This window comes from Pleurodeles waltl, chromosome 4_2, assembly GCF_031143425.1.
Source record: "Pleurodeles waltl isolate 20211129_DDA chromosome 4_2, aPleWal1.hap1.20221129, whole genome shotgun sequence".
NCBI classification, from domain to species: Eukaryota; Metazoa; Chordata; class Amphibia; order Caudata; family Salamandridae; genus Pleurodeles; species Pleurodeles waltl.
Genome location: NC_090443.1, coordinates 24456867 through 24528955, shown reverse-complemented (window position 1 = coordinate 24528955; position 72089 = coordinate 24456867). Strand labels below are relative to the sequence as shown.

The following is a 72089-nucleotide window of genomic DNA, read 5'->3' as shown; positions in this document are numbered from 1 at the left end:
AGTTCAGACACCCCCGGTCCCTGCTTTGGCGTGAAATCACAAAGGAAAGGGGAGTGACCATTCTCCTGTCTATCACCACTCCAGGGGTGGTGCCCAGAGCTTCTCCTGGTGGCCACTTGATTTTGCCATCTTGAATCCAAGATGTGCAAAGGCCCCTGGCAACATCTGACTGGCCAAGTCAGGCAGGTGATGTCATAGCCCCCTTCTGATAGGTAGTCACCTTACTAGGTGAATAATCCCCCTTCCAGGGCTATTTAGAGTCTCCCTCTTGGATGGGTTCTCAGAGTTGACATGCATGGTTCCACCAGGACTCCTCTGCATTTTTTGCTTCTGGCCACTGGAACTGCAACTGGACTCATAAGGAACCAACAATCTGCAACTCCGCTTTGCAACATTATTTCTACGGCTACTTCCAGCAACTGCAACATTTCCCCAGCTGTGCATCCTCCGAGGTAGGCGAGACATCAGCCTGCACCAAGACGTGAGAAGGAATCTCCATTGAAGTGAAGGAGTTACTCCCCTGCATCTGCATGCCCCAGCTGCAACGATGACTGGCTGCATGGATCTATTCTCCTCTGGAACTGTGTGGATCCTGCATCACATGTGGTGGTCTGGAGTAGTCCCCTTGGTCCTCTTTGCCAGCTATCCAACTTGGGAGATGGTAAGCCCTTGCCTCTCCTTGCATGACAGTTATCCTGTGCACCGCGACTCTTGCAGCTACCAAGGCTTGTTTGCTCCTGCTCCAAGGGATCTTCAAGCTCTGTGTAGCCCCGGCTCCCAGTACTTTTTCCTGCCAAGCAAGTCTTCTCTCTGCTGCTCCAGCGACGTGGGACTCCTCTTCAGGTGTGCTGACTGGGCCCCAGTGCAACTTACTGGGCCTGATGCTTGTGGGTTGCCTGTACGGGCGGGGGGTGCGACTGCTTCTGGTGACTCTTCAAACTGCTGAGGGTCACCTCGGACTCCCCTCCAAGGGTAGTCTTTATCTTCTGTCCTGAACAGTTGGCTTTCTTCTTCCCCCATTGACCTGGTCCTGAATCCACACAAGGGTGGGTAGTGGCTCCTGCCATGACCAGACGCTCACCATGAACTGGACTTGGTCCCCTTCCTTTGCAGGTCCTCTTCTGCCAGAATACACTGTTGTATTCTTCCAGTCTGGTCTGGGTCTTGCACAATTCTTTTCCTAAGTCCTCCTGTTAGTTTTGGGGAAAACCAGGTACTTACCTCTGCTCTCCTGGTCACTGGGGGGCCACTCTGGTACTCATCTCTTGAGGTTCCTAGTTCCTCCAGCTCCCCTCTAAAATTCCACATCCTTGGGTGGAGGACTGTTTCTCGCATTACACTTTCTTAGTATATGGTTTGGCCCTCCCCTGGGGCCCTCACTATTTTCTTATACTTTTGCCAATGCTTGTTGTTCTTATACTCCTTACTGATTGCGATTGTGTATGTAATGAGTGTGCACTACCTCAGTTGGGGAAACGGCCTGTAAGTATTCTAGTGCTGTGTTGCTATAATAAAGTACCTTTAGTTTTGTAACACTGTGGTTCTTTCATGTGTGATAGTGCTGTGTGACTATAGAAGTATTGCATAAGCTTTGCATGTCTCCTAGATAAGTCTTGGATGCTCATCCATAGCTACCCCTAGGGATCCCTGGCTTCCTAGACACTGCCTACACTTTACTAATAGGGGATACCTGGTATAAAGTGATAACACCATAGGTGTCCACCACACACCAGGCCAACTTCCTACATTCAGCACCTATACATTGGGAGCAAAGTTCCATAAAAAATGTCCAAACATACAAAGAAGGGGAGGGTATCTTTAGACCTACCACCATAATAACAGACTAAAGACCATAAGATACATAGAACTAATACCTCTTGTACACCTGAAGATGTTCAGGACTCAGACAATGCTATCTGGGACCACATGGAAACTGACTCACCACATAAGGAGATGGTGACCTACCCATCCAGACTGTCTCCTCAGACAGTCTCTCCATATACAAAGTCATAGTCATAGTCAAAAGACCTGCAGAAACATATGGAATGCAGCTGAAGGTAGAGTGATCATGATTCCTGCTAGAAACTCTCCTTCCATTACAATGGGAAACTCATTTTCTAAAATGACTGCCCACTGTCTTGCATCAGAAAAAAATAATAGTAAAATTACCCAGCCTCTTGCAATCAGTAATTCCAAGGGCAGAAAAAAAAACTTCCTTGTCCCCAGATACTTCCTACGTTAAGGGAAATACAGAAGCACTCACTAAGAGTGGCTAGTAACAGATAGGCTGAAATACAGGTGAAAGGCAGCATGCCCCAAGATCTACCTCTATTTTCCAAGCTGTTTAACATCTGTAAGCCCTTGTATTCCATTATCTTGGATAGAAGGCTTCAGGTCCGCTCTTAAACTTTAAAATCACGAAGATCTTGGTAGGCATTAGGAAGCTCAAAAGCATAGACAACCTTCATCTAGAAATCTTTTTCTGAACCTCGCGCATGTCCTACATCAGACATTCCCAGGAACTGCCTCTTCTGGAACTCACTGTTTTTGGCACTCAGAACCACTCTCACTCTTCAATCCTTCCATCGCCTAGCAAAAACACACCTATTTAAACAATACGTGACCCACTAATCCTTGGTGAAACCTAGGGCTTGGCATTATTCCATCCGATTTTACTCAAATTGTACTGCTACATGTTTTAATTCACCCCTCTATCTCCATTCTTCCACTCTCCCTCCCATATCACTCTCGAACCACCTCCCACTCTACCCTGCAAACCCCTGTCTACATTTTCCCTCTTCTCTGTTGCTCCTCATGCATCCTCTCGATCTCCCACTGCCATCTCCTGCCCCCATACTCCTGCACACCCTTGCCACATCTCATCTATATACCTATTCCTCTTCTGCACCCCACCTGTTCATCCCTTGTGCTGTCTCCACCCCTACACTCTACTTAGATCTATTCACACCTCCTCCATGCCTTCAGCCTATGTTCTAGTTTGCTTTTATTAATTTTGTGTAAGAGCTTGCATAACAGTTTATGCTCCTATGCAAAGTGTGTCTGTACTATTGGTGATAATGTGCTATATAAATCTGTCAAATAAATGAACTGACATGCATATCTAGGTGAGTGTTGATGTCCCTGATGAGGATCCCTGAACTAGAGTGGGCTTGTTGACAACGTCCAGTGGAAAAATTTCAACAGGCTTAAAAATAAACTGTGAAAAAACAGAGCCCCTCTTGAAGGGCTTGACACAAACTTTGAGTTTTAGATATGATCCTCACTTCACTGACATGCCACCTATGCTAACAAGTCTAGAACCTTGAGTAGTTTGGAATTAAAATATCTTATTCAAATTACACATGGGGGTCAGTAGTCTGATCAAATTTGTTTGTATCCAACATTTGAAATAAACTTTGTCTTTCATAGAATAAACCCATCTTAAACTAGTATATACCATTAACGCCAAACTGGACTTTGTCAGAGGGGTTTACAAGGGTTACCTATGGACCAGATGAGAAGGCTCCAATTAGTCCAATGAGAACCAGCCTAGTTGCGGAGTGATGGACTCATGCTTCACAGCATGAAAACAAGTCTAAGTAGCCATATATACGGGTTGAACGTAGCCAAATGCCATCACTTTTAAATGGGCTTATTTGGTTTTTAGACGCCTGATGGGCACCACTTCCTCATATCTGATGTATAAGATCTCTCCCTATCGCCCAACATGGTCTTTGAGGTTTTGGAAAGGGAATATAAGGTTGTCAGTCCTGGTACCAACAATATGGAAGTACCTACCAGGAGTAATTAAACTTAAACTCACTTCATAAGAACTCAGAAAAGTGTTTAAATATTGCTGCTTGATTATACAATCTATAACAATGGTATTAGTCAATTAGGTCCACAACGTGGGGCACCCTGAGTACCCGAAAACAACTGATCTTGAGGTGTTAGTAGTTTATTTAAGTATTTTTTAAAATTATGTTGTTTCCCCAGCTGACAAGAACAGCTAAACACATTAGGAAAGAAAATTGAGGGTGCAGCTGCAACTCTGTGGATAAGTACAAATTCAGCTATCCTGTCTAGATCGACCAGAAGCACTGGGATGGAATGGAGTACTTTATCTAGCACCTCCAAGACGACGATGACAAGCCAAATAACATATTGCTCTAAAAGAGAGGAAGGGGTGATATATAGCACATATGTGCCTTAAAGTCTCATTATACTCTGCAGATACAGCCAGCAGGAGATTGTGCACACAAATGGTACTGCAAATACACAAAACGGTTATGTCATGCATGAACACGCACCTGTTATTATTGTCCTGGCTCATTTTCTATTTGTGCTCCAGTTGTCTGCAGTGGTTTTTCATTAGTCCGAGTTCTCCTAAGTACCAAATGGCCTGGGCTCAAGCTCTTGTAGTACTGCTGTGTTTGAGGGGTGCGGAGAGCCTGTGCAGGTGATAAATTGCAGAAATTCTTAATGGCTTTGGGGAGGCTGTTGCCATGTTCGGATCAGTGGATGTTGAGAGTGGTGGTCCAGTCTTTGTCAATGAACTGTACCTGTGTCAGCAGACTGGTTTGGTGGTGGTGCATGTGTGCTGGACCGGGACGGGGATTCAGAACTTGACAAGAGGGTGGGCTGCCCAGGAGATTGGTGTGGCCTTGCCAACTGTGATGTTGACAAAGGTATTGAAATAGGGTCCAGGTGTCCTGCAATGTTCCTATGCCCCTTTACTTATTGGGTGAGGCCGGCATCTTAAGATTTAAACCAAAAGTCCAATCCATCATAATTGATACTTCCTTTAAAGGACGTAAACTGTTTAGGAGTAGTGTTGATAGCTCCCTAGACAAAAGAAAAAAAGCCACAAAAACAACTCTGGCGATGGCAGCATTACAAAAATGCAGGGTCTTGGAGGTACACACAGCCCTGGAAGGGGAAATGCAAGCACTTTCTTTCTACAAGCTCAGACAGCCAAGGTTAAAGAGCATCTCACATAAGGACACGATGGGAACTCAGCCCCTCATTGTTTCAGCCCTCTCAGGTAGACCGAAGGAAAGGGCCCAAACCTTCAGAAGATGTGCATCATCAACCAAACGACTATAATCCTGCCCCCAATCCACACAACAGTAGTCGGAACAGGATTCAATATTTCCTCTCCCAAAAAGGCAAGAAATCAAACTCGAGTATTAAATATCAACAACCCTAGTTACTGCATAGAACGGGAAGGCACAACAAAATGTAAAAAGCTACAAAAGGCTTGGAGGCTTGTGTACAATCAATCTGAAAAACTGGCCCACAAAAATGAATTAATTTAATTTTTTTTTAAAAGGGATGGTACTTTCCTCCCGCACTAACCATTATCAGGACAGCATTCTTTGAGGCCAAAATCCCACTAAGGAACTATTTGCGGTCTACAATTTCTTAGCACATGGGATACCTTTAACTAAATGTCCAGCATACTCAACAATTCTACACAGAACTGGCAGACTTCTTTCAAAATAAGGTCTCTGTGTTGTGAACCCTAGTAGTAGAGGGCTTATGGATTATCACTGGAGGTGGTGGTAGATTGTCGGTGATTTACATGGATGTGACCAGCAATTTCATTTTTGAGGAATTAGGTTTAAAATATATATTTAGATCAACCAGCATGTGCTACACAGGCTTTCTGCCAGAATGTAAATTGATGAATTTGGATTGCGTGACAATCCCAAAATAAGTTGGGGGTCGTTTACAAGATTTTGTTCAGATTCAGTGGACTCGCTGGGTTCACGGGCACATTTATTTGTTAACAAACAGAGGTGAAAATGACTGACCCCTGGGGAACACCAGTCTTTTCTGTGAAGAAAAAGGAGGGCAAGTCCCTTGTTTAACCAGATGGTCAGAGCTGTTCCCCATATACCAATCTCAGGGATTGTAATCATTGGCACTGAAGACTGCCGAGAGGTCTGTCGCCTTAATTAGTCTATATGTGCACTGCTTAACTCTGTTAACATGAAATTCCACAATAGTGATGTTGTTTGCAACTGCTTACTCACAAATCTATTGTGCCATCTTTGAGGGGTAAGGTGGTGCCACCCTTATCTCAGCCCCTCCCCCCAACGTGTTTAGATAAAACCGTGCAGTAGTGGTGTCAGCGATGTGTACACTTATAGAAAACATGTCAATGCCAGAACGAAAGCCTCAAGCTGAAGGTAATTTTCAGTGCCTTTTCAGAATGTTTATGTCCCATTATCTTGTTCAGTTCTTTCAAGAATCCATCCAAAGTGATGCATCGGTTATGATGGCTTGGTGAGCCAATGTAGTTGAAAAATTCTTCATATTGCTATATTATTTTTGTACTATCAATTCATCCCCATGCCAACTTTGCACGTTACATCTTTTTAGATCATCCCATTCCTAATGCATCTGAGATCACTGACTGTTGAACAATTTCTAAACTGTCTCATATGTAGTCTTGCATTTGGAACCAGATTAATACACGTTTTATTGCTTAGCTGTATCTTTTGCATTTTTGATTTCTCTCCAACACTGGTCAACTTCCAGGCCAAATAAACAACTATGTTAAATTGCACTTCAGGTTTGAAACCAGAGGTGGATAACCACTGAGAAAACACAATTGTGTATTCCTGTTGCCTTAACTATTAAAGCATTCCTGCTCAGCAGAACATGTACTAACACATTAAATAACTGAATTTGAATATTGCTTTTCTATCAACCTGAGGTGTTCGTCATCATTAACGAGCATGCCAAATTTAATGATTCCCATAAGCATAGAAGCCATTTTATTTGGGGTAGAACATCTGCACATACCCTTGCAACTCACAGTTCAGTAGCCTCACTTGTAATATTGACAAACAAAAATGTGACTTTAGGAACATAATGAATTAAGCTCTTTGATTATGTATATATTAAAGGTCTTCTTGCATTCTACCCAGTGGGAAGATCGTGCCTCCTGCTCCACAGCTTTGTTGAATTAACAGTGTTCGGTCATGTTTATGCTGCATAGATTTGTAATAAGAGGAAAATGTATAGGAACTGTTCGAAATTTTATACATTTTAGCAATACATGCTCCAACTGGCTTTTTGAGCGAGAGCTCTGGTGTGATTGAAATGACAATTGTCACCTTATTACACGCGGTGCCTTTTGTTATTTTTGCAAAACACACATTTTAGACTTTTAGGTCTCCCAACGTGTTGTAATTTATTTTAACACCATGCATGCCTGCACAAAACAACCCCCGACTAATACTGGTCTGCAGATTCCAGTGCGGACTTTAAACAAGAGATGGAGCTAATTATTCCCTCTTCTACTACAGATTTTGCCGGAGCAAGTGCTCCAGGTTTTTCCATGGTTGGTGTGCTTATCTATAATGTAAAGCGTTGGAGTTGGCTGTGTGCCTCTTTCCGTTTTCCTACCTACACGCAGGAATTGAGGTTGTGCCTTTTTTCTTGCTGTGATCACTAAGTGTCAGGCTCCTCATACGCTTTTATGTGCTGTGGGTCCTTTGGGAAAAACATTGTATTGTTTCTTTCCAAGCAAAGAAACTAGCACTGAGGAAGCTGGTTTTGACAGAGGAACAAAAAAATCTACTCAGCTGCGGAATGCTTGGTCTCACCGCGGTCTTCTCTCGTGAACATGCTCTGGGTCATCTATCTTTTTTGCTTCACAAGCTCCACCTCCCCTTTTAGTCGCTTTATTCCCAATGTGGTTGATATTTTATGTGCAGCAATAGCCTCCTCAAAGTTTGTTTTTTTAAATGAGGTTAACGATCTCTGCTTGACAGCTCTCTGTCTTCTTAGGTTCAGCAGTGTAAGTAGGGAATATGTTACTTACCCTTTGTATGTCATTTAGTGCTGTAAATCCACATGCTCTGCATACTCCTGCTATTTAATGTTGGGTCTGGATGTGCGCAAGTTGTTTTTCTCAGAAGTAGAAGACTCAAGTCAACAGGCAAAGTGACTCCTCCTCTTGGTGATAGTGGGCATGGGCATCAACTCCATTGTTAAGATTGTTTTCCTGCATTAAGGAGAGACTCGAGTGGAAGTATAAGCAAATAGATGTCGATATAGTACATTAACGCTCTGTACATCTAGTGTATGAAATCACGTTGCGGAAAGAAAACAGGTAATTCACTAACTGATTGAGGTGGAAAGTAGAAACCACCTTTGGAAGTAATTCTAGGTTAGTACGAAGGACTATACTGTCTTTGTAAGTTGAAGAAGGGTTCTTCCAAGGTTAATGCCTGGAGTTCACTGACACATAGTGAAGTGATGGACACCAAAAAAAAAAAAAGAGACCTTCCAAGACAGAAATTGGAGGGGGCAGTTATGCAACAGTTCGAATGGAGGACCCACAAACGGAAGACGAGGGAGAGGTGGAAAAACACAGGCAAATATTCCTGACGAATTCTTCCATAGAGCATTGCCCTTGGATAGTGCGTGTGGGAGCATGGAGGCGAATTCTGGTTATTTTGTGTTGTCTGCAGCTGTGAAAAGATCCATCTGAGGAAACCCCCACCTGTGGAAGTATGGGAAGAGGACTCAGTGGAGTTCCCACTAGTCAACCTGTTGCTGCATCCTGCTGAAGACGTTGGCGACATTGTTGACCATCCCTGGGAGGTGTTCCGCTAGCAGGTGGGATGTTGTGATGTATTGCCCATGCCAAATCTTCAGAGATAGGCATGAAGAGTGTGCCACCCCCCCTCCTCTGTTTTATAAATAAAACATAGCTGTCATGTTGTTCACCCGGAGCAGGATAACCTTGCCTAGGTGACTTATAAAGGCTTTCAAATCAAGGTGAACAGCTTGAAGCTCAAGATGTGGAGAATCCTAGTGATTGATGTTCCAAAGGCCTTGAATTGTGAGATCCTGAAGGGAGCACCCCGTACCCTTAGGGACATGTCTGCTGTGATAATGACCTGGGGGTTGTCTATATCATAATTGTCCCATGGAGCAGTGGGCTGTTGATCTGCATCATTTTCCTCTCCCTGAGTCCCAGTGTAGGACTGCGGGAAACCTATGGTATGATGTCATATATGTATCACTATGTGAGTGATGTGGAGAAGAGGGTGGCAGCAAAAGGAGAGGCGGTGGTTTAAGTGGAAGAGGAGGCTGTAGAGGGATTGTTGCAATGTCATTTTTTTCCTCTTAGGAGGCAGGTATGGTTTCGGTGCCACAGTAGTCAGACCCAAAGCGGTCGAGGCCATGATGCTCAGAGCCAATGAGGCAGATGGCCAGCTCAGTGCCAAGGCTGGTCAGCTCTTTGCGCAGCAGGAGATTTCGGATTCACTTTCGGAGCCAAGGGCTGGGCATCCTTAGTGAATGTTTGGTGCCTACCATGGCCTGTTGGCAGTGGTGGCCAATGAGCTGTGGTTTCGGTCAGAACCGTGTGTCTCTTGGTGGGTTGGGCATGGGTACTCACAGTTCGTTGTCCCAAAGGAAGGTCCTGCATCTGTAGGCCAACCTCTATATCGGAGCTACCAAGGCCTTGTGCTATTCTTCCTCTGCCTGTTCGACAATGTGTTGGCCAAGGATGTCTGGTGTCACTTCAAGATCTTTACACTGAACTTCTTTCCAATGCACCGGACGGTCCTGCAACGTTTTCTTCAATCGAAAAGATAGACAAGCCTCACAATCATCTTTCTGGTCGGGAGACAGACACAGGTTACAAACCTGATGGTGGTCGGTGTGCAGGTATTTTGTGTGGCACCTGGGACAGAATCAAGTTGAGTCCATTCCATTAGTGCATTCTTTAGTCGAATCCAATGAGATGAGAAAGGACCCGAAAGGTAGAGGCCTGAAGGTCACGACTGGTAAAAGTCGAATCAACAGGTGAAGGTTTTCTTCTGTTTTCAAAAGATGACTGTGGGATGTGAACAAAAACCATACCGTGGGTATAGAGGTCAACAACAGACCGAAGGGAGCCTGAAAATTGCCTTGAACCGGAGTACAGAAAAACACATCCAACCCTGATGGCGGAAGGAAAAAATAATTATATACCAGTAGACATCTGTTCGTGGCATTTAGTGCTGTAGATTCACATGCTGTGCATTATCCTGCCATCTAGTGTTGGGCTCGGTGTAGGAAGTTGGCTCTGTATGCACTATTTCAAAGTAAGGAATAGTATGCACAGAGTCCAAGGGGTCCCCTTAGAGGTAAGATAGTGGCAAAAAGAGATAATACTAATGCTCTATTTTGTGGTAGTGTGGTCGAGCAGTAGGCTTATCAAAGGAGTAGTGTTAAGCATTTGTTGTACATACACACAGGCAATAAATGAGGAACACACACTCAGAGACAAATCCAGCCAATAGGTTTTGTTATAGAAAAATATCTTTTCTTAGTTTATTTTAAGAACCACAGGTTCAAATTCTACATGTAATATCTCATTTGAAAGGTATTGCAGGTAAGTACTTTAGGAACTTTGAATCATTTCATTAGCATGTATACTTGTTACATAAAACACAATAAGCTGTTTTAAAAGTGGACACACTGCAATTTTCACAGTTCCTGGGGGAGGTAAAGTAATGTTAGTTTTAACAGGTAAGTAAGTCACTTACAGGTTTCAGTTTTGGGTCCAAGGTAGCCCACCGTTGGGAGTTCAGAGCAACCCCAAAGTTATCACACCAGCAGCTCAGGGCCGGTCAAGTGCAAAGGTCAAAGAGGTGCCCAAAACACATAGGCTTCAATGGAGAGAAGGGGGTGCCCCGGTTCCAGTCTGCCAGCAGGTAAGTACACGCATCTTCGGAGGGCAGACCAGGGGGGTTTTGTAGGGCACCAGGGGGGGACACAAGTCAGCACAGAAAGTACACCCTCAGCAGCGCGGGGGCGGCCGGGTGCAGTGTGCAAACACGTGTTGGGTTTTCAATGAGAGATCAAGGGATCTCTTCAGCGTTGCAGGCAGGCAAGGGGGGGGCGCCTCGGGGTAGCCACCACCTGGGCAAGGGAGAGGGCCTCCTGGGGGTCACTCCTGCACAGGAGTTCCGTTCCTTTAGGTGCTGGGGACTGCGGGTGCAGGGTCTTTTCCAGCCGTCGGGAAATGGAGTTCAGGCAGTCGCGGTCAGGGGGAGCCTTGGGATTCCCTCTGCAGGCGTCGCTGTGGGGGAAAGGGGGGACAACTTTGGTTACTCACAGTCTTGGAGTCGCCGGAGGGTCCTCCCTGAGGTGTTGGTTCTCCACCAGTCGAGTCGGGGTCGCCGGGTGCAGTGTTGCAAGTCTCACGCTTCTTGCGGGGAGTTGCAGGGGTCTTTAAATCTGCTACTTGAAACAAAGTTGCAGTTCTTTTGGAGCAGGGCCGCTGTCCTCGGGAGTTTCTTGTCTTTCTCGAAGCAGGGCAGTCCTCAGAGGATTCAGAGGTCGCTGGTCCCTTGGAAAGCGTCGCTGGAGCAGGTTTCTTTGGAAGGCAGGAGACAGGCCGGTGAGTCTGGGTCCAAAGCAGTTGGTGTCTTCTGTTCTTCCTCTGCAGGGGTTTTTCAGCTCAGCAGTCCTCTTCTTCTTGTAGTTTCAGGAATCTAAATTCTTAGGTTCAGGGGAGCCCTTAAATACTAAATTTAAGGGCGTGTTTAGGTCTGGGGGGTTAGTAGCCAATGGCTACTAGCCCTGAGGGTGGGTACACCCTCTTTGTGCCTCCTCCCAAGGGGAGGGGGGCACATTCCTATCCCTATTGGGGGAATCCTCCTTCTACAAGATGGAGGATTTCTAAAAGTCAGAGTCACCTCCGCTCAGGACACCTTAGGGGCTGTCCTGACTGGCCAGTGACTCCTCCTTGTTATTCTCATTATTTCTCCTGGACTTGCCGCCAAAAGTGGGGGCTGTGTCCAGGGGGCGGGCATCTCCACTAGCTGGAGTGCCCTGGGGCATTGTAACACGAAGCTTGAGCCTTTGAAGCTCACTGCTAGGTGTTACAGTTCCTGCAGGGGGGAGGTGTGAAGCACCTCCACCCAGAGCAGGCTTTGTTTCTGTCCTCAGAGAGCACAAAGGCTCTCACCGCATGAGGTCAGACACTCGTCTCTCAGCAGCAGGCTGGCACAGACCAGTCAGTCCTGCACTGAACAATTGGGTAAAATACAGGGGGTATCTCTAAGATGCCCTCTGTGTGTATTTTTTAATAAATCCAACACTGGCATCAGTGTGGGTTTATTATTCTGAGAAGTTTGATACTAAACTTCCCAGTATTCAGTGTAGCCATTATGGAGCTGTGGAGTTCGTTTTTGACAGACTCCCAGCCCATATACTCTTATGGCTACCCTGCACTTACAATGTCTAAGGTTTTGCTTAGACACTGTAGGGGCATAGTGCTCATGCACATATGCCCTCACCTGTGGTATAGTGCACCCTGCCTTAGGGCTGTAAGGCCTACTAGAGGGGTGACTTACCTATGCCACAGGCAGTGGGAGGTTGGCAAGGCACCCTGAGGGGAGTGCCATGTCGACTTAGTCATTTTCTCCCCATCAGCACACACAAGCTGGCAAGCAGTGTGTCTGTGCTGAGTGAGGGGTCCCTAGGGTGGCATAAGACATGCTGCAGCCCTTAGAGACCTTCCCTGGCATCAGGGCCCTTGTTACCAGGGGTACCAGTTACAAGGGACTTACCTAGGTGCCAGGGTTGTGCCAATTGTGGAAACAATGGTACATTTTAGGTGAAAGAACACTGGTGCTGGGGCCTGGTTAGCAGGGTCCCAGCACACTGCTCAGTCAAGTCAGCATCAGTATCAGGCAAAAAGTGGGGGGTAACTGCAACAGGGAGCCATTTCTTTACACTCGGAGTGTTGCAATTTATTTTTTTTTTTTTACCCCAAGAAGTATTTTCAAGTCATAGGATAGACTGGCTCCTCCTTCTCGGTGATAGTGTGCATGAGCATTGAGTTCTTTGTTAGATTGTTTTCCGCAGACAGGCGAGAGATAGAGTATAGAGGAGCATAGAAAAGAGTATGTCCATGTGAATATAATTAACTATATACAAATACAAAGTAAATGTAACGGTCACAGGGGTCTGGGGAGGAGGGAGGATGCACGTGAATCTACAGCACTACATGCCACAAACAGAGAACTACAGGTAAGTAACCTTTTCTGTTTGATGGCATGTGTGGCTGTAGCTACATATGCTGTGCATAGACTGGAAAGCAGTCCCTCCCAAAAAATGCAGTGGCTAGCCTGTGGGACTTGCAGTTGTTTAAAAAAGTGTTCTTAGGACAGCTTGCCCTAAAATGGCTTACTGACGAGCCTCCACATCTATGCAGTAATGTTTTGTAAATGTGTGTGGCGTAGACTAGGTAGCTGCTTTGCAAATGTCAGCTAAGGGAATATTTCCTAAAATTGTAATAGTGGTGCAAATTTTTCCTTGTGAATGTGCTTTAGGAGTAAGTGTTAATTGTCTTTTTGCTTTAGCATAACATTTGTATACATTTTACAATCCATCTAGCTATGCTATTTTTTTTTTGTAATAGAATTTTCCTTATGTGGTACTGAAAACACTGCAAAAAGCTGCTTTGTTTTCCTGAACTCGTGTCCTGTAATGTAGAGCCTTTTTAACATCTAATGTGCGGAGTGTTCTTTTTACCACAGTCTGGTTGTGCAAAGAAAACCAGCAATTCAATTGTTTGATTAATGTGGTAGTTTGAGACAACTTTTGGTAGAAATTTAGGCCCATATTTATCCTTTTTAGCGCTGCATTTGTGTCAATTTTTACACGAAAGCGGCACAAACTTACAAAATACAATTGTATTTTGTAAGTTTGTGCCGCTTTCGCATCAAAAAGCGGCACAACTGCAGCGCTCAAAAAGTATAAATATGGGCCTTAGGGTTTGTACGAAGAACTAGTTTTTCCTTATGTATCAGAAAGAAAGGCTCTTCTTATTTTAAGGCCTCTAGCTGACTAACACGTCTTAGTGATGTAATAGCAACTAAGAAAGCTTCTTAGTAAGAAAGGAATTAAAAGCACGAGTGAAGAGGCTCAAATTAAGGGCCCATGAGCCTAGTGAGTACAATATTAAGATTCCAGGTAGGCACTGGGGATAGCCTGGGTGGGATTACTCTTTAAAGGCCTTCCATGCAAGCATTAATGACTGGTATTTTGAATATTGAAGTATGTTGTCTGTTTTGTAAACAGGCTGCAATTGCAGCTAGCTGTAACCAAATCGATGTGTAAGCCAGGATTGGTTTTAGCATATGAAGCAAATAAAAAATATCTTGCACTTTAGAGGATCAGTGTGTTTAGATTGAGTGTAACAGACAAAATGTTTCCATTTTGCTGCATGAGAGGCTCCAGTTGACGGTCTACATGCCTGTTTTGGAATGTCCATACACACTGCAGGTAACTGATGGTAACCGAATTCTACGACTTCATGAGCAATTTCTCAAGGGGATCCGGACGGCTTATCTGTTGGAAATTTTGTGTGAGAAGATCCGGTCTGTTGGGGAGTCTCTCGTGAGGTACAAGGGAGAGATCCAGTAGAGCTGTGAACCAAGGCTGACAAGCTCATGTGGATGCTACCAAGATTATTTTAAGAGAAGTGTCAGTTTGCGCACCAGGAATGGAATGAGTGGAAGAGGTGAAAAAGTGTAAGCAAATATCCCTGTCTAGTTGATCCATAGGGCATTGCGTTTGGACTGAGGGTGTGGGTATCTGGATGCGAAGTTTTGGCACTTTGTGTTTCCTGCTGTGGTGAATAGGTCTATGTGAGGTGTTCCCCACTTTTGAAGAACTACTACATGGACTTGTTGATACGTCCTGCTTGGCAGGTCTGCAAAGTCGTTGTCTGCCCCTAGGAGATATTCTGCAAAAAGATGGATGTGGTAATGAGGAGCCCAATTCCAGATTATTTGTGCTAGCTGTGACAACCAGAGAGAACGTGCTCCCCCGCCCGTTTTTGTAGATAATACATTGCAGTCATATAGTCTGTGCAAATCAAAACACATTTGTGCATTAATTGAGGCAGAAAAGCTTTCAGGGCTAGAAAGACTGCCTGAAGTTCCAAATGATTGGTGTGTATGGTCTGGTGGATGCAGTCCCATGATCCCTGCACTGTGAGGCTGTTGCGATGAGCCCCTCATCCTGTAAGGGAGGTATCCAAGGTCAGAACTATTTGGGAAATGCGGTCTTGTTGTAGGGGATGAATATGAAGTCTGGCATGAGGGACAATGGCAAATCAGAATGCCATTGTGACTAGGAATCGCATCAATGTTTTGACTGTGTACATTTGATTGACTTATTCGAGAAATTGTTTCCTAAAAATTGTGAACTCGTGTTGGATTGGGGTAAGCAAGCCCCAATTGTATGGAGAATAGCCCCCAGATAAGGCTGAATCTTGAGAGGCTGTAGGAGTAATTTTAGGATGTTTATTGTAAACCTTAAACTGTGATGGTTTACTGTTATTGGAGTATGAGACTAACATTGGCTTAAAGTGGTGCTTTGATCAGCCAATCATCCAAGTAAAGAAATAAGTGTATCTGTTGCCTTCTCAGATGTGCTGCAACTACTGCAAGACACTTGGTGAATACCCTGGGAGCGGTTGAGAAAGGAAGCACCTTGAAGTCATAATGTTGTCCTGCCCCTACAAACCTTCGAGATTTGCGGTGTGCAGGATGAATATGAATGTGATGGTCTGTGTCCTTCAGATCTAGAGTGGTCATGAAGGCGATTTTTTTGTAGTAATGGAATTACATCTTGAAGAGTGACCATGTGAAAATGCTCTGAGAGAATATATTGATTTAGCGATCGAGTGCTGTCCTTATTGGGAATGAGAAAGTAGAGAATGTACACTCCCATTCCTTGATATTGTATGGGAACAGTTTCTATTGCTTCTTTTAACAGGAGAGATTGAACCTCCTCTTTTAAAAAAGCGAGATGTTCCGTTGACATTTTGAGTCTGCGAGGTGGAATGTTTGTTGGGGGTGTTATGTATGTTCTACACAATAACCATGTTGAATAATGGATAGGACCCACCCATCCAACGTTGTCTCTGTCCACTGTTGTTGGTAAAATTGAAGAAGCCCCTCCTACTGGAGTGGAATGAGGAGGGGGAATGTGGAGGTAGTCAATGTTCGGTTGAGGAGGGTGAACCACGTGTGTTGGTGGTTTTTCCTCCACCCATAGTGCTATTTCCTCTATATGTCCCTCTGGAAGAAAAAAAAAAAAACTCTAGAGGAAGAGGCTTGACACTGCTGTGAGTTGGAATGATCAGAGGATGCGATCCGTTTGTAGCCATCCCGGTACATTGGGTGGCAAGAAAATCCTGTTTAGTTGATTTTATAAAGCACTCACAGCTTAAGCCGTGTTTGTGTCTTTTTTGTTTTTCAGGAGTGGAGTCAACCTGGGACCCCAAATAGGTTCCCCCCCCCCACCCCCAATCAAAGGGATTACTAACGACAGCGTGTTGGACTTCTGGTCTGAAACCAAAACGCCTTAACCAGGCATGTCTAAGAAGGATACTAGTATTGAACCCTCACACGACTGTCTCTGCTGCATCTAGTGCACATCTAAATGAACTGTTCAAAATTGTCTGAACTGCAGAGATTTGCTGTGCACATTTACGGTGTTCTTCTAGGAGGTGTTGAAGAAGGTCTTCCATTTCGTCCTAGTGTGCCCTATCATATCTTGCAAGCACTGCCTGGGAATTAGCAATAAGCCAATGACTCGCCACATGCACAGCAACCCTTTTGCCCACTGCATCAATGTTTTTTTCTTACTTTCTTCCTCTCGATGAGAAGAATCTCCAGTAGCCTGGTTATTTACTTTATTCCTGGCTGTTGTAGTGACAATGGAATATGGAGGGATTTGTGACCAGATGTAGATGTAGTCAGATTGAGCTGCCTTATATATATATTTTTTTTTTTTTATCTACCCATGGTGTAATTATACAAGAGCGCAAGAGGCTCTTTGAAAATGTATTGGACATGTTGAAGCATCCCTGGTAACATAGGGCGGAATTGTATATCCCTGTGTGTTGTGGTGAGGGTATCAAATAGAAAGTCTCTCTCTATGGATCCTTCTGTAATTGCACATTGTGATAGATAGCACCCCTAGCTATTAATTGCCGATACCCAGTGGTGTCCTCTGATGGGGGAAGGATAGATGTCTGGATCTGTATCATAAGTATACCAGGGGTCATGGTCTTGTGGAACATTCCTTAGATCTTCCCTACCATATATAGGTGAACCCTGTGGTGTGTAGTATCCACCAACTTGAGGGTTAGGTGAGTGAGGCGGAAGAGAAAAAGGAGGTGGAGTCTAAGGAGGTGACAGCAGAGCTGGTAGAGGTGCCGCAGAAGTAGTAGCCTCTTTCTCAGGAGGCTTTTTAGGAAGAGGTGAGGTGTCAAGATCCTCCTCAAACGAAAGCTTCTTTACAGGAATGGTGGGAGAAACCACAATTCTGCCCGTGTCTTTATCCATCTGAATTTTGCACTGCTTAGCGTCCATAGTTTCTAAAATTGGTTCAACTGAAGACAGTGAATGGTCGGAGCCATCTATTTTCAGCACCAAAATTGTGTCCCCTTGTAAACATTTTAATCCTGAAGGGATAGATGCTGTATTCCTGCTTGATGCTGAAGTCTTCGGTACTTAAGTAGTCGGTTCCGAAGTTTTCAGTTCCGAAGCCTTGGATGTTTCCAGTCTGACCAAAGGAATAGAGGTTGATTGCCAAGACCCAGCAACAGTCATTCCGGATTTAGGAGCCGAGGGCGGGACAAACAAATCAAGCTTCCGTGACAGACCATGGCCCGAGGGCAGTGGTAGTCAAGTGACCTCTTTTTTGGGCTTTTTCTTACTGTCTTTATGGGAGAAAGTCCTGCATTTTTACTCATGACTTGCGCCTATCTGATGTCCTGGTTCTCAATGTCATATTATAGGTCTGAGTCTTCGATCGAGAATGCCCCTTCTTGCTCAAGCTCCTCCTGTGTGTGTTCATCCACGAACATACCTGGAGTGTTGTCTTGCATAGTGTGTGACATTTCCAGCCCGCGAGCTCTTCGGTCCCGAAGTGTTTCCTTGGAACGAAACAAATCGGCACGCCTGCAGGTGGCCTCCTTGTGACCTGGGAAAAGGCAGAGGTTATACACTTGATGGTGATCCGTGTGTGGAAATTTGGTGTGGCACCGAGGACGGAATCTAAAAGGAGTCTGTTCCATCAGGGTCTCCTATTCTTTTGTGTCACAAGGAGATAGGTCTGGGGCAAGACGAGGCGGGCCCCAAAGAGTACACAGTCAAGATTTGACTCAACCGAGAGTATGATAAAGAAACCCAATTGACTTAAAATACAATCAATGGAAAGTAAAGACAGAAAGAGTCTCCAACCGGTTCGAGTGAATACAGAGCGAGCTGAAACACGTCCGAACCATATAGCGGAGAAAAATACAATCTAACAAAGAACTTAGCGGCCATGCTCAGTATCACCTAAGAGCAGCCACTCAATCCCTTGACTCAAAAACACTTCTCTAAGAAAAACAAGGGGCAGCACTCAGAGCCAAACACTAGATGGCAGGATAATGCACAGCATGTGTAGTAGCTACAGCCACACATGCCATTAAACACAATCTAACAAATGAGTTGATGCCCATGTGCATTATCACCAAGAGGTCACTTTTCTTGTGACGCAAAAGACTTATTCAAGGAAAAAACAACATGCAAAAATCTGGATGCAACACTAGATAGCAGGAGTATGCAGTGCATGTGCATCTACAGCCACATATGCCACTGAACACTTTTCCTTACTGCCCCTTTTCTTTTGAGTTCTAATCATGTTCTCCAATTCTGCCTCACCACTTCAAGCTTGATCATCCTCCAAAGTGAAACTGATGTCTTCAGACAATCATTCCTAGGTAGCCTGGTCTTTAGACTTGACACAATGGGATTCAACAACCTCTTTGACTAATTCTTTCAGCGTGGAATATCGTTTCTTGAACAATCTTCAAATTCACTCAAAGAGCTCAACTTTGGGTTTCAATTACAGACTAATATCTATCTTCTCTTGATTGTTCCAAAGGCCTTTTGCTGAGGGCACACTTTGGACCAGACCTCTTTTTGTAAGGTAGATCAGTGTGCCTCAACCCTGCAGGAAAAAAAACCTCTTAAAGGTTCAAAATCAGAATGGTATTTCCTTAAGCCTCCTCAGAGGCTGCTATTTTTGAAACCCCATTTCCTCTAAATGGAGCATTTTTTTCTGCCTTTCAAGCTCGGTCTTCCGTTACAGATCCACATTGGCCAATGTGCCAAAGGGATTTTAGCTCAATGAATTAAGTTTTTGGTTTGAAAAATGAACAAGCATACGGAGCATGCACCTTTGAAAGCAACTTTTCATATGCAGTTTTGGTGACAGCAACATATTTACCTATTACTTTTGATATGAGGTGACTCGCCTCCTATAAATAAGCTTTTGTGGCTCTCTTAATTGGATGACAGTTGTTGTTCATTTAATTACATACATAGTAGGTAACTTACATCCTTACCCATTTTGTTTGAATCCAAATTAAGCAACATTAGCATACATTGTTATATGTACTAGTATTTAGTCTATTTTCAGGGCCACAGTAGTCCCACAGCTCGCATTTTCCTAAGAAGTCCTTCCCCCTAATATAGGAGGGTAAGAAATCCTGTTTTATTATCTTGAGTGACTTGTGGTGATTCACGTATCGAGTTGGTGGGTCCATGCCAAGTCAGGACACATTTTGTTCTGACCCTCAGCATGTGGGCATGTAACCACCAGTGTCTGTGCATTATTTATATGTTGAAGCATTAACATTAATAATTATGGATCTCTCTCTTTCTCCCTTTGCCTCCACAGGTCATAAACTGTTGTGTTTTCCTATGTAGTTCTTTATACATGTTATATTCTTTTCACATAACTCTTACTTAATTTGAGTTCTTTAGTGAAGCTTAAGAGTTCTTTTTTGTTTTTGATCCTGAAGAAATGCCAATTGATCCGTTGTGGACAACACAGGTGTGAAACATGTCGATCATCATTTAGGGATGTAGGATTTCCCTTTTCCCTGTTTTTTTCCCTGGTAGAGTGCAGGATCATCATCCCCCAGACTACTCCCTGTGTTTTTAACCTCGACCCTCTCTGAGGAATTAATAAAGTAATGTTAGGGTTTAGAGACAATTTTCATCCTGTCTCCAGCTTTTCACTTCTCCTTGTAGGTCTGAATCTACCCCTGCAATCAAAAATGGCCCATTTTCACAAAAGATCTCTGGCAAAGAGCCCCCTTGAGGGGCCAGTCGGACACTGTAGAGCCAGCCCGACGAGGAGCAGGCCCTATGATGAAGCATGACACCCACTGGGTGCGAGAGGGCCCTGTCTTCTACTTTTAATAGTGCCCTTTTGACCTGCAGTTTCCCCAGTGGAACAGTGCACCTTACTTATTTACACGGGACAGGTGACTGACATCAGTGACCCCATCCGATAGGTGGTTTCCCAGCAGAGTGACCAAGCACCCTCTTAGGGCTATTAAGGGACTCCTTTGCGGGTGGGTCCCCAGATTCGGCATGCAAGACTCCACCAGGACTCCTCTGAATCGACCTCTTCTGCTCCTGGCCACCAGAACCGCTGCAGGACTTGACAAGAACCAAACAAACCTGCAACTCCTGAGACAATCTCGCCTTGCAACATTGTTACTTTGGCTCATTCCAGTAATTGTAACATTTCCACAGCTGTGCACCAACTTAGGCGACAGTGAGCCTTTGCTTATCATTGCAGGACAGTACCCCTGTGCACCGCGACTCTTGCAGCAACTAAGACTTATTGACTCCTGCTCCAAGGGATCTTCAGGCTCCAAGTAGCCCCAGCCTCCAGCACTTCATCCTTGCAAGGACAGTCTCTCCTCTCCTGCTCCAGTGACGTGAGACTCCAGGTGTGGTAACTGGGCCTCACTGCCACTTACTGTGCCTGCTGCCAGTGGGTTGCCTGGAAGAGGGGGGGGGGGGGGGGGGGGGGGGGGGGGGGGAGGAGGAAGAATGTTACGACTGCTTCTGCTGGCTCTTCCAAAAGCTGAGGGTGAGCCGGGACTCCCCTCCAAAAGCAGAGTCCCCCTGGAACTTGCTGATCCTCTTCAAATCCTCTTCTGACCGGAATTGCATTTGCCAAGGCTTGTTGGTGTGTTCACCACAGCTACCACTAGAGAACCATGGCTTCCTAGACACTGTCTCACTAACTAATAGGGATTGCCTAGACCTGGTATAAGGTGCAAACACCATAGTCATTCACCACACACCAGGCAGGCTTCCTACAGTAGGTGCATACTTAGCTCTACTAGTAACGAGCCTCTCACAACCACAAAGAGGCCACAAGGAATAGACACATGGAAGAATGGTAAACAGACCTTGAGTTAAGGAAATATGTATGTAAAACAAGTTGAGGATAGAGGAAAAGAAGGCATGCAAGAAGAGAAAGGGAAACCGAAGTACAAGGAATGACAAATACAAAATTAGCAGTGGGGGTGGGTTGAAGGGAATGGTGGAACAGGAGAGAAACAAAAACGAACTGAGAACAAGGAACGACAGACAAACATGGGCATACAAAGAGGCTAAAGAAAGGCGCAAATACAAAGTATAGGATACACAAGTGAGCCCCATCTTCGATGGGTTTGGTAAACTGTTTTCCCTATCTGATAAAAATAACTTAATGCAAGTCAGTGCTCTCGACTGCAAAATAATGGTTGTTACTCATGTCTTATTGCTTAGATAGCTTTAATATCCTTATTTTTGTCTTGTTCGGTTAATGCCTTCTCTGATGACAGACCAAAGATCGGGATCAACAATGAGATAAAAAATAAAAATATATATATAATAATAATAATAACATAAAAATCACTGACCAGGGAGATCAGAGAAGATCAACGAGAGGATTAAGAATAGACATCAAAAGTGAGTCAAAAATGAATAGCATTTTCGTACAGAAAAAAAAGAGACCACAAGGATTTTTCTCCCAAGTTATATTTTTTTACAAAAACACAAGAACAATTCAATAAATAGAAAACAAAATTACAAAAATTAACAAACTTTATAGTAAAGTAAGGAGTGGGGGTGCCACCCAGGTTAGTGTGGACAAGCAGGCCCCCCTTCTCTTTCAACATCATATTGCAAAGTAAAGGGTTAATCTTTCCTAGTCCATAGATTTAATAGGTCAATAAATCATTAGATCAGACTTCATAGCAAGCTTCTGGACCCCAAGGAGCTAAGCGCTCTGGATTTGTTCCTGAGAATGTATACAGTGTAGGGAAATTGGGGGCATGAGCGGCCGAGGAACTGGGATCCAGCCAGCTATGCGGCACTCAGAATACCATATGCTGAGGAGCAGGAGAAAGAGGCAACAGCAAGAAATTTTCACAGGGGTGGGAGCGTGAGGTAAACCCCTCAACATTTTCAGGTGGCAAGGGGCAGGTGCGGCATGAGGTATGCCCCTGCGAGTAAGGGCTTGTCCCCCTCTGTGCTGCAGATGCCTATGAGGTAAACAAGACATTTTGTTGTATTAAGATCAAGCATATCCTGGCCACCTCCACCATCCCCAACACTGTTCCATGTTTGGTGGCGTTCAATGCTTTGGGCTCTTTAAATATTAGAGGGAAGGGGTGGAATGGATAGGAGGTAAGCCCCAGACATAACTGTTATGGCAATTTAAGACCCCTTCTGGAAATCTGCAAGGTCAAGGTAACAAAATCTAGGAAAGTGAAACCTGCAAGGCTAATGATTCACAATTTAAAAGGGTTAATTTTATAGAGCCAGTGACCCAAAATACAAAAAGGCAAAAATCTGCAGGGACAATTTAATCTGATTTAGAAAAGTAAAGTCTGCAGGCTCTCTATCCAAATCTAAAAGGTGACGTGCAGGGGCCATTAATCGTAACGCATTATAGTAAAACATGAAGGGTCCCTCTGTGGAAGCCTAGTTGCAAAATCTAAAAGCTTTGCATCCAAAACCAAAAATGAACTTTGCAGTGCATTCGGGTGTATTCCAAAGACTGAAAGTGTAATTTACAAGGCCTGTGTAACAAATTACAGAAAAAAAGTGAAAGGTGCATCATAAATCGAAGGGTGAAACGTGCAAGGCTCATGAATCGTAATTTAGAAGGATATAGTGTCAAGATCCTTGAATCTAAAACTATGGCTAAAATCTTGTATCATAACTTGAATCGGGAAGTCTGCGAGGTCTGGGTATTGTACTCCAGAAAGGAGAACTCTAGAAAACGAGTGTATTTTACTATACGTAATTTAAATCCGCAGGGCCAGTGCGGTGAAAAACAAGCCATTACATTTATAGAGTGCGTGTATCTTAATCGAGAGAAATACTTTAAGGGCCCAAGTACTCTAGTCTACTTTCCCACAAGCTTAATTATGTGATAAAGTTGAAAGATTTGGAACAAAATAACCAAGCGGGAACTGAACGAGCAGCACCGTTGGGCGACTCAATTCAAGAACATTCACATGCAAGAGAAAGGACCTTGAGAAGTGGGCAAAGCAAGGGCCCAATGAGGCCTGGACATGTGGAAACAGTCTTGCAGGACTCGCCCTGGGGCGGTTTGGAGTCCTCAGATCTAATCCCAGTGCATTCCATAAAAGCGCAGTCCTTCTTGGCACTACTGTAACTCCAAGATTAAGCAAGACAGGATGTATCTGGGTAGGGTGGGCAAATATATTGCTTTATTTGGAAGGTATCTCTAAAGTGCTTAGATAAACAGACCACTTGCAAAGTCCCAGTGCCCCGGGGCACACTGTGGCCCACCCCAAAGCAAAGCCTGGAATAATCGGCCAATGAGTGGTGACCAGATGGGCGCCAACCAATCCAGTGGTAGATCAAAATGGTGCCAGTTTCAATGAGACAAAGTCAGAACATGGAAAGCAGAAAGTAAAGTGGTGTCGTTTTTTGTGCCTCCCACATCGGGGAACTGGCATTTACAAACCAAGTGTATTAGATTATAGCTCACGATCCTGCAGAGTGAAAGGCTAATAAATGTGGATTAAGGGCACAGTCTCAGGGCAATGGCAGGCTATACAAATCCAGAGGCATGAGGGTGAGAGCGCAAGGCAGACAAGGTGGCAGAAAACTAAGGGGCTTTCAGCAACAGGGGAGGGGGCTTACAGGTTTCTTTTAACGGGTCAAAATTCCGCAAGGGCTATGTAAAATCTAAGCAACGTATTGTGATGAGGCAGAGTGTTAGCACATGTGCATCAAGCACAGCTTCATGTCTTAAACCGGAGCATTCAAATTCAAAGGAGTGAGGATACACGAGTGGCTACCACATCAAGGATTAATTCACTGTCCCTTCTCTGGTGCAATACTGATTCACTAAAGGAGAACCCTACGTCTGGAGGCGGTGGTCAATGCAGCTTCACTTGAGGTACTGGGTCGAGCCTGGGATGATTCACAGACAGAACGGACGAGAATAATTTTCTAAAGTAAATTATACCGTAGTGGGAAGAAGCAAATGGCCGCTTCCATCCCCGGAAAGATGTGCTATGCTCAAATCTTAAAACAAACAAACAAACAAAAAAAAAAGACATAAGTCTGGGATCGACCCTCCGTTCCGAGAGCCAAGCAGGCATGACACCAATGTACTCTCTCCCAACCTTTTTTTTTCCTGGAAAGGCCTGTAGCATCTACCATTCAACATCCAGTTGTTTAAGGTACACAGTAAGAGGGAAGGAGTCCATGTCCCTCTGCTTCATTGTCCGTAAACGCCCACGGTCAGACAGTCGTATGTCAGAGGACCAAATATGACAGCAACTGGGAGCTGGACATCACAACAGTCTAGCCTCTAGAGTCCTCATTTCAAAAGATGGCCACAAGCTGCCTCCAGCAGCCACCACTGAAGAGGGCCCGCAGTCCAAACCGGAAGCGAACTTTAAAAACGATGCCACGGAATTTTCCGTAAAAAAAACAAAAAAGGGGGGGGGGGGGGGGGGGAGGGGGTGATTCCACTTCTGTCTGCCACAACGCCGTTTATCTAGAAATGGGAGGGCACCCCGAGTAACGGCAAGAAATGATTTAGCACGCGCAGAAATGTTTAGGGCGGAAACGTGCAGGATGCTGGAATGTGTCCGCCTGTACGAGGTGAAGAGAAGACTCAATGCGTGCAGCATGCCGTGGAGAGGAACACACAAAACTAGGAATGCCGGGAGTGCAGTTCCCAAACTGCAAGAATGCTGCGCGCGGGGTCCACAGGTGAAGGGACGCTGGGGCCGAATCCACATGTACACAAATTCTGGCGGCAGAGCCTGCGTGTGCAGAAATGTTCTTTGTGGAACCCAGATGTGCTCGCAAGGGAGTCCATGGGTGCCTTAACTTCATCAGCAGCCTCCACTTATGCAGGAAAATGCTAGGAATAAAGTCAACATCGTACAGCAATGCTGGGAGCAGGTTTTAGATGTGGTGGGTGTGGAATACATGGAGGCCACAACACTGGTGTGACGGTCCCTAGGTTATCCTTCAGGTTTGCTGGAGTTGCATTGCAGAGTAATACTGACCACAGCATCAACCAAGTCCTTCTAGCACTTCCCTCCTCTTCATTAAATAAATAAATATAAAATTAAATATCAACCATTTTATAAAGAATAAAAATAAAAACGGAGGAAAGAGTGGCTTTAACTGAGCCCGGCACCAATTTGCACAAGAGTCCCATCGTCTTACACGAGAGCCCGTCAGAGGCAGGGGCCCCACACAAGGGCCCGGCGTCAGCCAAAGCGCTCCCGCACCAGCAGCATGAGCTTCTTTTTGCCTTTGTAGGTCTGTTTGAGGTTGTCTAGGAACTGCCCGAACTGCAGGTGCCCCTCAGGGGCCAGTAGGAATGTTTCCCGGGCTTTGCACAGAAACTCTATAAATTCCCCATAATGCCGCGGGCTGATGTGCGTGAGCCGCGAGTGAGTGGTGCTGATGTAGGCAGTCATGGCGGCGTCTAGCAGCTGGCAGAGGGGGGCCTTCTCCGTCCCCAGCAGCTTGCCGGAAGTCCTGCGTCCGGGGAGACCTGCCAGGCCGGGCGTGGGGATGCTCCAGCGCCGCAGGATGTCGGAGAGGACCGGGGCGCACTGCACACTTTTGATCACCAGCGGCACCACTGCAGCCAGCTCGTTCTTTCCCAGAGAGTGGCTGAGGGAGCAGGCCCAGAGCACGTCATTCACGGCAGGGTGAGTGTCCTGATTGAAGGCGATGCTGAGGTGCGAGAGCGCCAACATAGCCAGCTTGTAGGCCCGGAGGAGCAGGCCCCTGTGCTCCATGTAGCGGGCTACTGTGAAGAGGTGGGAGTGGCCCATGCTGGTGCTAGAGGAGTCCAGGACGATCTGGTAAGCCGCTTCGAAGGCAGCGTGGTTCTTCTCGCACAGGGTGAGCGCCGGCAGCGAGCAGTTCTGAGGGTCCTTCATGGCGCACTGCAGGGCCACGGTGCGGGCGCAGCTGCACAGTTCCTCCCGCTGACTGTAGTCTAAGCTAAGCCGGAGAAGCGTGGAGTGCGTGGTGCTGGTGACGGCCACAATGGTCGTAGCCTCGATGGGAGTGAACAGGGAGTACCAGTTTTGCATGATGTTCATCAAGGCCTGCACACCTGGAGAAGAAAACACAATGTCAGGTAACATGATAGTCACTGGTCCTGCTTTTCCACAGACTCGCCAGCCTTCTATGTGGGAGGAAACGTCCAAGACCCCACAGCACAACAACCGTTCCACTTGGGGGCTGAGAGAAGCTACACCGCACCTACTTCCGTGTCCAGAATAGCACACAGACCCACTGACTTCATTCACACCAAGCCTGCTCCCTACATTTCATGAAAGAGCAGGGAACCGTGAAGTAGGCCCCTGTAAGCCCCTTATGCTATAGCTCAAAAATGCTATTATTTTGATTACTTTCTCCGAGCCCAACACTAGATGGCGGGATATGCACAGCATGTTGCTGCATTTCTGTCATTCTTATCTGGGAGAGGGGTACTTGACTCATAATTCAGCTGCAAAGAGAAAAAAAAAAAAAAAAAAAAAAAAAAAAAACACACACAACCACACACACACACACACACACACACACAGAGAGAAAACGCACCAGAAAACATCAACCAAACTAGCTGCATTGTACTCACTTCATGGGGCTTAATCAATGCCTATTTGGAGCAATGTGCACTCAATCAACACAATTATTCAGCGAATGAAAAAAGGTAGACCAAATGACAAACTCAACGTGAAGAAAAACTGACCGTAGGAGGGACTGAAGCAGATAAGATACAAAGTGGACGACAAATGCATAAGTGAGACAAAGAAACAGACAACCAATAAGAAGCAGGCAGAGAAAAAAAAAGAAAAAAAAAAAAAAAAAAAAACTACGACACTTTCATATACATAAGAAACATGAAGACAGACAAAAAGCATTGAAACAACAAACCGTGAATGAGTCCCGAAGACTAACCAACAGAGAAAAACAAAGTACTGATGCTGGCCTGAGGCTGAGGCATGCTCTTCTTTTCTTACCAATTTCAGTTGCGCAGCTGACAAGCCAGCGCACCATCTCTCTCCGCCGCCATGTCATGGTGTTTAGTGTCATCCTCATCACCTGGAAGAGAAGAAAGGCACATTACAAAAGAGCACCATGTCGTTCCTTGCTCACCAGACAGAACACTTCTAAGAGACAGCACTGCCATCCTTCCTTGCCACAAATCTGCCCATCCTAGAGGGTGGCAGCTCCGACATCAATGCAGGACCTGTGCACGCTGCTGCGACCACCGAAGGGGGGGAGGGAGGGGGGGCAACCTTACTTACCCCTGCAGTACATATTACAGGCAGCACTACCACTGCTCTCCTCAGCATAATTCAGAAGCTGCTCTTTATTCCGCCAGCTAGCTGTCAGATATGAAAGTTCTTTCTCTCACAAGTAAATGATGTCTGGCCTAATGAGGGTGCCCCCCCCCCCCCCAGATCTCCCCACACACACACACTGACAGAGGCGGAGGTGCTCTACACATCATCGAAGCTTCCAAATTCCACCTCCGTACCGCTAAGCACCTGCTTTCCTGTGCTTCTTGCTTTGTCGAACAGTTCAATTTTTATTAAGAGGTAAGCACTCTATCGACATTAGAACAGTCTCTACCCATTCAGCAAGGTAGAAACAAAATGAAAGCATCTCTTCAAAGAGCACTACCACTTTACACAAGAAGCTATTATCAGCCATCTCATTATACACAGCCTTGAATCACAGCTCAGGTCCACTACTGAGTACTAACTCGCTCTTCATCTTCGTTCATACTTTACAGGAAGAGAATGTCTAGATTGAGCAACAGAGCTTTACTAAATACAGTAACCAAGCTACAGAGTAATGCAGCCGCCAAGTCGGCCAGCAGAGACTCTGGATGTAGAATCATCACACAACAAACTCCTACCTGAAGGCCGAGCTCTAGGGAGATGCCTAGGAGGCTGCTGTCTGGAGGTGCGTTAGCAGGCGTGGCGGTCTTGCAAGCATCCTGTGCTAGCTTGAAGAGCAACGCAGGTGAATGGATGTTCTGTTGGATGGATCCCAGCACTGTGTGCAGCCACTTAGGGTCCCCTGGGGGAAGGGAAAGGGAAGATGTAAGCAGGTGAACAACCTAACACTTTACAGAGAGGCAGGCAGACAGACAGACAGACAGACAGACAGACAGAAAGACAGACAGACAGACAGACAGACAGACAGACAGACAGAAAGACAGAAAGACAGAAAGACAGAAAGACAGACTCAGCCTTACCTTTGGCAGTGGTGAGCATGGCAGACGCCAACTCACACTGACGCGTCTCGAGGTGGCCAAGGATGAACCATCGAGGGAAGCGGTTGGCCATCATAGAGTCAAGGGGGTTGTGGTGCAGCAGATCTGGAGCCCTCATGGCTGTTTCTAGCACCGGAAGCCTGAAAGGGAAAGGAGAATTAAAGGCTATAACTACAAGAGCACCGAAAGCACAGCACAGGGAATTGGAGATGGTCTTTAGAAACAGAGGTAATTTGGATATTCGTAGAAGGAAGGCAGAGGTCAACGTACCTCATGGCTCGGAGAGCGACCCTGTAAGCTAGATCAGCATCGTGTGGCAGGAGAGCAGTAAAGAGGTATCGGGCAAAGGTGTGCATGGGTACACTCTCCCGGAAGACCACCTCGCCAAATCCGCTGAAAGGCCCACCTTGAAGGCAGAATAAACTCAAATTAGTGCCTCAAAAAAAAAAAAGCTAATATATACATCCAGAGACACAAACACCACCACAAGGAGAGACCACACTTGACGCCAAACCTATAGAAATGGACCCTCCTTGTATAATGAATACCATTCTCGAAGTAAACAGTCTACTTAATGGAATAACGGTGGGAGTCAGGAGTTTCCACATGAAAAATACAAATTATTAGATGTGGTTGTGGAACATCTGTTCACTCAGACAAGGATTTGAGAACTGTTTTGTTTGGTGGTAAATTGGGGACTGGATTAATCAATCCACCATAAAATGTGTCACATGTGATGTACTACTTCAAATCATTAGACACCTTTCAATAGGAATGACATACACCACATGTGCCTTACAATCAGACTGCTATATTGAAGTTCGGGGCCTCTGCACACAAGGGAAAAATTCATTTTGGTTTCTTATCTTAAGACTCAAAGTGTAGAGTCACCCTCCCATCTTAAAAAAAATGAGAACTGGTAACGATGGTTGTGCTACTGTGGCAAGTATGCCCATCATGAGCACCATTGTCCTTAAACTCATATCAGCAGCAGGTCTGGTAGCTGAACCACCAGTAGACTCAAATGAAGATTTGTTTTGCAGCACGAGCCATTTTCTGGATTCGTATGTTGTGCATTACTCCGCCATCTAGTGGGTTGGATTAAAAAATGTCTTGCCCAAGCAAAAGTCACACAAGGCTGCCACAAACTCCAAGAAATATGTGTTCAAGGGCCAACCGTGAGACAAAAAGGCCCACGGATTCCAGCACAGGGTGAACGATGAAGGGAAAACGTCAAAACAGACGAAACCCACTGTCGGACAAGAACCCCCAAAAGAGGCCCAAGACCTTCGGAGGAGGGACAAACTGCTTTAAAAAAAAAAAAAAAAAAAAAAAAGGAGAAGAAGGAGAAAGGGGCGCACCTTGAAGCAGGACACTGAAAAGGCCATGGAGCTGGAAAAGAAAATGAGATGGCTGGAAACCGAAACAGCAACACTTCAGCACAAGAAGGAATTAAGGGCCAGATGTAGGAAGCCGTTTGCACGGTGCAAACTGCGAAATTCACAGTTTGCGCCATGCAAACAGCCTTCTGCGATGCACATTCAATTTGTGAGTCGGTACCGACTCACAAATTGTGAATGCGACTCGCAAATAGGAAGGGGTGTTCCCTTCCTATTTGCGACTCGCATGGCAATGCAGAATTGCTTTGTGACCGCGAATGCAATTTGCAGTTGTTGCCAAAAAGGTTTTTTCAGAGCAGGCAGTGGGTCCAATGGACCACTGCCTACACTGAAAAAACGAAACCAAATGGTTTCGTTATATTTTTTTTATTTTGCAACTCGTTTTCCTTTAAGGAAAACGGGCTGCAAAATAAAATAAAAAAAACGAGAAAAAAAAAAACCTGCTTTATTGAAAAAGCAGTCACAGACTTGGAGGTCTGCTGACTTCAGTAGGCCACCATCCCTGTGAGTGCAGGGACTCGCTATGGGGTCGTAAAATGCGACCCACCTCATTAATATTTATGAGGTGGGTCTTTGCGACCCCATAGCGAGTTGCAGACTGTGTCTGAGGCACCGTTCTGCGATTCTGAAATTGCGAGTCGCATCGATTCGCAATTTCAGAATCGCAAATTCTGATCTTGCTACATCTGGACCTAAATGAGGTGCTGAAGGAATTCAGGTGCCTGCGGATGCAGGGGAGTGACTCCTTCACTCCCAGGGAAATTATTCCTTCTTGTGAAGGCTAAAGAGTTGCTGGAGAGAGAGAGAAGAGAGAGAAGAGAGAGAAGAGAGAGAAGAGAGAGAAGAGAGAGAAGAGAGAGAAGAGAGAGAAGAGAGAGAAGAGAGAGAAGAGAGAGAAGAGAGAGAAGAGAGAGAAGAGAGAGACCCTAAAAAGCTCTGAAAGGAGGCTTGGTCCCCTAAGCAAGTAAGCATGTATCAGGAGGGAGCTCTGACGTCACCTACCTGGCCACTCAGATGCTCCCAGAGTTCCCTGCCAACCTTGGAAGCAAGATGGCAGAACCGAGGGACCTTCTGGAGGAGCTCTGATGGAGTGGTGATGGACAGGGGAGTATTCACTCCCCTTTCCATTGTCCAGTTTGGCGCCAGAGAAGGGACTGGGGGCCCCTGGACTACTGTGGACTTGTTTATGCAGAGAGGGCACCAACTGTGCCCTTCAATACATACCAGTGGGATGCAGAGGCTACCTCTCCCAAGCCAGTCACATCGATTTCCAAAGGGAGACAGTGTTAGCTCCCTCTCCCACAGGAAATCCTTTGTTCTGCCCTCCTGGGCTTGATCAGATCAAGCAGCAGGGGGGCAGAAACCTGTCTGAGGGGTGGCAGCAGCTCGGGCTGCATAAAAAACCCTGAAAGACTGGTGGTAGCAATGCTGGGGGTCCTCCAAGGAGCCTCCAGAGTGCATGGAATCATAGTTCCAATACTTGCAACAGTATTGGGGTATGATTCCGACATGTTTGATACCAAGGTTCGGAGTTACCATTAGGTCACTACCTATGTCCAGTACATGCGTAAAATGGCGTCACCTGCACTCACAAAATCCAGGAAAATGGACCTGGAGTTTGTGGGGGGCACCTCTGCCTGTGTTGGGGTTACCTTAGACAGAGGTACCTGAACCCTGCCCTCTGGGCGGAGGTTCTACAATAGGGGTGAATTACAATGACCTGGTGCAGGGACCTGTAGTGAAAATGGGTGCATGCACCAGTTTCAAGCAGACTGCAATGGCAGGCCTGCAGAGCCCTTTGCATATGCTCCCTATGGGTGGCAGAATAACTGCTGCAGCCCTTAGCGATCCCCTGCTACCCCAATGCCCTGGGTACCATATACTCGGAACTTAAATTGAGTGGGGGGAGGAGTTTGGACCAGTATGCCAATTGTGGGAAGGAAATAAAAAAAAATAATAATAATAAAAAATAAAATAAAAAAAAATAAAAATAAATAAAAAAAAGGTACAGTTACCAATTTAGAAGGGAGAGCGCATTGTCACTGGGGTCCTGGTTAGCAGGATCCCCGTGAACACAGTCAAACACACAGGCAGAAAATGGGGGCAACCATGCCAATAAAGAGGGTACTTTCCTATAACTGTCACCACAACTCCAAATGGCAAAAAAAAAAACAAAAAAAACAAATAGAAACAAAAACACTTTCCTGGGAGCAAGACTGGATGCAGAGAAAGCAAAAGCATTTCTATCTCAGGGGAGAGTACAGGTCATTATAAACCAAACTTGCCTGTACCAGAAAGGGTGATATCTGACAGCCAGGACAATTCTGAAACTGATGGGCATGATGGCATTATGTATTTCCCCTCATTAATCATGAGGGGCTCCACATGCGCCCATTCCAAGAATGGCGATGAAACAATTGGTCACAAGCCACCGGTAGCTGGGAAGATCTAGTGGTTGTAACAGCAAAAATACAGGAGGTGGTACAATGGTTAGCATCAAAACACATATCCCTAGGAAGATTGTTCAATACAGCAACTCCATTTGAGACCATAACAGATTCTTCACACGAGGGATGGGGAGCACAGAGGAACGCTGAAAATCCAGGGTCAGCACAGACTTAGCAAAGCACATCAACTTCTTGGAACTGAAGACAGTGCTGCTAGCCCTGAAAGCCTGCCAAACACAAATAACAGGAAGACAGTACCAATCCAAATGGACAATACAACAACAATGTTCTATCTGAGCAAACAAGGGGGCACAAAGTCATACACCCTAAGCAGACTAGCCCAAGAGATATGGAAATGGGCAATACAGAGGAGATTCACTCGACAAACAATTCATCTACCATGGAAAGACAAAACCGTGGTGGACAGACACAGCAGACAGGGAAGCAGTTCAAATTAATTGGAACTAGAGCAAAAAAAAAAAAAAAAGCAGAGAAGGGCTCTTCAGAGTTTGACACCAAAAAAAGAAAAAGAAAAAAAAAACTGCGACTGCAGAAAACAACAAAAAATGTAACTCTTTGCCTCCAGGTTTCAACACCACCAATCAGAAGAGAATGCCCTATCACTAAATTGGTCAGGGATATTTTCCTATGCCTTTCCACTGATCTCCCCGATACCAAGGGACTTGAAGAAGACCAAACAACTGGGAACAGATCTCATCCGTCTAGCTCCACAGTGGGCCATACAGGCATGATACTCACCTATTCGAACTGTCCAGGAGGCAGATGATCAAAATCAATGTGGAGAGGGACCTTCTCACAACGTAGCAAGGACAAGTGTTTCACCGAGAACCATCAACATTCAATCTAACAGCATGGCGCCTGAATACATAGCATTAGGGCACTTACGACTGTCACCTAGGACCATGGAAATACTAAGGGAAGCACGGAGACCAACAAGACAATGCTATGGCGCTAAACAGTAAAAGGTACCGTGTATGGTGCACAAAAAAACAATACCTACAAGACAATATCAACACAGGAGACAGTCATAACCTATCTCACACATCTGCTAGACAGCAGAATTATTTATTCATCTCTCAAAGTCCACCTAGCAGCAATTTTGGTCTATTCTAGAGGAGCATCATGGCGAAATTTCTATCAATCCCTTGCTCACTGTGCCACTGGAATCAAGCTAGCCTGGCTGATGAGGGGTGAAACCCTGAAACCGGTCCGAGGATGCTTGTTTCCGGTCCAGGGAGGACCTGGCCTGGCAGTTCGGGCTGGACTGTTCCCATGAGGAACGGGGGTCAAGACTGATTTGCATATGGCTGGGTCCAAACTGGGGTGGCATGGTGAGCAGAAGAACGATGGATTAAACCCAGATCTGTGACTGGGGGTGAGTGTTTGCATTGTCAGCACTCCGTCCATCATCCTTTTGTGTCGCTAAAGTTGCCCTAAGTGGGAAGGGTATGCCCAGACATGGGTCCCTTGCTCACTGTGCCACTGGAATCAAGCTAGCCTGGCTGATGAGGGGTGAAACCCCGAAACCGGTCCCAGGATGCTTGTTTCCGGTCCAGGGAGGACCTGGCCTGGCAGTTCAGGCTGGACTGTTCCCACAAGGAACGGGGTCAAGACTGATTTGCATATGGCTGGGTCCAAACTGGGGTGGCATGGTGAGCAGAAGAACGATGGATTAAACCCAGATCTGTGACTGGGGGAGGGGGGGGGGGGGGGGGGGGGGGGGGGGGGGGGGGGGAGTGTTTGCATTGTCAGCACTCCGTCCATCATCCTTTTGTGTCGCTAAAATTTCTATCAATGCCTGTAATCAAATATTTCCTAGAGGGTGAATAACCCCACCAACAAATGCACCAGCCCCAATGTGGAGCCTGAACACAGTTTTAACACAGCTAATGACAAGTTCCTTTGAATCCATGCATAAAGCAAAGCTGCAACACATTACCCTAAAGATGGCGTTCCTGATAGCAATCACATCACTACGGAGAGTGAGCAAATTCCTGGCACTAACAATACAAGAACCACATTCACTAGGACAAAGTTTCCTCAGAACAAACCTTCAATTTCTACCAAAGGTAATAAGCAAATGTCATGATAATCAGAGCATTCAGCTAACAGTATTCTTCAAGAGCCCACAGGAACAACTGGAAAGAGCATTGTACACACTTGATACGAGGAGAGCTCTAAAATATTATCTACAAGAGACCAAGCAGTTTGGTAAAAGGAATCAATTGTTTGTTTCATATGCTAAAAACTAAGAAGGGGTTGCCAGTCACCAAAGGTACAAAGGATTGTGGAAGCAATACAAACATGTTACTACACAGCAGGAAAAACTACCTTCCTGCCCTAAAGCACACTCAACAAGAAAGAAGCGCACAACTATAGCTGTCTTAGCAATGTACCCATTGATGCTATCTGCACTGCAGTAACATGGGCATCCCCACACACATTCACCAAACATTGCGTGGATATACAAATGCATAAAGAGTCACATGTGGGACAGAAAATTTTACAGCACCAGTTTGCGAATTCGGCCTCATTTCACCCCATCAAACCCAAGGAAGGGAAAACCTCTACATAATCTAATATACGGCATGTGAACCCAGAAAAGGATTCATGTTGCAAAACAAAATGGTTACTTATCAGTAGGACTAGTTTTGAAGCATTTTCTGGATTCACATGCGACCCACCCACCGCCCCAGAAATGAAAACAACACAAACAGGTGAGAAAGAGGTCAAAGAGAAAATCTTTATAACCAATAAAGAAGAAAAAAAGAATCTGAAGTTGGCTGCCATGAACAGGAACTTCCGGAGCACCATCTGACATGATACAGTCGATGGACCACGTGCCGGACCCAACCGCTAGATGGTGGAATAATGCACAGCATGTCAATCCAGAAAACTCTACAAGCTGCAAAACTACTCCTATTTTGTTACAAGGCCATGCACATGCCCCGATATTAATGTATCTGTTCAGCCTCTCTAATGTAGATCTACTTCAAATTTTACCACACCACACTTACCTTCCAGCAGCAGGAGAGCTTGCTTCCTCAACACCTGGACCAGTTTCTCATCCAGCTCCATCTCAGCCAGAAGTGCAAGAAGTTGTTCCTCGCTGCGCACAACTTTGTCTTGAGCGTACAGCCCCTCCGGCATAGCCCGCTGCTGTCCCAAACCCATGAGGGCCACCTCCAAAGCCAAGCTAAAGTAGGATTCACCGGAGCTGGGATTGGAAGGGACTGGAACATGTTGGTAAACCACCTTCTTCAGTTCTACTGTGGAATCTGAGGCAAGAGACAATCCACATGTCACAAATACCAAAAACTTTCTCTAAAAATAATTAAGCACACAGAAGGAGCACAAAGACAATGTTCATTTACCAGGGTATATGGGTTCTCCAAATGACTACTCACCAGGAAATATTTTGTACAAGCAGGATTTTGGAGGGCCAGAAGGGCTGGCTGCACTTCAGATTTTCAGAATAGCCATGGTTATGTAAATGAGTTCCAATTGGAACTGTTGTATGTATATTTAATTTACAAGGATCTAGCCCTAGTGGATGACCTTGAACACCCTAGTATACAGAAAAGACTTAATAAATGTGCTGCTAAACATTTACAAAAAGGGACAGCATCCTGCAGCCAAAGAAACATTGCAATTCCAACCAGATAATTTACCGCCCATACGTAGGCGTTGCACTCCCGAACACAATCATTCTTTAGTTTACCAACATGTCCCCCTTGCACAGGCATGTTCTACAGAGCCAAGACTTTTCCTCCCGCCAACATGCAAAAGTTACATAGCTGGCTTTTCACTCCACATGAAAAGGACTACTCACCTGCATACAGTGCAAGACCCTCCTCATCTACCCGAGATGCCTCAAGGAAAGTTCTGCACAGGCATCCAATGGGATCCAGAGGGTGCCCAACCCAACCTTCCAGGTTGGTGATGGTTGTTGTGCCTTTTTGCAGAAGTTCTACAGAGAAAGAGGAGAAGACAGCCTTAACTTGGTCCTTCACTCCACAGGAGAAAAGCCTTCCCTCCTTACGGTCCAAGAGCTTCCATTCAAGCGATACTGCACTGCATCCACTGCCACAAGATTTAGGAACCTTCTCTGTGCAACTCTGACGCACACCAATCATCCCCCTTTCCTAAAAGAGTGCATTACTCCCTCCAAGATCCATCCACACCACTAACGTTTGACTCACTGCATTATTTAACTTTACTCCTTTTTACCATACTAGTCACCTCGAGACCCCTTTTCCCCCCCCATCATGGAAGTAGCCATAGCCCATCCATACTCCAGCTCTTATTCACTCACCCTTCTTCTGTTGCTTAGATGCTTCCAGCTGGTGACGCTGCTGGAGCCGCATGGTGTTCACCACTGCCACCGCCAGCCGCAGGGACTCTTTGGGGTATCCATGGGAGCGCAGGGCATCCACACGGGCACAAGCCATAGGGAAGTGGTCCCCTAACCATAGCGGACGGCCTTGTGGGTCAAAGGACAGCTTGTCTCCACAACTCTTCATGCCCAAGCTGTAATACTCGCTGCCCAGAATCTTTTGTAGGTGGGCATCACCCCAACGTAGTTCACCTGCCTTAATAGCACGTCCAAAAACTGTCTGACGAATACCACCTGCAGCAAGAGATAAAGAAAAAGCAGACCTCCGTGAGATACCAGACAATGGGTGAGGCAGACTTCATCATCCTGGAGGCTACTTGGGCCCAAGGTGTCAACATAGGTGCTAGTTGTCAATACGTCTGTTCCACTCTACAGTTCCCTAATCCTATAGACTCAAGTTTAAATTACTGTGTTGATTACTCAAGGAGGGAGAGTGGAGGCGCAAAGTGGACCCTCATGTCCTAAAATCAAAGAAGTGGATGCATCATATGTCAAACCCCATAAACCAGGACTGACAACTTCACTAGACCTATCTTGGCAAAGATGGAAAACACTTGGCTCAGCTGTGTGGTGGTTCAAACAAAGAAGGGAAGAGAAAACATCTTGCTGTGGGCAAATAACAAGGTTACTGTTCTTTTCTCCATCTTTCACTTTTCTTTACTTCAGTCAGGCGTAACTGTACCTTGATGCTGGCTTGAGGGGAACTGAAGGGCTGAGCTAGCCCCCGGAGCATCAAAAGAGTAGTTTCCTTCCTCTAGTGGGCAAACATCCATGTTATTCCATTTCTTAAGAAGCTCAAGCCACACCGCTCTCTCTTCGGCTTTACAATGAGGGTTCAGGAGAACACACACCCACAGAGCACCTGAAGTAAGAGATGAAAGTAAGAGATTCACACAGACAAAAACACAAAAAAAAAGGAATATACATATGGATAAGAAGGAAAAAAATAAAAAAGGGTAAAAGGGACAACAACAAGAAGGGGTGAATGTTAAAAGGGAAGTATATTTTACGCTGTTAGCAAAGCCAGTCCCAACCAATGCAACGTACAGCCTTCCATCACCCAACCGAAAGTAGATACTTGCCAACCACCCAATGCCAGTCACAATCCCAATCCAATCAAAGGACAGGAGCAATCAGCCTATTCTGGGTACATCCCATCACTTCTAAACTAATGACTGGTAGGGTAGTGGGAGGCTGTACAAAAGTAAGAAACATCTGACCTAGCCAAACTCTGCTAGACGTCAAGGCACCACCAAATCAATTCTCATATTCAGTCATGATGCAAGCCACAGGAAACTATAGCCACATTTTCAACCTCTGCCTATGAGCTGCCATAGCAACTGAATGCAAATCCATCACTTCCCTCAAAATCTCTCCAAATGCCCAAAACATGCTGTTCGTGGGTGTGTATGGAAGGGCAAAACAGGTAACATAATTTAAAGCCACTTCAGAAGCCAGCCAAAATGCTGGTGCTCATAAAAGGGCACCTACAGTTTATTTCACCAGAAGTATGCACATTAAACCGGCCACTTCAGGCAAACATAATTTTGCTTAGAGAGATTATCTAGGTAATTATTCTTTGAATGTTGTCGCCCATCCATTTAGTTAGTAACCATGGTGATAAATCAGGGCATTACAAAAAAAGAAATGAAATGTTGAGGCCCGCTGATTGATGCAACCTTGTTTCACTAGTAGGCGGAAATTGATAACTGATCTTGCTAGGAATCCTTCCAACAACTTTTGTGGCAAAATGCACGTTTTAGAGAGGGTGTTTGATTTAGGATTACTGCTGTAGCCATAGTTAGCCTCTATGTTGTTTTTTTGCTATCTGTTCCGCTTTCCTTTCCCCAATCCCCTTGTTTAACGTTTTTCAGTTTACAACCTGGATCCTGGGTGCTACTTTGTAAGTTCAGAATGGGTCTTATGTTTTAATCCAAGCACTGAACCCTTAGTGCCCACAGGCATCTATATCTGCAGTTGCTCGAAAAAGGTCAGTTCCACGCTAGATTTTTAGAATAACTACGGTAAAAAGTCACATTGGGACTAAGAGCACGGACACATACCCCCACGAGGATTCACTAACATTCGGAAAGAGATTTGCATTTATCGACCATACCACCTATCAGAACACTGCCCTATTTCTTTGTGTCGACATGGTTGCCACTAAGATATAGTTTAATGGGTCGGACAACACGGAATGTCCTCCTCCGAAAGCCAAGAAATTGATGCAACTTTTAATGAGTGAAGGTGCATCTGTGACTTTAAAAAAAAAAAAAAAAGTGGCAACTTTATAGAACCTGTGTGTTAGTATGTAAATACAAACTGCTCAACATGTGAAGGGACATGAATGTATCGCTCAACAACGTAATACAGCATCAGACAATAATGAAATGACTGCTCAAACAGCTCACAGGCAAAAGTAGCTTTAAAAGTATACAACTTCCTTACATTAGAAAATAAGAAGACGGTTGCCTTTGCAAGAAGGAGCAAAACTGACTAATGTAGCTTTGTTATTTAAATAAAAGCTACTATCATCAACATTGTGGAGGTGTGCTTTTTTCAGAGCAAACAGTTAGTGAAAGACATTTCAAGCATGACAGCCAGACTTAAGGTAGGATGTACTACAGATTGGGCAATCGGTTTCTTCAGCTAATTACTCTATTAGCGCAAAGCCTGGTTTCCAACGTAAAGCTTTTTGTATATTTAAAAATAATAATAATAAAAGCCACACACCACACACAAACACTGTTTTCCAGATGTGTCCACTGGTTTCTCCAACACCACACACAACCTAACAACCTACAAAAGAAGCAGGACAAGGATTTTGGTTGACTCGCCCTATAGAGTGCAGCCATAGTACAGGACAGTATGTAGGATTTCTTCCTCTTTCCTGATAAACCAACCAGAGACAGTAAAGGATGCTGCTGTAGAGAACCCTAACAGCAGACACCCATACTCTAGGCTGACACCACACTCCTCGCTCCCTAATCTTCTTGTAACAATATTGATTAGCATCTAGTTGTCTGTCTTTCCCACTCTAACAAAGCATCACAGAAGGCACTCTCACCATTTGGGCAACAAGAAGAGCTGCAAACTCACCAAGCTCGTCCCAGAGTTGCCGGCACTTGTCAGTCATGCCAGCTCCTTGTTGCCTCCAGAGGGTCAGGCGCGGGTCCTCCAGGAACTGCTCAGTCATCAGGATGAGCATACGGGCGCCATTGGAGTCCCTCATACGCAACATCTCACGGACCTGTTGCACAGGACAGAAGGTGTTAGTAATGTGTATGTAGCCATCATAAGCAAAGAGGGTAAAGTAGCTGCTCTCGAATGGGTCTTCCATGAGAGGGGTAGGGAAAGGAATGAGGAAAGATACTCAAGGGACGAAGAGACTCTCAACCAGATAATGTGGTAGGCAAAGGAAGCCCAGCACAAGAGCAATGGAGCCACCGTTTTCAAACAGACCCAAATTGGAGTCTTCCTAGAGACTCAGGCGAGTAGTTCTCTTGACTTGCGTTAGCATAACACTACCCTTACTTGGAAAGCTAATCAACAGACTAAAAGCTCAACCATCAGCTCTTGGGAGGGCAGGACCCTTTCTGGCTCCCAATTGGGAGCTGTCCAGAGAAGGCAGGACCCTAAACGTCTTCAGAATGTGCTGCTGCCTTGCGGACAGGGGTTGGTGCAAAAGCTGCTGGCTCTAGAGCGGCAGCTGCCCAGGCAACCTTACCTTGTTGAACATGGACTGCAGCTGTTTGCTAGCCCCGTAGTATCCACCGTTAGACAGAAGTTGCTTCACTTGTTCCTGGATTTGCTCTTCATCCAGGTGCCAGCAGTTATCATCCTGGATGCCTGCTCCAGCCGTGGGATCAGGTGCTCCTGGATGGGAAAGGAAAGAAAATTGACCACTATAGACACCAGAACAGCTAAACATAGCCTACGACGTTCAAAGGGAGGTATGGTAGCGGTAGAGCAAGAACAGGAAAACAAAAAGGTATCCACATTCAGAAGAATTGAGAGCATAAGACAGGTCTATGGGGGAAAAAAAAAAAACATATGCCTGTACTTGGACACGAGGGTTAGGTATGACGGGAATCAAGCAACTCAAGACAAACCACCCTTGACACGCAAGGGAGGCTTTACGTTGGAGAAGGGAGGGGAGGTCATTTTTTGCTTGCATTAGGAAAGTAAAGGCTTGGCAAAATTGCAGTTGGCCCCACAACATGTTAAGAGTTCAACGGTAGAGAAGATCATGTCAAGGTAGAAGGCCGACTACACCAGCCCATGAAAATTACAAGGTACAAAGGAGTTTAAAGGTACAATATCCAGCATGGCTATGTAAGAGAAACCTCTGTCAGTAGACTGGCTTGGCTTCGGTTTGAATTAGAAGACAAAATAACATCCCTTTCTCTCTGGCTGCCATAACCCCTTTGGTGTGTCCGAATGAAAAGTACTTAGACGAAGACGGAGTAAGAAAACTGAAAAAGCACAGAGTGCCCAGGAAGCAAGCTCTGGGAGACATACCATGAAAGGTGGACTGGTGGGTTGTGTGTGTTTCCTGAAGATAAGTACTGACCACACGACTCCAATAACAAGAAGTTAATTTGATGAAGAGGGCAACATTAACAGTTGACACCAATTCCTCTAATTAGAACGGTGGAGCTGCATCTGTGTAAGCTCAGTCTCTCTGAAGACTGGTTTCTGATAGAGTGGCTACTTTTTTTCCAGCTAGAGGGCTACACAAATTCAGGACTGGAACACAACTCTGACTATTTGCGTGCACTCTGGGAAAGATCAAGTTACTGCCAACCACAGGATAAGCTTACACCCCCAGGCCGAATGGTGAGAGGTTGAGAGCTTTACTTCTCAGTTATGGTTCAACCTTGATCTGTTTGACAGCCATCACACCAGAAATAATCATCAGTGAAATTAAAAGTCTACCTCCCCACTGTAAGTCTTCCTTACCGTGAACCCGGTTGATCTCCGAACCTAGTAGAAGGATCTCGTCGGCCAACCTCTGCGCAGTGGGCAGAACTTCAGTATGATGTGCACTAATCAGGTACTGTACAAACTTCTGCAGCTGGTCACGGTTCATCTGGGACAAAGTCTCCGAGATAGGTAGGCGCAGCTCCACCTGCCGAGCATTACGAATGCGATAGAGCGAGAGAGCAACCACATGGGCACAGTAGAAGATATCACGGTTGTCACAGCCACAGCTCACGGACGTGATCTTGCAGCGATCAAAACTGATAGATACATGATAGACCTTCTCTGGTTCATTCTGGCTTGGAGGTTCAGTGACACTACCACTCAAATGGAATCCTAAAACACAAAGAACACGAGGAAAGACAAATGAGTGTCACATCTGGAGAACACACATCTTCCCACTGTGGGCATCTTTACTACAAGCTGTGCAAAAGAGACTTTGAAACCTTCATTGATCACATACAAATTACTTATAAAAACGTCTATTGCGGCAACTTTATATCACCATGATTGGAGATTGCATGGCCATTTACTTCAAAACAGGAAAAAAAAAAAAAAAAAAAAAAAGAAGAACAAGCATTACTTTGCTATCAGTTTTTTTTTGGGAACTACTTCCAGTTTGGAGATCCTGGAAACGAATATTTGAATATATTGGTTCTACTTCTTTTATCAGCAATCAGAGATGTCACCTGTGAGGTTTTTTTCGGGGGTATGTGATGTCGAGCAAGTGTACCTCCAAGAAGCAGCAGCTTAGAGCTTTACGGAGCAGACCATATTGTACAGCAGCATGGGCATCCCAAATACCAGGCGCTGTACACAGAACAGTATGCTTGGGGTGCGGTTGAAACAGATTGCAGTAACAGGAGGCAAAGAGGATTGGGTGGGACTGTGTAAATGGAATAGTACCAGGAAACACCTTGACTAACTACAGTTTGTTGATCGTTTTTAAAACGCACAACGTTAAAGATCAAAGTCCCACAAATACAAAGCTAGCAACTTAGCCACTGGCTCTCAACTCCTGTTTTTGCGATCCTTCGTATAGAATAAACATTTTACAATCCTTAAAGCCAAAACGGATGAATGGTCACACAAGAACTTGAAAACACACAGAGTTATGTTACAGGTACATAGCACTGATTTCTGCAATGTGTCATCTTCAGTAGCGTAAGAGGTTTTGAAAACAAGCTTCTCCATTTCAAAGTGTGCAGAAATATTTTTCTTCAAAGTTAAAGGGTCACTGTTTGCCCTACTATTAAGAAATCAGGCAATAACGCTTGGGGACTGCAGAGACATGTCCGCAGACCGGTTTCAGTGATAGCAGACAATCCTAGTCCAGGCTTCTCCCCGAGGAGACCACAGACATAAACTCTGGGGACTTCAGAAAAAAAAAAAAACATTAAAATTCAGCGCTCTAAAAACAGATAACCCAACAGGGCCCCCCGTGGAAGGCCCACTGCACTTACAAAACATACTCTAGCATAGTTTCCATTCCTGGAGTCCTGCAATTTTTTGTAGCATTTACTTACGTCCATTTGCTATCAATCTACTCTTATTAGATGAATATTCCACACTTCCAATCCACTTCTAGGGTATCCTAAAACCACTTGTGTAGACAGGAGTAACAAAAGCATCTGCAGGACCCTTATATTGCTGGAAGCCACTAAACTAGCTGCAGCTCATCTATGTTCTTTTGAGAGGCGATTAACGATGCCCAAAAAGCCTTACACTTAAAGCAGATGTATACCCTCTGCAGCAATCGTCACAGAAAGCTAAGAATCAGAAGTCGGGTGTTGAATCCATTTGTTCAGGAGCTGTATGTTTCACAGTCTTCAATGATCTTAGACACCAAAGAGTTTGGAGCATTTATATATAAAATAATTAAAAAATATAAAAAAATATACTAGTTTTGTAATGCACACACTCTGCAAACCAAATAGACTCAAGATAAGATCCGGAAGCAGAGAAGAAACGCGGGTGGGTTTCAATACTTATTCCAGTGTACTGTTACCCAGTGAGGCGGCAGAAAGAGGACCAGCGGCCGGTGTGAACTGTGAGGCACCTGCCCATGAAGCAGTTAGTTTCTTCAGAAGGTGAAACTCGAGCAAAGCCAATGCTGCCGAACAGGACCAACTACTTCTGCCAGCCGCGACATTTACTGTACACAAGGTACATTATTTGCCATTAATCTGCAACAGGCAACGGATTTATGGTCCAATAAAATCCCTATGTGCAAGAGCCAACACGCCGGGCATGTCATGACGTCGGAAGGGCGACAGGACAGCTTTGCACAGTGATACTCTGAGTCACTCAGATACTCAGACACCCGGAGAAATTTAGGAATCATCTCTGTCAAAGACGATATCTTTATTTAGGAAACACCTGCCGGGACGTGTCCTTAAAATAAAGCAAAAGGATGGGAGTGTCTGCAAACAGCCCTACTTGGTCACAGCCTGCCCAAAAAACACCTGCTGAGACAACCAGGAAGTCCATTTTACCTGCTGGCTCACTGTCGACTCAGGATAGTTACATAAGGTACTTATCACTGGAAGATTTCAAGAAGGACTTTAAACCAAGTTAACGCAGTACTTTGCTGTGGAGTGGCTCCAATCCTTGCCACCACTGAACAAAAAAAAAGCTACACAACGAAACGCCATCTCAGTCTTGCCCAGATATGCAGAAAGCAACCATTACATGACAACGACAACCTGTAAGGGCTGATCAACAAGGGCACAGAAACTTCCTGTAAGGACTGCTCAACAAGGGTACAGAAACCTCTCGGTTTCTTTTACGACGCCAAACTGTACATTAAGTTCAACAAAACCTGGCTACAGTGGAGACGCAGCAGCAAAGCAGCCCTTGCCTACAGTCAACCTTCTCTAAGTGGGCTGCTAGATAAGTCATGGCCTCTTCATTCGCAAATGGCACGATATTTCTTTCAATTATTCATACATTTGGAAGGGCAGGCAGAGCGGGTCTCTAAGGAAGGGAAGTACATTCTGGGACTACACCCACCCTCGTGGAATGTTCACCAAACACCCCAACAGTCATCTATTACCCCCAGATCAACATCACCATGGACCATCACTAGCTCATGACGCACCTAGCTCACCATTACCAAGAACCAGTAAATTTAACAGAATCCTGCAACATCTTTCTTATAAATTGTACCACTGTGCTTCCAGTAGACCAGACAGTGCTGCTTGCCAATTAAGTTTGTTACCATCACCCACAAACAACCAGAGTGAACATCACCTATCCACAGATAAATCTACTAAAGCAAGCCCCTTACCGATATCAAACAAGCGTTTGGCAAAGCCAAGAGATCTGGTGCAAGCCACGTCCTTTTCACTTTATTGGTGCTTATTTAGACAATTTTTTGCAAAACTGTATTGTTGGGGATCTGTCCTCACCAATACGAAAAGAAAAACTGACTAAACAACATTGTTTTGGTCTCAAAAGGCACACATTGGCAATAAGTGGTTCACGGTGTTGAAAGGATAGATGAGTGGGTCGACGTACTCCTTGCAAAGAGCAGAATGCGGTCACTTACAATAAAATAAGTTCATGGCCGAAATGTGCTAACCCCCTACTCCACGCTGTCTTTTGTAGTGGGCAGAAGAAACATGCGAATATAACAACAGATCAATGGATGAAAAGGGCCGACTGAAAGCCCTTACAATTATACTTAATTTTAGTAAAATGGAAAGGCCCTAGCTAATGTCAGACGTGAGAAGAAGAGTGGGGGGGTCACAGCAACCCACTGCTTATGACAACACCCACTTCCCGATAACCATCAATAGCTTTGTCAGAAAGCACTAACAGGGTAACAAAAACTCTTGTTTGGCAAGTAAAAAGCAGGTTACAAAGCAGTCGTGCAGAGTCGCCGTATCCAAAATTCAAAAGGGCTCCTCTCAGGAATCATCTAACAGACACTGCCGAGCCCACAAGCGCCCTCTACTGGAAGAAAAATAGTCGCCACTGGCTCAGTGAGCTAAGGGCGCGCTGTAGGGGTGGATGTGTGACTAGCAGGGCACGAGTTTTAAAGCCGGCGTAGCCAACGCCTTTGGACGGTACCAAATGTGGAAGTAATTTTTTTTACCCATGGATCAGAAACTTAAGAAATGCAATAATGGGTACAATTGGCAAAAAAAAAAAAAAAAAAAAAAAAAACACACACACACACACACTTCTAAATGCACACGTATTAATGCATTCGACTAATATACATCAGTTTTCAAAACAAAAATGCACACCCACACACAAATTCTTATTTTTAAGTAGCAAAGCTGTGGTAGGAGATAAAAGGATCAATAAAGGAGGAAACTCAAGCGCAAGATAAAGACAGCGAAGAACATAGCACCAAGTGACAGACAGGAAGGGGGAGATCGGGGATGAACAATGGGAGGGGTTAGAGCCGAGGAGGGAGGGGGCGAAGACACTCGATACACCCCAGGGCAGAGGCTGCCCGGGCACCCCATCTGTTCACCACAGACCGGCTGCTCCTGGGGAGGGCTTTACCTGCTCAATCATCCACGCCTCCTCGGGGGAATCCCCCCCTCCCCCTAGAGGCCCTCCGCCCCCCGCCCCTTCTAATGAATCCTAATGAAGAAATCAATCTCCAGCCCCAGGACAGGATTGTGGTTAATTAAGACTTCTGTTTCCTGCACAATACACCTCCTCTTCTCCGAGGCCCTTCCACCCACCCTTCCCCCCACCCAACTGCCCCCCCTTCCTCCATCGGCCCCCAAGGGTTTCATTAACTCCTTCGCTGCTAGACGTATAACACGCGTGCGTCCAGTGCCTGCGCCCCTCGACTCAAGCGTCCGAGTACCGGAGCCCCCATCGTCCCCTGCCGGCGCAGAGGCGCCCACTGTTTCAACACCCGGGGGCTCCCTCACTGAGTATTCCCACCGGCTTCCCGGCAGCTGCCATCCCAGCAAATATGCTCCGCGCCACCCCCCCCCCCCCCCCACCCCGCGCACAGGAATCCGCTGCCCACTGCCCCTGTCGAGGCCCCATGCAGTCACAGTAACAAGGTGCCCGCACGTACCCAAGGCACAGGAGGTCACTGGCCTCTCACTGCCCCCACGGTCCTCGGACTGCTAAAGAATCACAGGGACCTCTCAGTACAGAATCCTTATGTTCCCTTCTAGCATCGAGGCGCTACTGCTCTTGGCACCGTCGAGCGTGCCAATGTTGTCAAGTATCAAGCTTACCTCAAGTCTCCGTTGACAAGAGGACCTAATCGGCGTCCCACAGCAGTAGGCGCCTCAGTGCTCACTCTCCTGGGCTGCTACTGCCCGCCCCTTCAGTACTCAGATGCCCCCCTATCGAAACTTCTAGAGCTCCCCCAGTCCCAAGAGTGCTACACTCCTCCCTCGGATGATTCCACAGTACCCAAAAGTACTGTCCCTCCCGCGGACACTGAATACAAAGGAGCCCTAGAACTCTCTACGTTACCACTAGGTTAGTCCTTAATGTCCCCTTCAGTACACAGGCTTTTACCGCCTCCTCTCGCCGCCAGCGGCACTACTAGAACAGAAGCACAGCCACCTCTCAAAACAGACTTCCACTGTATCTCCCTCCAAGCACAGCCCACTCCTAACCCTCCTCCCAGAGCCCCCCGGAGGGTACTGAAACAACCCCCTACCCACCAGATAAAGCTCGAATATCCTTTCCACAGTAAGGGGAATTTCACTGGCTTCAGAGCAATGCCTCCAGTGCCACTACAAGTACAGAAACTCACTCCCCCTCTGCAGACTGCCACTCTCTTTCCAATACCTGGTGCGCCTTTTCCTTCTCAAACTACTGCTCTCAAAACCCAGTGTCCCAGCGCCTTCTGCCGGAACTCAAGCTTCGGCTGCTTTCTCCTAGTCCCGAGGCTCACCCTGTCATGAACAACCAGTCAGAGCAGAGTACACCGACATGACGGTACACAGAGCTAGAAAACCCCGCCACTGCCAAGTTAAGTAGAGGCTGAAAGCACTGCTTCACTGTGGCAAGCAAAGAGGTCAATGTTGCCACAAATCGCAATACATACAGCCACGAACCTGCCGAAACAGCAAGATCCAAAGTACAATAATACCTCAGATGTTATTCTGTATCTGAATCAAACCAACACACCATCTCTAAGCAAGTCTCAGCTGCTCGACCACAGCAAGCACCAGAATGTTTAAGCGAAGGGAGCCTTGCTACCGTCTTCAAGCAGTATCCACTGTGGAGGACAGGCAACCATGACAGTAGTCGACAGATAAAGGCAGAGGCAGTCACTACCCTGGTGATAGAGGGCATACCACGCACAAGCAAAAACAATCACTAGCCACACTAGTGTGGGCAGCCAGGAGAAGGCACAGAGACCAACAGTACCCACAGCGCAGACAACCACTACAAGCCCGAGTGCAGACAAATAGGAGACCGCTGCTGGCCACAGCGAAACAGCCACAAAAGAACCAGGTCACTGCTGGCGCCAACAAGGTAATGTATGCGTTAGAGACCTCTACCCAGCTACAGCACAGCCAGCCATAGGGAAGGGGTCACTGAGGAGATAGGATACTTAGACCAGGAGAAAGCCAAGAAAGCAACCTGACCTACGACATCTCCAGTAATTTACCAACAGAAAAAAAATCCTGCTGAGAAGAGCCCTGAAACAGAAGCGCTATGCAAGTGTCAGGATATAGTAGGCATCCCAACTAGAAGCTGCTCGGGGCCTCAATTGCTAGCCCTTGGCAGAGCCAGACATCGCAACCAAGAGCAGGGCCCCAGTAAAGCTGCATCCTCCACCGTGTGATAGGTTCTGAATAAAGCCACAACGTGACAATAGGCAGTGTGACAGCACAACTCGAAGGGAGTCCAAACTGAGCTCAACAGCTGCACCAAGGCACGTATCAGACAGGACATTCATATGTGGATGGGTGAATGAATGAACGGTGATTTAATTTATTGTCGATGCCTCTTAAAGGGGACGAGGGGCCCGTCACTCTAAAGTCGGTGCACAACCAGGTCTCTTCATCACCAGAGACGCGGAATGGTTGAGACAGGGAAGACGCCAGCTAATGGATGTGGAAAAACAAAGCGAGTACAACCAGAGTTAATCTGGGCTGCGAAAGCAATCTGCTGCCTTGTTTTGAGCGCGAGCATGCCTGCCATGCTGCAAATGGATGCACAGGAAGAGGGACTAGGCCAGGTGAAACCATAAGGGCCCATGGGGTTAATGAGCCTAGCACCCCCCCCCTTTCAGTGGGGGCATACTTAACCATGGTTTAGCATTCCCCCACAACTGACCTGCCACAGGACGGGGAAATTAGACCAGGTGAGATCCAAACTTCGGTAGACCCACCGCACAGTGGCGAGAGCTACACCAAAGCACACATAGGAAGAGCTTCCCTGAGAGAGTTAGAGGACCAGGGGGGCATGTGTGTGCGCTAGCAGAGGGAAGGACCCCCGCTGCCGGGACTAGGAACACTCATCTGCACCGCGTCCATACATTCTACACCTAAGCGCACGCACTGCTCAGAGACTGAAGTCCTGGTATGAAGCTCTCTATCCGGCTCCGCCACATACCGGACCAGGCAGACTCAGACACGCAGAGGAGGGCCGGGCCGATACCGAGAGCTGCCGTTCACACCGACCAGCAAAAAAATGGGTCCGAACAGGCCCAGTGGCAGCAGCCTGTCATCAGGGGAGAATTCCTGCGCCACGTGCCACCTCTGGGCAGGACAGGCCCCGGCGTGCGACACACGGCACCCACTTTCACTGGCGGACACGCCCGCCGGATGGATACCTCATGGCATCACCCAGGTGCAGCGCCAGCAACCTGTCTGCAGCCGCATGGACAGGCCCTGGCTGGAAAGACAGAGGAGGGTGCCCCCCTAGCAAGGGATGAGCACAGACCTGTGCAGCGCACACTGGACAGTGCCACCGCCCCTCCACATAAGGTACGAGCAGAGGCCAGGGCAGAAGGGACAGTTCCGCCGTCCCCAGTTGCGTAACGCAAACAACGATGGGCCTTCCCGGCAGAATGAGATCATGGGTCACCGAGTGGCCCATATTGTGCCCGTCCTGAATAGGGGCCCCCCTAAAAGGGATGAGCCCCACCCCCCACTTGCCCTGCAGGGGCTTCTGTTACAACACTGACAGCCCCACCACTCTTCACCCCCTCACCCCCCAAATGTAAGGTATGAAGAGAAACACCAGTGCAGCCTGGGCAGTGATCCGCCAGCAGTGCAGACTCAGACTGGGTAAGGAGCCTTAGCAGGGGCTAATCAGAACCGTGCAGACCAAGATGCGCCCCCCCCCCCCCCCCCCCCCCCCAGCAAGGTATGAGAAGGCACCAGTGCAGGCCGCCCTCCTAGCAAGGTGAGCAGACAGACCACTGGAAGACGGCAGTCCTTACAGTAAGGTATGTTAAGAAAAAAAAAGTAGGCCAGTGCAGACTTTCTAGCAGAGCAGGAGCGCTCTACAAACAAGGCGGGCTGTCCTCCCTGCTAGATACGAGGAACAGAATGGGGCCTGACAGCAAGGTATGAACAAACGAGTGCAGACGTCTCCCTTCCCCAGACACTTCGAGAATAACAAGTGAACAGCTGTTCGGCGCCCCACCAGCCACGTCCATAATCACTTGAGCCTTGTACTCCATTCTCTCCAATATAAAATGTAAATAATAAATATCATCTCAGCTAGGCGTGATCACGGTACTCCATTACTGCCCATATATACCGTGATCCCTCTGAAAGATGGGAGAAGGCGGTAACAGGGCAGATTCCTTCCTCTATGCCAGACAAGGTCAGACAGTGGAGAGATCCACTACCCTCCTGAATGACGCAGATTGCGAGTTAAGGCATGGGCATATTCGGATCAGCGCGTGCCGGACAGAGAACCCGCCTATGCTCACACACTAGTGTCCGCTCTCCTGGCCATGCATCGCAGCGCATGCGAGACTTAACACAGTACACCAACCAGACTACATAACCATGAAAAGGAGAAATACAAGGCTCGTACCTATTCTAACTACAAGATCGAAATATATATATATATATACACACACACACACACACACCCACCCCCTCTGGCAGGGGATACTATATGCCCCTTTCTAGTTACATCCCAGCCTTTTTCTGGAAGCGCCAACTTTTGGTTTCCTTGCTACTTTTGGAAATTATTTGTAACCCACAAACTACTGTACAGCGCCCCGACGCCCAAGAGTATGCAAAACTGTGTAGGTTACTAAAACGACGAAATGTGGAGCGTTATATATATATATATTCCCTATCCACCCTAGGATAATCCTCTCCCCCATTACAAGAACGTGTGATCTTTAATCCCGTTTTGGGCACAATAAGCAAAGTCGGCTGCCATCTTCCTCCGCAAAAGGAAGGGGCATCATCACGGGTGGCGAGGGAGGAGTCCCTCCGACACCTCTTTGTGTAGAAACATTACACGCAGCAGGCGAAATTTAACACAATCTTGAAACCTCACATATCACACGGCAGGTGTCGGGGGGGCTTAACCCAGAACAGCCCTCAAATCAATAGGGTGTCCTTTGCTTGCAGGGGGGATCAAATCCAAGCCCTGAGCCGCAGCCCCTCCGTGAGCGGAGCCAGACACCACCCGCTCCCAGTATTGTCCGACCACACCTCGATGCTGAGAGGGGCTGGCGCCCCTTCACGCCCCGGGAGATAGCATCATTAAACAGGAGACCATGACAAAGGGTGCTTACACTGAACTACCAGCCGCCCCCATCCACCTCAACCACAAACATTCGCAATACAAAAAGAAGAATGGGAAGGAACAATGCAGCCGAGCACAGGCAATGCTTTGGGGGTTTGTAGAAAGAAAAGGTTTTGAGTTTCTCAAGCTTCGTTAATATACGGGGAAAGATGGCATTAGCAGGGCAAGCTTCCCTCACAAAGCGCTACAGCCCAAGCAGTGCAGCATCTTCCCACGGGAATTAAACCAGGGCAGCAATACAAGACGTACACAAAACGAAACACACAGGAACGGGTGTATGAAAGGTAGAGGCAGCGTGAAAACCCGGAGTAAACCACAGAACAGGCGGTGCAAGTACTGAAGCTTTCCCTCGTATGCGGCGCTGCCAGCAGCAATGCCAGCTTCCTTCGCACACAAGCCAGGCTCCACAGTTAATATCTGTTACATTGCATCGAGCCCCAGCCTGCACACCTGCGCCCGTAAGTGAGGCCTTGACTGAGTGTCCAAGCTAGGCCGGACAGGCAGAGGTCAATATAGACATCTTTGTCCCGATCGACTCTTTAGCACCTTGGCCAGCAAGTGGCAGAGACAGAATACAAAACAGCAACGGTTTTGGGCGTGATTACATGAAGTGCTGCCAAACCTTAGTTGCGTGCAGCGTCCCTCTATACATGTACATTTAGGAAGCATACTGCCATTTACCACCAAACACAGTATCAGAGTACCAACGACCCCAGTTAACCATGAGCCTCGAACAGGGAAGTGTGCACGATTCCGAAAGCCCTTGGGGACCATCCTAATGGTGGGAAGGAGCGTATACACTAAACTGGCACGAATGAGGAGTTTCGTCTTGTCTTCTTGCATCTAGAGCCCGGCTTTGCTCATGGCGGCCCTCACTAAAAGGTTCTCCTTTAGCATCGCATTTATTAAATCGTAATAAAACTTTACACGCTAAAAAGGTGCAAACTGCGAACACGAAAACGTATAAAAGGCAGGAGCACAAAGGACCGCTTTTAAACATAAAAACTGTATTATTTTATTGATCATGATGCAGTTAATTAAAACCTTTACATGATAAAAAGGACACTTACCTGTTACAAGTAAAAGACGAAAAAGCATACGAGTCTCAGGAGAACTCTTCAGTAATTGTCCTTAATGATGGCAAATATCCAAGACAAAAAAGTGCCAGTGCATGAAAAGTACAGATATGGAGGAACGTTTAGGAATAATAAAAAGAACACGTCATAGGTATAAATACAATTAAAAGATACAAAAGCGTACTAGTGTCAAAAGAGCTCTTAAGTAATTGTATTTCATGTGGCCACACATGCAAGAATAGAAGTGCCAGTGTGTGGAAAGGGAACGTGGAGGAGAGGAAGCATGCCAGCTTTAAATTTCTCGGCACTTTATAGATTTTACCAGGCAAGCTATTATTCGGGTATTTGGACCTTGCAAGCAGAAATGCAAGGCTTGACTGAATGTTCTTACTCCGTAAGCATTAAAAAGGATGCTTAGAAACTTTCTGCGTGCAAACTGGAAAGTGGGAATAATCACAGTATGTGCAAAACAGATTCCTCTAGCCCATGAAACAGCCCGCATGATGACAAACTCTTTTCTAGGGCCCAGGGTGGCAGCGCATCCTTCGGTGGTGATAGGCCGAATCTTAGCACTAAGAATCTGGAATTGTAAAAAAAAACCTTTGATAGTTTCAAAAAGTTAGTGCTGTGAAGTTGGCGATTTGTACGTGTTCATTCACAGCCACAAGTATTTACACTTATGAAAGCGTGTCTCGTCTTGCGCCCACGATAATAGCTTTGGCTGTTCACTGCGAATGTAAAAGCATTGTGGGACAAGGGCTCCCAAAGATGTGGAGTCTCCAGCGCTTGTAAAGCCCCCTTCTCGCGTGAGCTCAACAGTTGACTGTTAGTCCGAATCCCTTTACAAACTATCATGTGTAAAAAAAATGTTTTAAAAAAAGTGCTGCAAGCTATCAGGATCATCCGAGGCCATGATTCACAACGAAAACACCAGTGCCAATTCACTATTGTCCTTACAAGTTTAAAAACATGCACGGTAAAAGTGGCAGAGCATGAAAAGTGAAAACAGCAAACGTGGAAGTAGATAAGAGACAGGTGCACAAAGGGCACTTTTTAAAACATATATAAACCGTCTCAACATTGTCTATAATAATGCGAAAATTGTTCATGCAAAAAAGCGGTGTGTTTAAAAGGGGAGGTAAACATGTGACTGTCACTCTTTCGGTTTCGCTATACAGTGCGCGCAAAGAACACCAGAGTGGTTGTTCTTTTGTCACCTACTGGCGGTTGCCAGACAGAGAAACAAGGAATATGTGAGGGCCACCTCAGTGGCTCTCGAGGCAGTCAGATTTGACCCAGGAAGGACACGATATTTGTTAATCCGTCTTCATTTTGTGAATTTCACTTATAGCAGGCATTATCTGCGGTCGCAGACCCGGCATTATTGCATTTCTACCGTGCACGGTTTGCTATCGGAATGGCGCACGGATCAGTCGATAACCATCTGCGACATTTCACCCCGAGACAATTTACGTATTTTATTTATGTAACTGAAGCATACACATATTTTGGGCCCTTACGATTCTCATGGGGTATTTTTGTCTTTTAAATGGCAGACTTTCTGTAGTGCTGCGAGACTAAGTTTAGGAAACGGTTTTCATGCAATATGCACCAACACCATCAGGACCCATCTGCAAGCGTTGCTGGGCGCGGCTGTGGAGAGTTTCCTAAACAGTAGAATGATCTTTCTATGCTGGGGTCACGACTTTCAGGTCGTGCTTCTGTGCAGGGTCCCAGAACATACAGCATCGAAACGAATTTGGCTTAGTACTGCGGTGAAAATTAACCAAAGGCTGGTGTTAAGAAGGCACTCATACAAGAAAGGCACACATTGCCTTTCCTGTAGGGGTTACTTGGCCTGTGCTATTTTTCTGGGGCCGGGAAAACTGCCCCCAAGTAGGTGTACGTAATCATAGATACCACGGACTCTTCTCAAAATAAAGAGTCCTGCTCACAGCAAAAGGCGGTATACTGGTTTTTGCTCCGGGGTGGGGAGAGGAACAACAGAAAGGGGCTTGTTTCCTAAATAATGCAGACAGAGGCCTCTGTGATGGATGGATTCTGAACAATGGGCACCCCAGGGGAAGGGCTGTTTGTATTGTGCACTGGTGAGGCGGGAGTGGGCAGAGGGCGAGGAAGGAGGTGCATGTGCGCTGGGGGGGGGAGGAGAGAGACCAGGGACCATACCATGCAATGCCCATTGAGCCACTCAAACACAAGCTGAAGCGTGTCCAGATCTGAAAACACAAAGAATCTAGCCCCCACAGCAAATACGACACACCCGAAGGGTAATACGAGCTCCAAGTCAGCCAGCGACAAAAGACTCGGAATCGGCCGACATCAATAGGTCTTTGAGGGCCTCAAAAGTGAGAGGCGCCTGCGTTCTACCCGCAACGCAGAGATAGCCGAGCCGTTCCAACACAGGGCCCTGTAGCTCATCTGTGACCTGTGCAAGGCCTGCAACACAGTGCGTGCACCCCAAGCGAGTGAGGACCAACCTCCACCAATACAGGGCCTACACCTCAACCAAGAGACACCAAGCTTTGCAAACAGTCCTTTGCGTCAACTAAGATATACCAGAAGCCTACATAACCAAAGGTGTCTAGCTATTCCTGTCAGCAACGTATATGTAAATACATTTAAATTAAAAAATTTAAAAAAAAAGAGATTGAAGAGTTCTGTCCTCAAGTGCTTGCTCCAGAATCACGAAGCAAGGCACATCTGGCTTGAATCAGTGAGGTAAAACTACCCAATCACACTTTTAACCCTGAAGCAGTCCCAATTAACCCCAATGCGAATCAGCACTACTAAAAACAACTACCATAGAGCAGACCTTCCCAGATCAACGGCCAACTACCTGTATTAATGGTTAAAAGCACACAAAAACAAGATTTCAATACACACCATTTGTGTCCAAGCTTCTTCACAGCTAGTTATTAATACTTATTTACGCAGGAACCTCAAGACGTTGGAGCAGGGCAAGGCAGTGCTTAGAATTCGGAAGAAAGCTTACAGACAGCATCAGAATGGGCTTGTTAATGCTATTCCCCCCTTCCCCCCCACGACTGGTCGAGTTAAGAAGGTAGGTAGATCATATCACCCACCTTCAGCAAGACAACCCAAAATCAGCAAGCTCATCCCTAGGTTAATGGCTCCCACAGGAAAAGACCTTTTCACACCAATATGTACCTTGGAGTCCAGCTCAACAAAAAACTCCCAAGCAGCCACGAGAAAGCAAGGTAGTGAATAGTAGGCAGATGCCCCTTCCTGACAAGCATTTGGCTACGTAGCAACTTGGGATTTGGATTTAAAGGAGGCATTAGGACAATGCAATGGGAACATGAGGGGTGGGCCCCAAGAAGATGGTCTGAAGAAGGGCTCTATGTCCTCTTTCCTGTGTGTACAAATGTGTCTGTAGGAGTGGCTTGCCTTCATGGGCTTGTAAGTAACTATTTGCAAACCTCCTCACCCAACAGCCAATCAGTGCAGTCCAGAGGGTATTCAATGTGACTGCTCAACTGGCTCCTTTAAAGCTCCCTAGCAGCCAGAGGACAACCCCGTCTAGGAATATCTAGTCTTGTTTGGTTGGTTGAATCTTAAACACTAGCATAATGTTCAGCTCCACAAACCCAAAAGAAATTCCAACATCAGAAGTGGCTTAATCAACATCCTCTTCTCACAGAAACCTCCAATTTAGTTTAATCTCAATCAAATCCAAAGCCTTAAAAAGGAGCCATGGCTTGGCAATAACTCAGAAGTCCCCTATGACTGAAGCAAGTGATAACTGAAAGATGAAAACACACGGCTGACCTTGAAATACAGAATCACAAAGAGACTCGACAAACGTCAGACGATAACTATAGGAACATGCCAAATCACAACCATTAGTCATGGTTCTGAACCACAGGAGCACACAAGAGGAGAAGGTAGCAGCGATCTGCAGCTCGGGATATAAAAAAAAAAAAAAAAAAAAAAAAAAAAACAACACACACACTGAAAAATAAAGTGGATTGGTTTGGACAATATCAAGTTGTTAGGTCGAGCGGGCAAGAGCTTTTCGACCTGTTGTAAGTATATTGTGGGATTTTAACCATGCCCATCACTTTCACTCGCTCGAGAGATTGGTTTTCAAAAACCCCTTGATGTCATAGGTAAATGCTTTACATTTGGCCAGTCTTGGGGCAGTTTTGTTACCACCTTGCAGACTAACTCTGTTACATGGATTATTGCACAATTGCTGATATACGTCTGCGTTGGCAAACACTTTTTCCCCCCTTTGTCTCTCCCCTTAAGTGCTCCGTGGCGCTCACAGCACGAACACCATCAGTGGCATTGAAGCGCTAGTCACATTGTCAATTAATCAGAGTCATTTCTTTTGGCTCTCTCAATACCGCTCCATTGCTTTCACAAAAACATGAAAATGATAAATACTTCACATAAAATACACAGAAATGCTCAACATGGCTTTCCTGACACAACGGGAGAGCAGATATTAAAATAATCACTGCACTTGGGAAACTCACCCCATAATGCTTTGCAAGCATTACTTTTACAAATCATTTTTGATCATAATTTAGCCTGTGGTGGCCCAAGAACAATGGGACCCACCTTCAAAACATTCACCACGACATGTTCCCTCTACATCATCCAGGGGTCCCCAAAAGAACAACCCCTCCCACCATTCAGGGTCCTCATGGCTGGAACTTTTGTTTTACAGATGCCAGTAATTTTGTTTTAAGGGCCCCATGTGTTATACCATTGCAGTAGACCTACTAGCCTTTAAAATGTGTAATGCACTACTCCTTCTGGAGCTAAATATATGGTTACACTGCATTACATTCTGCCATTCTCTTTTCATGTGGTTATGCCCTCGAGGGGGCTAACTATATAGTTTCATGACCATTTTATTTACAAGAGCTATTTTTACTGTGGGACCATCTAGGGACTGTTCCGAGCATTACAGTTAACATACTAGAATAGTCGCAGGCACAAAAAATTCACACCATATTGCTTTGAAGGGCACTGCTTTTACAAAACATTTCTGCTCATAACAGCCTATGGTGGTCCTAGGACAATTGGACCACCTTCAAAAGGTTCACCACGATGTACTCTTTCTGTAGACATCATCTCTGTCCCCACACTAGGTTAGTGGGGATCCCAAAATAATAACCCTCCCACCATTTGGTGTCTTTTTAAGTGCTCTTATGGCTCTAACTTTTGTTTTACAGTTCAGAGTAATTTGTGTTTTAGAGGCCTGGTTTGTAATTTCATTGCCCTAGGCCTGCTAACTCTAAAAGTTTGTAATGCGCTATGCCCTCTATGGGTTATATATATGGTTACACTAAGTTACCTTCTGCCATTGTTTTTTCATGTGGGTATGCCCTATGGTTACGTGATCATGTTTCTTACAAATGCTACTCTCATTGTGGTGTTCTCAAGGGGCTCTTCTGGGCATTACAGTCTAATGCCAAAAGTCTATTTATGACAAAGGTTTTTATTGGATTTACACTGTTACTGTATATGTTTTAATAATCTCTCCTTATTACAATTATGACCATGATTCATGCCAACTTAACATCCTTACTACACTATGACCGTCTGAGCACTCTTGATATGGTTAGGTGACCGTTCTAGTTTATTTCTCTTATTACTCCTCAGTGGCTGTCTTGTGTTTTTTTTTTTTTTAAACTGTTAGCCAGGCAGCAACTCTGATGGTGGGGTGGTGAAAGTGGTATTATATTGGAATTAGCAGGGGTGCTGAAATTATGTGGCAGTAAGAGACCAAATTATGAGGCAGGGTTGACCAATTTATGTGGCAAAAAGTCCAGTTATTAAATTTATAACGCCAATAGCTCTAACTCAAGCAAGTGTGAGACTCATTGCAATGTTTTTGTATGGCTAGGCTCAGTTTATCAGAAAAGGATCCACAGACTTGCCCAGTAGAAGTTATCATGTACCACTGGGAGGGGCTCACAGGGAACATCCTGTTCACCACTACAATTCAACAACTTGTTGTGGGCAAGGTTTCTAGGCCACAATACATTTTTCACACCTGCCAACCCTGGGTTTAAAGCCGACCCTGTGAGGGTCAAGGTAAATAATAAAAATAAAAATAAAAAAAAGCACACTCCACACTAAAACGTCAAGCACACAGGAACCCAGATCTGTTCTTTATCAATTCTTGCAAGCTATAGCACACCTATTGCAACAATGTAATAAAAACAGGAAATATTACTGCAATACAAACACATGGGAATAACTGAATAGAAAAAATGACTCTGGAAATATTAGCCAATCTACCTGGAAAATTACCATACAAGTCTGGAAGGATAAAAGAAATCCAGAGAGCAGAATCACACTGTGGTATCCTATGTAGCTAGTGACTTCACCTGAGGTGTGCCGCCTGATCCTTTGGAACTGCTACAACTCATAGCTCAGACTTACCCACTTGCAGGACACGTCCAACGGCACCTGACTGTAGCAGCTGCAGGCCACGGTTGAAGGGTATGCGGGCATCCCTCTCACCTTCAGGCGGATGGTAGCCCAGAGAAGAGTACATGCAGATCTCCCGCTCACTCCGTGGAAAGGACCAGAACACAATGCGCTTCTGCACCGGCTCGGGGACGCGGGAGAACCGCTCCTCCACCTGCAGGGGAGAAAGAGGCAACACAGAGGTTACAAACAGTCATAGTACACCCATAACATCCAACTAGTCAGCAGAGTCCCAACAAATCGTCCAGGATGGTCATTCCCCAGGTGATTACAACTACTACTTCTGGAACAGGTACCATAAAGACTACTTGTGGGCAAAGTAAGTGTACCTTGCATTTCACACAGGACAAGGGAATGGGAATCCATGACTGCTCAACAGACTAGCACTGGGTTAGGTTGCTCAGGGTTGGAGGAAAGAACAGATCTTTCCCTGGATTTTGAATCGGGTAGCTCATTCACTAGATTTACCTGGAAAAAGAGTGGTATAAAGAGAACCTTCCCTGAATGAAAATGAGAAAAAAAAAATCCGATTGCTCAGTCCTAATTATTTGGCATTATAGGCAAAAGCAATAAGGCCAATTTTTGATTGTAAAATATCTATGATTAAGCAATAGCTGTCACTACACCTTAAGTGCAGAACAAAGATCTACAAACAACCAATGACATCTGACCCAGTTCCTAGATGCAGTAACTGAGGTTCACCGAGTGTGATTTTGTGACGTAGCATCGTTCACCAAATAAAGGCCCAGCAATAGCAGATGACATCACTGCACCCAGGCTGATCTCCATTACCAGGCATCCTATGAGTAAGGCTAACAGCACCCAACTAAAAGCTGAAAATCACCGGATAAGTTAAACAAAAAGCTAAAACCTTTGTAAACTGGGTTTCCAACTCCCGGACAATGAGCTCCAGTATCCCTCACGCTGAATGGTCAAAGCTTTAGCAGATCGGAGCTTGTCACGTACCAAACACAAACCACTCACTGTAACTGTATCTTGCTGTTTGCAACCAACCACCCACGTTCCCACCAGCTTAGGTGGGAGAGCTCCTCCAGCTGCAAACCGTTAAGGCGTGCGGAACAACGACACAGAGGCAATCTACTTAAAATGGAAACAGTAGAAGCACCACCACTGAAAAGCTGAGCTCCCATGAAAACGTAGAGGGGTGCAAGATTCCTCCCGTTTAATACAAATCCATGTAGTCTAGACGACAGAAAGGCGTTTCACTACACACGCACTGCTGGCAATGTGCACTGATGTTTAAATTGATATTTAGTTAAAGGTGATTTCTTGTGTTTGGGCTGAACAATCTGGCGGAATAATGATTTACATAGCGCTGGATGTAACAGCATTTACAAAGTACTGTAGAAAAGATTCTTACCGATATTTAACTTTTATAGAATAACCTGAACCGAGACAGACAGGCAAATCATAAAAATGAAAATGTCATCGTAAGATGTAGCGTGCCAGGTATGCCAAGCGCCCCCCTCCCCCCCAAAAAACGCACTTATTTTTAGCCGGTGTAGAATACAGGTCATACAATTCAAACTCCCATCTAACAACATGATACCTGACAAGAACGTAGGATAAATAAATATGCACACACACAAAGCCTGTGGTAGGAGCATGCTACAAACTGCACACACTGCTATTCAGTTTGGAAGGGGGGGGGGGGGGGGAGAGAGAGCTTAAATTATGCCAGACACTACTCAAAGTTTTGGTGTGAGTAGAGTTATTTCAATGTTTGGTAAACCCCAATCTCTGTTCACAAATTGGCCATAGGCCAGATATGGATCGCTCAACCTCGACAGAGCGCTCCCGGTTCCCAGGCGAAGCTGTAGGCGAGACGCTCCATTTCCCAACGAGGCTCTACTTGTTTAGTAATTATTTGGTTATAACGATATACTTTTTACACATAAGAAAATAGGTTTTCACTTTGTGCTCCACTTGTGCCTAGACCTCACGGACAACCTTTAAGCTTTATTTAAGTATACGAGAGTCATTTAAAGCCCTTGGTCTTAATAGAGACGGCAAATTCCTGGCTCATGACTCCTTTTGGAGTTCCTCCTAATTATGGGCCTCTGGGGTCGTCGTGTATTATGGAGCAAACTGCGATGTCTGAGCTTCAGTCACAAGTTCAGAGTATGTGAAATATAACTTTCTGTAACCCTTCCAGTCCTCGCTCCCCGCCTCGGGAGTGTCACCTCCCGGAAGACAATGTGTCTTTCCGAGCAATGGAGGCTCGCAGCCCGTACCCCTTCAGCATTGAGCCTCATCTGCTCATTACACGGATCCTGGACGCCCACCCCCAGGTCTCACCTGGCTACAACAGAGTCTACCCTGACTCCCTTGGATCTCCAAGAAAACATCGTCTGGCAGTCCCAACCGTGACCCGGGGATTCGCCTGATTGTAACACTGACCCTATACCCCACACGCTTCCGTCCTACCCCGGCTCTCACCCGTCCGCTCTGCGGATCTACAGGGCCGCACCTCAAGCCCCTCCACCCCGGGTCTCACCTGCTCGTAGGCCCAGCTCTCGGCCACGCTCTGGGCACTCAGGTCCAGTAGACTCTCCAGCCGCCCCCGGCCCCGCACCTCCGGGGAGCCCCCCGGGCAGCGCCGTTTACAGGGCGGGGGCTCCATGGCGGTCCGGCTTCCCCTCTCCCCTGGGCCTGGCGCAGCTCTGGCCGCTCTTCCTCCGGTTCCGCTCTTTCCCCCGGCGCGGCCTAGAGTCCCGCAGATCCCCGGGTTCTTCTAGAGTCAGGCCCGCCTTCCCTCCTCTGCTTGCCACCCCTCTCCGCTGCGGCCTAGCCTTGTCGGTCTCCGGGGCGTGGGGTAGCTTGGCTCTCCCGAGCTCTCGGTCCCCCGGCTACTTCCTGCTACCCTCCCTGAGTGTGGCCGGTGTCCCCTGAAGCAGAAAGCGCTCTCCGCTTTCTTCCCGGACTCCCGTTCCTTCCTACTCGTGCGAAGCAGTCTTCGACCAGATCCCGGAGCACCCTGCCGGTTTCCTTCTCTTCCACCCTGGATCAGGCCCAGCGGACATTCGGCTGCCCGGCCTCAGTTGCGCCGGCCGCGGCCCCTTTAAGTCGCACACAATGAGCTCGGAATCTTTATCCAGCAGCCTCGCGGACCCACTGACTTCCGCCAACTGGGAGCAGGAAGCACCGCCCCTACTATCCACTAGTCACTGCCTCTGCCACTCATCGTAACCCCCGCCCCAGTACGGCCTCGAGCAACGCAGCGCTGCTGCCAATCAGGCGCGAGTTGCCAGTCAGAACCAGAGTTTACATTCCAAACCAGAAGCGACTGCCCGTACTTGGAATGAAAAGGGCGGGGCCATTGCTCCATTCATGGTTCAAAGGCAATTCAGAACGAATTAGCAGTAGACTAGGCCAGAGAAATAGAAAGTGGCTGTAAGAAACTAACAAAGTCCGCGTGAGGAAAATGCACCCTAGCAGTCAATCAGAATCAAGGAGGGTCCATATACTGGCAAGTATATATGCCGCAACACTGTCATCTTAAGAATTTTGGGGGGCTCCGCAAGAGATGTTTTTGGGCCCTGATACAGAACAAATTGGATTGTATTACTCTTGACTGCCAATCAAGCCTGCATGATACCAAACAATAATAAACTGTATATTGAACTTTAACAGGGTGACACAAAAACGTTGAAATATGTCTTGCCAAGGATTCCGAAAATCCTGAAGATTTGACCTGATTTCTGTCAAGAGCTCGCACCCCCTCGTCCGCAGCACCACCTTGCTGTGTCCGTGTCCCTGACCCCCGCCCACGCTGCTGCTAGCGTGTTCGAGGCCCTCCTCCACCCGCAGGCATCCCCTGCGCCTCATCCCTGGTGTCTAGTGGGCTTCTGGTAAGCGTCGCTAGACTCGTGTGCATTGTGCCGTTTTCACCGTATTTGTGACTGTATTCTGTCCCTTGATTTTTTGTGCTTTTTTGCTACCATTTGTGCCTTTTTAGACTGTTGTAACCGCTTTTCGCCCCTTGTGCGCTCCCCCTTGCCGCTGTTCCCTGCCGCTGCCTCCCTGCGGCCCGCCCCCCTCGCACCCCCATTCTCCGCTCCTTCCCGCCTCCCAGTTGCTCCTCCCACCCTCCCTTCTTAATGGCTGGTGCTGCGCATCCGCGCAGCTGGCGCGCCAGAGGCAAGCCCGTCCGCGCCCAACGCCACCCCCCCTGGTCCGCATGACCCCGCACCACCAGACGCCACTACTTGGCTAACCAGCTCATCGCCCTCAACCCCGGCCGCTCCACAACATGTTTCCAGTCATCTCCAAAGAACACCAAGGGACCATTCTCCTGCCTCGCCTGCAACTTCACCTGAGACAGAACAAGGAAACCTGCAACAACCGCAACAAACCACCTCCACTGCATACTCCTCAACACACGCTCCGCACGCAAGCACGCCATCGAGCTCTGGGACCTGCTCGACACCACCGCCCCAGACGTAGCCTTCCTGACCGAAACCTGGTGGAACGACTCCTCGGCACCTGACATCACCATAGCCATCCCGGACGGCTACAAGATCACCAGAAGGGATCGCCCAACGGAATCGAAGGAGGAATAGCCTCCGCCCACAAATCCACCCTCAAAATCCACACCCACACGGACGACACCCTCAAGACCGCCGAACACCTACACTTCCGGATCCACACTGATCCCAACACCACCCTCAGGGGAACGCTCATCTACCGACCCCCAGGACCACAAGCACCCTTCAGCGACTCCATCGCCGACCTCACGAGCACCCACGCGCTCACCTCTACGGACTACATCCTCCTCGGAGACCTCAATTTCCACTTGGAGAACAACAACAACGTTAAACACCACATCTCTGATCGACAACCTCTCCAACCTCGGCTTCAGACAACTGGTCAACACACCCACCCACCCACATCGCCGGCCACACGCTTGATCCGATCTTCTCCGCAAGCAACCACATCACCTTTAACCACACCACCAAACTTCACTGGACCGACCACCACTGCATCCACTTCACATTCAAGAAGCACATCTTACACCACTGCACCCAACTACCACCACACCGCCGCTGGAGTAAAGTCACTGAAGACCAGCTGACCAGCACCCTCGCCCAGAACCCGCCCACCGACTCCACCGACCCAGACACCGCCGCACTCAACCTACGACAGTGGATCAACGACTGCGCCAACACCCTCGCACCACTCAAGAGGTCCACCGACAACCAAGAAAAGAAAAAAGCCGCCTGGTTCACTGACGAACTCCTCACCTCCAAACGCGTCTGGCAGAAACTAAAGAAGAAATGGCTCCTCGAACACACACCCGACAGCCTTGCAGCCCACAAGGAGGCCACCCGCAAGCACCACCAGTTAATCAGACTCGCCAAACGATCCCACTTCACAGAACGCCTGAACAACAACGCACACAACAGCAAAGAACTCTTCTGCATCGTGAAAGAGCTCTTCAACCCCAGCGCCAACGTCAACGACATCCCACCATCCCAAGAACTCTGCGACGCCCTGTCCACCTTCTTCTATCAGAAGATCGCTGACATCAGCGACAGGCTCAACACAACGCCTCCGTCAGACCCCACCACCAACAACTCCACCTGCACCAACCGCCTGACCGCCTGGACCCACGTAGACAACACTGAAACTTGCAAGATCATGAACTCCATCCACTCAGGATCCCCTTCAGACCCATGCCCCCACCACATTTACAACAAAGCTGTCTCCACCATCGCCCTCCAACTTCGAAAGGTCATCAACCTATCCATCGAAACCGCAACTTTCCCGGAAAGCTGGAAGCACGCCGAAATCCACGACCTCCTCAAGAAACCCAAGGCAGACCCCAATTACTTCAAAAACTTCCGTCCGATCTCCCTCCTCCCCTTCCCGGCGAAGGTCACCGAGAAGATCGTTAACGCTCAGCTTACCCACCACCTCGAGGACAACTCCATCCTGGACCCCTCCCAGTCCTGCTTCAGACGTAACCACAGCACCGAGACTACTCTCCTCGCCGCCACAGATGACATCAGACAGCAAATGGACAACGGCGAAACATCAGCCGTCATCCTCCTAGACCTATCCGCAGCCTTCGACACAGTTTGCCACCACACCCTATTAACATGCCTCCACGAAGCCGGAATACAAGAAAAAGCCCTCAACTGGATCTCCTCATTCCTCTCCGGCAGAACCCAGAGAGTCCGACTCCCACCCTTCCGCTCCGCAGCCACCAACATCATCTGCAGCGTACCCCAAGGCTCCTTACTAAGCCCGACGCTGTTCAACATCTACATGGCCCCCCTGGCACAACTGGCCCGTCAGCACAACCTCAACATTCTCTCTTACGCCGACGACACCCAGCTCATCCTCTCCCTCACCAAAGACCCACACACCACCAAAGCCAACCTCCACAAGGGAATGAAGTCCATCGCCGAGTGGATGAGAAATAGCTGCCTGAAGTTGAACTCCGACGAGACGGAGGTCCTCATCCTCGGACGCACCCCCTCAGCCTGGGACGACTCCTGGTGGCCCACCGCGTTGGGACCCCGCCAACGCCAGCCAACCACGCACGCAACCTGGGTTTCGTCCTCGACTCCGCCCTCACCTTGTCCAAGCAGGTCAACGCAGTTTCCTCCTCCTGCTACAACACCCTCCGCATGCTCCGTAGAATCTACACATGGATCCCGACGGAAACCAGAAGAACAGTGACCCAGGCCCTCGTCAGCAGTAGACTAGACTACGGCAACGCACTCTACACAGGCATCCCAGCAAAAGACATTCGACGCCTCCAACGCATCCAAAACTCCTCCGCCCGACTGGTCCTCGACGTACCCCGCTGCTGCCACATCTCCCACCACCTGAAAGACCTCCACTGGCTCCCCGTGGACAAGAGGATCACCTTCAAGCTCCTCACCCACGCTCACAAAGCACTCCACAACGCTGGACCAGCCTACCTGAACAACAGACTCAACTTCTACGTCCCCTCCCGCCAACTCCGCTCCGCCAACCTCGCCCTCGCCATCGTTCCCAGCATCCAGCGCAAGACCTCCGGTGGCAGATCCTTCTCCTACCTTGCCGCCAAGACCTGGAACACCCTACCGACCTCCCTGCGGCAAACCCAGGACGTTCTCCCCTTCAGGAGACTTCTTACGACCTGGCTCTTCGACCAGTAGCAGCACCCCCCCCCCTCTCAGCGCCTTGAAACCCTAACGGGTACGTAGTGCGCTCTACAAATGTTGTGATTGAATTGATTGATTGATTGGCTAGAGAGACAGAAAAAGTGGGAGAGGTATAAAGGGAGGGATGTTTAGAGTGACAAATTGAACAGACAGTGGTCAAATAGTGAGAAGTTAATTTTTCCAGGTGGCTCCTTTGGTGGCAAAGGCCCTGGGCAATGCTCATTTTGCTAATTCCTTCAGCTCTGCCAAGTACTAAGCATCAGGGGTTAGACTAACGCATTTTTGGATGGTGATCTGCATCATCACACTAAAATGCAAAGTCACACATAAATAGCACCTCCTGAGCTGCCAAGCAGAAGACAGCAGCTCCGCTGTAATTAACACTCATTGAGCAAAACAGCGCGGATAGCGCACTGCTCTGGCAGCCGCAGACTGTGTGACAGACTCTGACTGCACAATACTGCACACTGTGCAGTGCACTGCTGCCTTGTTGAAATGAATTTGTGGCAAAAAGTAAGCTTACAAATCATGATTATTCTCTCATTATCTGCCAGGTGGGTCTGGATGTGGTGCCTTGCCTGGGGGCTAGCTCAGCTGTGCTTGCTGGCTCCAGCATTCACTGCAGCATTCACTTGATATGGCGTCAGAGACACTGCAACAATCAATCAATCAATTCATTTTCAGAGTGCGCATTGTCACCGGTAGGGGTCTCTGGGCGCTTTGGTGCTGTGTCTCCATTGAAAAGCTAGGTCTTGAGTTTTTTCCAGAACTCTGTCAGGGATGATGCTGTTCAGAGGTGGAGCGGTAGGGAGTTCCAGGTCTTGGGGGCGATGTAGGAGAATGAGTGGCCTCCGGTGGGGCTGGCTGCATTGGATGCGGGGGATGTGTGCAAGGTCGAGTGAGGCGGAAAACAGTTGTCTTCTGGGCTGGTGGAAGTTCAGTCGTAGGTTGATGTGAGATGGTTCTTGATTGTGTAGTGCTTTGTAGGCGTGATTGAGGCTCTTGAACTGACAACTCTTCTGGATGGGGAGCCAGTGGAGGTGTCTGAGATGGGACTTGATGTGAGTCTGTTTGGGTAGGACCAGGATGAGTCTGACTGCGGTGTTCTGTATGGCCTGGAGTTTTGTGAGGAGTTGGGTTTATAGTCCGGGGTAGAGAGCATTCCAGTAGTCCAAGCGGTTGTAGACGAGGACCTGTATGACGATTTTTCTGGTGTCGATGGGGATCCATCTACAGATTTTGTGAAGCATGCAGAGGGTGTAGATGCATGAGGAGGCGACTGAGCTGATTTGTTGTTTCATTGTCAGTTGAGGATGATGCCAAGGTTGTGCACCTAGATTGTTGGTGTGGGCGTGGGTCCGAGTTCTGCTGGCCACCAGCTGTTCTCCTATATGGAGGAGTTCTTACAAAAGATCAGTACTTCTGTTTTGTCGGAGTTAAGCTTAAGGCAGCTTTCTCTCATCCATTTGGTTACATCTGTCAAGGCGCTGCGTAAGTTGGTTTTGGCGTTGGTTGGGTTTTCAGTGCTGGAGAGGATGAGTTGAGTGTCATCAGCATAGGAGATTATGTTGAGGCTGTGGGATCTGATGATGTTTGCATGTGGGTCATGTAAATGTTGAACAGGGTGGGACTGAGGGAGGATCCTTGGGGACGCTGCAGGTGATGTCCTTGGGTACGGAGGAGAAGGGAGGCAGTCAGATGCTCTGTGTTCATCCTGAGAGAAAAGAGGTGATCCACTTGAGGTTGTTTTGCTGTATGTCGATGCTGTGGAGTCTGTCGATGAGGGTGTGGTGGGAGATGGTATAAAATGCATCTCAGAGGTCGAGGAGGATCAGGGCCAAAGATTCTCAGCAGTCGAGGAGAGGTGTGATGTCATCTGTGGTAGCAATTAGCATGGTATCAGTGCTGTGGTTTGCACATAATCCAGAGTGTGATAAATTGAGGAGTTGGTTGAGGTCCAGGCATTCTGTGAGTTGTCTGTTGATGGCTTTCTGTATACTTTGGTGGGGGAAGGGAGTAGTGAGATCAGTCAATAGTTTTTTAGGTCACTGGGTTCAGCCAGCAGCTTTTTCAGGAGGAGTCTGACCTCTGCTTGTTTTCATCTGGGAAAGCTGCTATGGAAAACGACATGTTGAGGATGTTGGTGAGTTCTGTGCTGATAGGAATGTCACCGAGGTTGAAAAGATGGTGGGGGCAGGGGTATTTGGGACCTCAGGAGTGGATGGACGACATGATGGTCAGGGTGGTCTGTGCTGTGAGTGGGGACCAGGTGGTAAGCATTCAGTTGATGTTTCCTGGTTGCTTGCGGTTGTCAAGACTGGGGGTGGAGGGTTGGGTGTCAAAGTTATTATAGATTGTGGTTATCTTTTTGTGGAAGAAGTCTGAGAAGGAGTCACAGAGTTCCTGGGAGGTGTGGTGCGTTGGGGAAATCCTTGACAAGCTTGAAAAGTTCCTTCATGTAGTTGGCTGTGGAGTTGATGTGGTTGGTGATGGTTGCTCTCTTCACTTCCTTGACCTGCAAGTGGTATTCTCTGAGGGCTGCCTTGTAAGTGGCTCTGTCGGAGGGGTCTTTGAAGGCTCACCATCGTTTCTCGAGTTGGTAGCAACTGCACTTGGTGGTTCTGAGCTCTGGGGTGTACCAGCTGGCTTGTTTCAAGGTTTTGTTGGTTTTGGCTGGTTTCAGCGGGGCGACTTCTTCGGTGCAGTTGATGATCCAAGTGCCAAAGTTCCAGTCGGCCTGGTTAAGATCTGCTGAGGGATTGGGTCCATTGCGTCTTGGTAATTTGTCTCTAGCTGCGGGGGTGGTCTTGTGTGTCATGGTGGATGCATATTGGTCTCTGCCTGAGAAGATAAAGTGGACAATGGCGTGGTCGGTCCAGGTGAACTCTGTGGTGTGGGTAAACTTGAGTCTGTCGCAGGAGGTGAAGATGGCATCAAGTGTGTGTCTAGCTTTGTGCGTGGGTGCGGTGACCAGTTAGGTGAGGCCAATGCGGTTGAGGTTCTCTAGGAGGGTGCCAGTGTTGGTGTCATCAATGTGGAAGCTGACATCACTGAGCAGGATGTAGTGCTGGGAATCTATGGCCAGGGGGGTGATGAAGTTGGAAATGGCAGCGCAGAATGCTGGTCAGGGTCCCGATGGTCCGTAGATGAGGGTGCCTTTTATCATGGTGTTTGCATCTGTATGGAGTTGGAAATTGAGGTGCTCCATGAGGGGTTTGGGGTCATCGTTGGTGATGGTGCATTGGATGGTTTCCTTGAAGATAATGGCAATGCCTCCAACGTGTTTGTTTTCTCGGTCTTTGTGTATCATCTTGTAGCCAGAGGGAGTGGCAGTGGCAATGTCGGGGTTCATGGTGGGGACAGATTTTGGAGATGAAGGTCACATCAGGGGCGAGGGTGGTGATGGTGTTCTAGATTTCTATGGAGTACTTGCAAAGGAAACGGGCGTTGAGCAGGATGCACTGGAGATGTACCAGGTTGAGCCTTGGCTTGCTCTTGCAGGATCCAGTGCAGGCCAGAGGTCTTGTGTGGTGAGCGAAGCAGCAGTGGTGACAGATAAAGGGTCCTTTGGCTAGATGCAGGTTGGCCCTAAAGCAGTTGTTGTTATGGCATCCGGGATCTAGGGCCAGGAGGTCTTTGGCAGTGTAGCAGTGAAAGGTGGGAGGGCCAGGGGCACAGACGAGTGCAGACAGGCTTGCCTTTGATGTGCCGGCACCGCACCCACTGTGCGCTTCCACTGCACTGCCGCACAGCAGCCTCCATAAGTAGACCTGGGGTTGTGCTGGGCTGTGCGGGTTGAAAAAGGTGGGAGATGGAAGGAGCGGGAAGTGGCAACTGGCGTGCACTGAAATACCAAATAAATTACCAACCAGCTTAAAGCCTACAAACCAATGCTAAAAAGGCCAAACATCAAAACAAAAAATGAAATAGAGCAAATGAAAATGCAATCATGGCAAGAGAGACCTTGAGTACTGCTGCTTTGGGAGGACAGCGGACGAGCAGCAAGATCGAGCTCTGGGTTCAGAGACTGGGAGCAGAGCCCCGGTAGCAAGGAGCCAGGCGGGGGAGTTGCACAGAGAACAGAGTGTCCATGATTTGCTCAATGCCGAAATAGGACTTCACTATGTCGGCTGCCCGCAGTACAAGCAGGCAGCAGTTATTTTTCTTAAGTTTGAAAGCCCACTGCTGCCTGTGCCGCCAGTATTGATGCCTCTAATCATGATTATGCCATGCAACTGGACTAGCTAGCAGCTGTCGGAGACTCGCCACGGCCGGCCTGATTACCGTGGCTCTACAGTCTCACTCTCAGGTCTTCAATCCATTATCCTTGAAAATACAGTTAATTTACAGCACCAGGTCACTGCCTGAGCCTGTTACAGCTCTGCTCACTACTTTCCTCAGGCTGTCCTGGAAGGTGCCATGCTGGCTGGACAGCGCTCCATTCAGCTGTATTGCATCCCTCTGAGATGTGTTATAAACTGATCTGTCAAAAATTATAAAAGCTTTAAAAATGTGTCTGTTGTCAAAGAAAAATCATTGTAGCTGATAGTGGATGTTTAAGCAGGATAGGGCTTTTGTTTCGTCTTACACATGGATCCAGATCTTAGGATGGCAGTACAGTGCATACTTGAACTTTTAGTTTTGATTAAGATTTAAGGCATAAGTTTATGCTCAGAAATCCTAGCATTGCGTAACCCACCAATCTTACTGACCAAACTACGTCCCTGAGCCCATTCTCATCCTGCCTAGCCTAGCTAACGAACACACAGCTCAAGTGGTGAAGCGCTGACCTGGCAGGGTAAATAAAATAGATGGGAAATGTATCCCTTTACATTAATGTTACAAACCCTTCAATTGGTTAATGCAATCATTGAATTTTGTCCTAGTTGAAACAGTGATGGATTGTGACATCTATATTATAGTGCTACGATCTCAGATCCCAGTATACAACCAGAAGCATTGTGAATATACACATTGCTTTACAATTGTATTATGACCAGTATCAAGTAGGCTGCAGCAAAATGTGCAGAGATTTAGTGTTCATTATAAAGCTAGGATTAACCTTCCATTTCAGGAGTTTTGCAGGAATTTCAAGATGTTATTAGAGATTCTCATTAATCAAAGGGGTGTCATTTCTGATATTTATCCCATTCCATGGACCTCATTCTTGGATTTACTTGCCAGAAAATGTCACTCTAAGTGTCACACATTCAGCTGTTGAACGTCACTCATAAGTGCACTGAAACTGGGGGAATGCCCCACATAAGCAATCTGAAAAGTTGGCAGCTATGTTTCCTAAAACGTGTCTCTGCTGTAAGAGGTCTAAAGACACAGAGGGGGTTATTACAACTTTGGAGGAGGTGTTAATCCGTCCCAAAAGTGACGGTAAAGTGACAGATATACCACCAGCCGTATTACGAGTCCATTATATCCTATGGAACTCGTAATACGGCTGGTGGTATATCCGTCACTTTACCGTCACTTTTGGGACGGATTAACACCTCCTCCAAAGTTGTAATAACCCCCAGAATTCTGACTGAGGAAGCTTTGATACACCTGGAACGCCTTAAGTGTTATAGAGTTATGACCAAAGTGGTCATGTTGAAAATAAATAGGGAGGTGTGGTATTCTGTATCTAAGGTCACAGTAACCATGTGTGTTAGAAATGGGGTTTCTGG

General features: G+C 46.9%; 1 protein-coding gene across 1 annotated transcript; it reads right to left on the bottom strand.

The window, feature by feature from the left end:
- Positions 1-21904: 21904 nt before the first annotated feature.
- On the bottom strand, positions 21905-62384 carry ZSWIM4 (zinc finger SWIM-type containing 4). Its single transcript, XM_069230444.1, has 14 exons — positions 61752-62384; positions 59186-59387; positions 41919-42275; positions 40684-40832; positions 40056-40206; positions 37639-37818; positions 36876-37190; positions 36393-36530; positions 35578-35838; positions 28963-29098; positions 28675-28832; positions 28333-28496; positions 27428-27509; positions 21905-26517 (listed from the first exon to the last, which is right to left on the bottom strand). The coding sequence occupies exons 1-14, from the start codon at positions 61875-61877 to the stop codon at positions 25655-25657; spliced, it is 3282 nt and encodes a 1093-aa protein (XP_069086545.1). The 5' UTR covers positions 61878-62384; the 3' UTR covers positions 21905-25654.
- Between the last annotated feature and the right edge of the window lie 9705 nt (positions 62385-72089).

What these genes read in the sequence shown, in the direction of transcription:
- ZSWIM4 (XM_069230444.1), bottom strand. Translation starts at nt 61,877, where the DNA reads ATGGAGCCCCCGCCCTGTAAACGGCGCTGCCCGGGGGGCTCCCCGGAG. An exon ending in GCAACTCTGGGACGAGCTTG is followed by an intron (nt 37,819 to 40,055) that starts GTGAGTTTGCAG and finishes CTCTTACTTCAG; the next exon opens with GTGCTCTGTGGGTGTGTGTT. An exon ending in GTCGCTCTCCGAGCCATGAG is followed by an intron (nt 28,833 to 28,962) that starts GTACGTTGACCT and finishes TTTCCCTTTCAG; the next exon opens with GCTTCCGGTGCTAGAAACAG.